This window comes from Cygnus atratus, chromosome 12, assembly GCF_013377495.2.
Source record: "Cygnus atratus isolate AKBS03 ecotype Queensland, Australia chromosome 12, CAtr_DNAZoo_HiC_assembly, whole genome shotgun sequence".
In the NCBI taxonomy this organism is placed as follows: Eukaryota; Metazoa; Chordata; class Aves; order Anseriformes; family Anatidae; genus Cygnus; species Cygnus atratus.
This window is the reverse complement of record NC_066373.1, coordinates 8,249,573-8,321,661: the sequence shown is the minus strand read 5'-3', so window position 1 is coordinate 8,321,661 and position 72,089 is coordinate 8,249,573.

Here is a 72,089-nt window from a genome sequence, read left to right as displayed (position 1 = left end):
TTCTATTTGCTGCACTTACCTCACATGAGAATTAAGTATGTTATTCTGTTATTCTGTTCTGGTTTTTAGTATAAAAATTGATTAGGGTAATGGATGTAGCAAACCAACAAAAAAAAAGAGAAAATTTGCAGGTACTTATGGAACAGACAGTTATGTGACATTGTTTATTTATATATTATTTTTTTATATTATTTTTATATATTATTTTTTAATGAAAGACAAAAAAGCAATCTGAAGCATTTGTATTCCCTAAAATTCTGCTACTAATGAAGGATCAGTGAAGCGAAACATTCAGATTTAAGATACCACTGAAGTACAAAGTTAGAAAGTTTACTTCTGGAAATTTAAGTTAGCTTCTTCTCATTTTAGGTGAGTGGAACATTCAATGTATTTGTCACTGTCATCACTAGCTTTCTTAAAGGATATTAATAACATATGTGTTGTCATTTATGCATGGTACTAAGCTTTCAAGTGTATTGGCTTTATCCCTTTAAAACTAGAGAAAACACTATAGTGTCTGATTTTGTGTTTAATAAACTACAAAAGAAAAATACACGTAACAAAATACACATAATAAAACAACTTTTAGAATAATAATATTAAAAAACAAAAAAAAAGAATGCTCTTATTTTTCAGTCAATGGATGATTAGACTGAAGACAAGGTATGGTAACCAGTGACACTGAGCCACGATCTAATTGAAATGCAAATGGTGCTGCAGAGTGCCAGGGAATGTTTGGCTTACTGTAGAAAAACTAACCTTGAGAATCCAATTTCCTTTGTCCAAGAAATACTATCACTAATCTAACAGTGTAGTTCATTTGTAATTAGTGATCAATCAGGCAAATTTCCAAATTCATTAACAAAAATCAGTGAGTATTTAAAGGGCCATTAAAATAATCTACAGATCCATACTTCTAATTTAGTCTTAGTACACTGGGACCCTTTCATCTGTGTTCTTATGGAAAACTAATGACTCTGTATATGTAACTGATTACCTATTAACTAATAGGATTTTTTTTTAACCTTATTTTCATGTTATGTTGTTATTTAGATATAACAGAGACCTTTCACATTTTGAATTCTGAAATGTTCTGGATCTTTTAGTTTTCTAATAGTCTAAAATATTAACAAAAGTTTGAAAGATCAACACTTCAAAAACACCTCTACCTTATCTAGAGAAATATTTGATTGTCTTATACATGACTGCAAGCAAGATTACACAAAATATTGTGAATATTTCCCCTTATTCACATTGTTTTATTCACATGGCCTCTCTAGAGGCTAGGAAAAACTCTCCTCTAATTGCATCTTTTTAAGCGTCCAATGCTCCTTACCTTCACTTTATAATAGACCAGTAGGAGAACTGGAATAAATATTGACCTGCTGGTAGCAAGAAAAAGTAGTCTTCAAAGGAATAAGGAACATTTGAGTCAAAGAAATATCAAGGAGAAAAGAAACCTTCCTAGCAGTAGTGGCAGTGAAACAGAGGAATGGATTGGGAGATTATAAAGCCCACATTAGGAGAGACCTGTAAGAACAATTTAGAAAATCACCTGTTAGCAATATTGTTAATCCTCTCTTGCAGAAAAGGAGTGTCTGCCTAAAAGCCTTTCTGCCTGTGATTATATAGCACATGGCTGTGATATGTATATTCTCTTATCCTATCCCAACATTCTTTGCTGATGTACTCATACGCACTTTGAGACCCATATTACTGCAGTTTTCAAAATGAAAACAACATATAGCTGCACCTGTGACTTTAGATATAGTCAAGCTGCAATATCCAAAAGAGTACTGCATATGTTCTTCTGAGGCCCCAATTCTCTTATGTGCTGCTTGCAGTGTGATGACCTTAGGTGGCTACATTAATTCCATACTATTCCTGTGCAGTGCCCAATACATTTAATTGTGAAAAATAAGGCAGATGAGAAAGAGAGAGACATTCTCAAACAATTCTTCTCTGCTTGCTAGAGGAGCTCTAAACTACAGTGTAACAGCTGCTTAACCATCTAGGTGTGGCTACATTGAGCGACAGCAGCTCGATCAGCTTGTTACTGAGGCTTCTGAAGTCTCTAAAGCTCCACAGAACTTCCCACCAGCAGCTTAATTCCTCTCTATTTTTTTTGATCTTTTCAAATATAGGATTAAAAACATTACCCCTTAACAATGACTAATTTCTTTCCTTATGATATCATCTGGTCTGTAATGCCCTGGACCCAAAACACTAAAGCACAATGTCATGAACACATGTTCATTGCTTCATAGAATATGGTGGAGCAGTTTCTTACTCACTTAGCCACTTTATAAGTGTTGTGGTTTAGCCCAGCTGGCAGCTAAACACCACACAGCCGTTCGCTCACCCTCCCCCCTCCCTCTCCGGGATGGGGGAGAGAAATGGGAAAGTGAAGCCTGTGAGTTGAGATAAAGACAGTTTATTAAGACAGGAAAAATAATAACAATAATAATAATGATAATAGTATTACTAATAATAATGTGTACGAAACAAGTGATGCACAATGCAATTGCTCACCACCCGTTGACCGATGCCCAGCCTATCCCCGAGCAGCCGGCCCCCCCTCCACCCCGGCTAGCCACCCCTATATATTGTTCAGCATGATGTCAGATGGTATGGAATACCCCTTTGGCCAGTTTGGGTCAGCTGTCCTGGGTCTGTCCCCTCCCAGCTCCTGCTGCATCCCTAGCCTGCTCGCTAGCAGGACAGAGCGAGAAGCTGAAAAGTCCTTGGCTTGGTGTAAGCACTGCTCTACAACAATTAAAACATCAGCATGTTATCAGCGCTCTTCTCATCCTAATCCAAAACATAGCACCCTACCAGTTACTAGGAGGAAAATTAACTCTGTCCTAACTGAAACCAGGACAATAAGAAATGCACTATTGGGTCAAGCCAATAGTCTAGTTTAGTAATGTGTCTCCAGCTGCAGCAGTGATAAAAGATGCTGTTTATGGCACTCACATAAGCTTAGCTACATCCTGAAATCCTTTGTTTTTTCTCCCTCAACAGTCATTGGAGTAGGGGCAGTAGAAAGTACACTTCTGCCAGTCCTCTTTAGTATCCATTTATGAACAAATCCACAAATTTACCTAACTCTCTTTTGACCTTCCTGGCTCTCCCTGCCTCTACCATCTCCGGTGGCAACAAATTCCATAAGTTCGCTGCCTGTAGTACTGACTACTTCTTCACTTTAGCTGATGTCTTTTGTGGGCCCCCTCTCTGTGCCGTAAGTGACTGCTTTGTAACACACACGCATATGCTCATCTGATACTTTAAGCATATGTTCAACTGCATGTCCAGAAATACATTAAAAAAAAATCAGTTCCATACTTTATTAGAGAATTGACATACTCATGTATGCGCTATAGGGTTGATCTGTACAGGTTGATCAAGCAGACTGAAATGATGGATAACTATATAAACAATTTAAATATTTCTAGGGCAAATTTTCCAGGTTTAAAAAATGATAATAATAATGCCAAAGCCTGCAAGGAGAACTTTAAATCCACCATTCCCACGGATCTCTTAATTATTTACTGGCTAATGGTAAGGAAAAGACATCCCTGATACACTATCTAGTGTAAATTGTTTATTACAATGATAAGAGGAATGCATAGAAGATTCATCTAATTCAAAAGAATTTTTGCATTCAAAGATACAAACCTTAATCTTTTATTTTCAAACAATGTCTCATGTGGTTCAATGAATTTCTGGAGTAAGGTTGTATGTTTGCTTATGTATTGCAGAAGCAAGTCTGTAACGTCTATGACAAAAGAACTAATACTCTTCTATCAGAATTCTACTGAAATTTCATTATGATTATTTTTGATGTTGTACTAATTTTCTGACTTTACTGAATATCAAAATTTGTAGAAATTATATTTTAATATAATTCTACTTGACCAAATATTCACGAAATTAATTCTTCATGACCTTAATGTTCCTGCTTTAAAATTACGATACTCAAATCATAGTCATAACAATAAAAAAGAACCTCTGAAAAAAAAAGAGGTGATAACTGCTTAAAGGGGATAACTGCTTAAATGCTTATAGCTTTAGCTAGTGAAATAAGAGTTAAAAGGCAGAAATAGAGTCTGTTATTACCTATTGAAATTGTGTTTCAGCACATCTTCAAAGAAAAAAAAGTTTGGCTTAAAAGCAGACATACATGTATATGCTTGAGATATAATATATATGTGCTTAAGAAATAACAACTTACTATATATTTTTCACAGTAATAAAAATCCCTTATACATACAGACTGCAGCTTAAATCATTTTAACAAAGAAACAATTCTACACTCTGTGAAAACGGTTATGAAGTAACAAAAAAAAGAAATCTTTTGATGTCCAGAAGGAGTTTCACGTAACTGCTCAAATAAGAATGCAGAAGTACAAGAAAAAGCCTGACATAAACTAACATACATATATATTTACAAAACTTACCCCACAAGTCATTTCAGAAGAAAACTAATCAAATGGTGTTGTTTTAGTATCTATACTTATCATATAATATACAAAATTATTGAATCTATTATGAACGATGTTATAATAATAGACTGGATCCTGTAAGCATTATTTAAGTCATTTAATTTCACACAGAAATAACACTATTACTGTATAATACTGTATATAAAGTCAAAAACTTCTTAGTATTGACAGCAATGTATTTTGACAAGAAAAGATAGCCTTGCTGTAATGCTCTATTAAAACAAAACAAAACAAAACAAACAAACAAAAAACACTATGGCAGGACTTGATCATGCTTGGCAATAAATGCCCATCCCAGCTGTTCAAACTTTAGTATCCTTGCGCTCCTAAAATATTATACAAGCCCATGAAGCAGGTGTGGAGCCTGCCTGCTTTGTAGTTTTCAAAATACTAAGGTCCAGAAGTTCCCAATCATTTCTTGAGAAAAAATATTCTCAAATGTTTTATTTGGTTGTTTATTTCTTCAAGAACTTGGCTTCAGGAGGAGGAAACTTAGTGTTTTAGTACTGCAGAATATCTAGCACCAATCACCGAGCAAGACCTTCACTGCAATGAACAAAACATAAGTGGGAAAAGCACTATCCCATTCCAAGGCTTTCTAAATCAATATATTTGGAAGGATACAATGGACTATCACAGCAGGAGCAGTCTGAGATGCGGGGAGAACAATTACCATAACCAGGGCATAGCAAAATTAATTTTCTAAGTGATGTTATTGTCTGTTTTTTTTTTTTTTTTTTTTTTTTACTCTACCAATCATTCTTTAAATGTTGCATGTTTTTGAGAGCAGATTTTGACAGACATTTTTGTAGGTGTAGAAATGCACAAGTCTCTACCATTCCAAATCACATCCAATGACAATCAGAACTATCAAGTGGGTACGCTAAATATTAAACCAAATAAACAAACCACCAAAAAAACAAATTAAGTAGAATGTGATCTGTAACAATGTTTCTGGAGTTTTATGTCTTGCTTCAGTTAAGCATTGATCATTTGATATTACAGTTGTGTTTTTAACAGTTGTTGGGATGTCCATTAAAGTAAACAGCCTTCCCTTGAGACACTGATGTACAAAATGTATATATTGAGTTTGTAAAGGATCACACCATATAAATTGACATATATAAGCTACAGTACTTCAAAGAACTGTGGCACAAATCATGATGATGTCTAATAATCGTGACAGATGGTTGCATTTTTTTTTTCTTATGCTTAACGACTGAGTAGAGAGACAGCATTTGTATTAAACTGTTGCATTTCAGAATTGTCTTTAATTACAGAGGAAGGTAGGATACGAAAAGCAAGATATTTCACTGGATCATTTCCCATTCACACTCCTGATTTGACAGATGTGCATTAAGAAAGCCTATCGCACTGGTCTTTTGAGGTGAGAAGACTCAAAGAAGTATAGGTAAGACTTAGATAAAAGGCAAATACATAATATCATATACTGAGGTTTGGGGAAAAACTTAGAGAGAAAATTTCAGCCCTTGGCATTTGACACAACAGTCAAAGGCAGATATTTTCTGTTACATTTAGAAATAGGTCCTACTTGTAGGTTAAATTTCAGGATTGTAGAGTTCCACTTACTCAACTGCAGTAAAAAAGCAAAAGAATAGTCAATGGTTCTCAGCATTTTAGTATGCAGACAGTAGCTCTTGCTACAGTGACATAGGGAAGGAAAAATTAAATAGATCTATTACATTATAAAAGGCTTTTATCTTAAATAACTTATTTATAGTGGCATGCCTAGCTTCTTAGTACAGGCAGACTCTGGTCTAGTTAAGTGCATTGTAATTTGCTAATGTCTAAATAGGTCCCACAGGAAAAGGGTTCATGTTGATCTTTACCAAGCCATTGCTCTCTAATGAAAGTTGCTGCTGTGAGGAGCACAAAGATGTATTTTTCTGATAGATACTTGCTTACATTTTTTGAAACACTGGTTGAATAGTGTCATTGTGGCATAAATTTTCTTTCAACTCAAAATAACAATAATTAGAATTAGGTAAGAGAACCTCACACACATTATAAAATCTTTCAATTTTCAGAAGAGGTAATACTTGTTTAATGTTAAAGGTATATTAATATCAGGATAACAACAAATCTTTTCAGTAATGAATGGAATACATGGAACAACAAAGTTATAGATCGACATCATGGGAATTCAGTGTCATGGTATTATTTGATCCAAGGCACTATACTTCATGACACTGATACCCACCCCCCAAAAAAACAACAAAACCAAGTAACACCAAAGTCAAAAACCAACCTAAGTTGGTTCTGATACCCAAAATAAATGCCATGATTATTTTGTTTTCTTTCAAAAACTCCTTCTCTTAATCTCTTGGATTTTTGACATGAAATTGGACTTCACAAATTTGTATACTGAGATGAGAGATAGTGGAGAGATAATGCTAGAAGAAGATATGTGAATTTCATAACAGAGGTGGGTGCATATTTTGTGGTGATATAAGAATCTTATGCAGATAATGTGCATGTTGAGAGACAGAAATAAATGAAGGACATTAAAAAGTATTGAGAACCCTTGTTTGATTCTACATTACATTAACATCTCCCCTATAAGCTCAGCAGCCAGAAGTTTTGAATAAGAAACAGTAATTTTTGCAGAAAATTAAATTTCATTATGTTTGGAGAGAACGGAACAAAACAGGAGGATGAAGTGAGAGGATGGGTCTGGAGCAGTGTGCTTCAGTTCTCCTATGTTGTTTTTCCATCACATGGAGCTGAAGGAAGGTAAAACACATTTTATTTTTGAATTCCTACCCCTTCTAACATATTTTCATAATTTAATATTACTCCTGTTAATTTTGAACTTAGTATTTGTGGTCCTGCCCTCCTTCTGCTGCTAACATACAAAACAGACACAGGGTCATGCCAGCTGATAGCAAGAGGCAATAACTTTTCTCTCTGAAGTCTCTGATGAGACAAACCATTGGACAACAGAAGACAGTGTTTCAAGAAAATGCTCTTTAGGACCCTGTGAAGCCTGTCCTGTATGGTAGCTTGATGTGCCATATAAAGGCACATAAGGACACCTTCGCATATGGTTAAAAACATGCATATGGAAGGAAACCTTATACATCATTAGCACAGGAAGGATTCACCTCTTTTGGGCTTGAGGAAGGAATTTTCATCATCTCACTGTGCCATGCAGGCACAACTGCAATCAGTACAGAATTTCAAAAGCTTTAATAGCAAGAAAAAATTGTTACTTTATTGTAATTTGCATCCAGGTGAGAAAAACCAACTGATTCCTAGAAATATATTTTGATGAACGACTCAATGATATGCAGAAGAAGGGGTGAAAATGCCGCAGTTTCATTCAGCAATTTATATTTAAATTTTCAAGAAAAGAGTACGTCAGGAGTAAGCTGTGAAAGGCCCACCCCAGTTGGACTGGTTATATAATATTGTACATTTGTTAGATGTCTCTTGTAAAACAGTAGATAGGGCCACATATATAGCACTATTTTTCAGTGATATTTGAGAGAGTGGCCTACCACTTAAATCCTTTCATTAAATCTGTCATCACCTTGGCATCCTACACAATTAATGAGTGCCATGGCGTGATGCCGCTTGGAGGCAAAATACAAAGAAATGCTACCAAACATCATTTTTTAGAAAATTGGGTATTTGGGGGTTACTTAAAAAATACTTAAAAAGGCAAAATATTTATGGCTTTTTCCATAGCATAAAAATTGAGCAGAACAGCTCTACCTTTGTAGTGTGGCATTTACCATGGCTATTATTTTTCTTCCCTTTAAAAATCTCAAAATTTTCACTCTTTTATTTTACTTATTTTTTATTTTTTGGCTGTCAGTGAAGGAGAAAAACCTTGTAACTATCAGTCACCTCACTCTACTTCCCAGAATATCTCTTGGAATCAAGGAAATACCATCTTATTCACTATTCTTTACTGTTTGCTGGGGTTTGACCATTTCTTTCTCTTTAAGACATAAATTAACCAGTTCCAATAGTAAAGCTCATAAACTTACATATAAGAAAGTCAAGTCATTTGACTTTTATGCAATAAGATCTTTGGAGAAGATAGGATTTTATAAGTTGAAAAACAAATCAGTTAATGCATTTGCTTAAGTTTCAGGAATTTAGAATTTCAGTAAGTGAACAAGATTTGTTAATACCTCCTCTTTGTTTAGCTTTTTAATATTTTATTTCCTTTTGCTCTCTCTATTTTATGGTTAACTGTATTGTATTTTAATTGCTTGTTTGACATGTCAGCATCTCAGTAGGGATTTATGGAGAAGTTTTATAACATTTTAAATAATTAATAGTAATTAATAGTCTGCATTAAATCAAGCTCCTATAATATTCTCTGAATATTCTGTGTACAGCAATGCTTTCACAAGCTGAGGGCGTAGCTCATCTTTTACAATGTTTTAAGCTATTTATTTTTACCACATAAAATGTAAAGTACTTTAGGAGCATTTTTTCTGTAACATGCTGTACTTTGTACTCCAGAAAGGCATCAAAAACATTGGAGGAATTTTTTGTTATAAAACACAAAAACGTTTGTGTTTATAACATTTGTTATAAACACAAAAAGGCAATGGTATTATATTCACCTTATGATGACTCAAAAAAAAAAATGCAGATTTTGTTAAACAGTCTGAAAGAATGAATACTTATTTTTAAGTACCAGCTTTCCTACAGATACAAAAGGTGGCTGGCTAAAAAGGATTCTTGATTACTATACACCCTCTCCCTAAACAAAAGGACCTTGAGATCTTTTAAAGCACATGCCTAAACTATTGAATGAAGGCAGCTAGTAACTAGGATTTCTTGCAAAATAAGACAAGCAGACACAGTATAGTCTCTTTTTTTTTTTTCTGTGTATGTTTTTTGTTCTGAGTTAGTTAGTAGTGGCATTTCCATTCCTGATCCCCTCTCCAATCCCACTCATTTTTTTTTTCATTCAACATGTCTTCTCTATAACTAAGTATCAGCATATATTCATGAGTGTAAATATAGTTAGCATTTTCACTAGATAAATATACCAAATGGATATCTATTCCATAGATAAAGCCCAAAGCTCTGCCACAAATCATCCACAGGCACAAGGCCAAAGAGAGGACTGAAAGAATGTGATGTACCTTTCCCAGCAGGGCTCCCACCAGAGTGGAAGCACAGGACAGAAGTCCCTCAGCTTTCTCATTCTTTTCATCATTAAAAGAAGGAAGCCACAAATGAGGGAAAAAGAAATCTAAGAAACAAGATACTTTACCTAAAAATAAAGCACTGAAAAAGAACTCTTAAGTACTATTTAGTACAAGCAAAATCTATACAGCAAATAGTATGATGAGTTTTCATGAGAATTTAATGATAGAGCTACATATATTTCCCGCATGAAAAAGGAGTGAAGTCGGTTATGTGTATGTTATTTATGAACAAAAAAATATAGGTTGTTGAAAGAAATATGAACACAGAAATTACATGTTTTAAGAAGTCAAAAACAGCAATGACAAAGCTACAACTCCTATGACTAAGAGAAAAACAAAGAAGCATTTAATAAGCACTTTTCAAATTTTCATGAATATGTGGTATGTGCACTAGGGATCTACTCAGAGGAATGCTACATTTTTCCCTTAATATACCATCCCTTTACATTTTATGTCAGGATAAAGGGTTTGTCTCCTGAATATTTCTCTTCTTACAACACTTGGGTATATGCCTTTATCACAGTTTTCTTTTCAAAAACATGAGTGACAAAATCCTGACTTTGCTCAATTTCATTACTGACTTCCAAAAGGACAAGTATTTCATTCACTATTTCTATTAAAGAATGCCACTGATACAGGCTGAATTACTTAAGAGACTGGATGCTGAGGGGAGCACTTGTTTTAAGAAATAATTTTCCAAATGATATCATAAGAACTATAATAATCCATAAAAGGTTTCACAAATAGACTCAGCCTTTTTTACAACATTCAGAAAATACATGTAAGCCTTTGTTCAGAAAACAAGTATATAAATATATTTATGGATATGAAGAAAAAAAAACACTGAGTAAAAGCTGTGTTTCAGGATAGTTCGATGATTTTACAGAACTGCTACAATAGTGCAAAACCAGGAACTGCATGTTCCTTAATTTATGGAAAGAGGTGTATTAACTCTTTCATCACAATCAACTTCAGAGTATCAGGCATATGGGTACTTAAGTGGGAAAGCCTTGTTTACAGTCTTCAAAAGACTAAGAAATGTATCACATGCAGAAAGACAGGAAAATGACCTTACATTTTTGTGGGCATTTTGCCCTTTTTGGTGACTTCCTTAAAGAGCCTGATAAAAACAAATGAATGGAAGTCTTTAATTTTAGATGTATGTAATATTTGTAAGTCCTCTTACATCAAGAGTATGTAGGATGTGTTTAATTAAAAATAAATAAATAAATTGCATTGAGTTTGTCATTTTACAATGTGTGGATCCTCGGGACTTAAGATGACTGTGTCTCAGGTGTTGGGTCACACACTGGTTAGAAATAATGACACTGAGAGGATGACTGAGTACAGTATTCTTGGAATTGCTAAAAGCTGCTATACATCTCACTAAAAGAGCAATGTCTGGAATGGTAGAGAAGAAACAAAGAGGAAAAAAGGAAAAAGTGAGAAAGTCAGAAAAAGATGTGTGTGCTAGCATTTACTGAAAGGGTGAAAGTGAAAGTTACAATGTATAGAAATGTGGATTTTTTTTTTCACTTTTATACCTGATTTTCTCCCTCCTTGCTGTCAATGATGCTCAAACTAACAGTACCATTTCTTTGAATTTTACACAGAATTTTGCAGGAAGAAAACTTACAACTAGGCTGAAATAACCATGTAGGCCCTATAATCATTTGTCATATATTTGCCACAAATATCTAATAAATTAACTAAAGTGTTTGTGCATGTATCTTGTTCTAAATAAGCTACAGACAAAATGATTCAGATGATATTCATCATATGTTTTCTGTTCACAAATTGAAAAATGCCAGTGGACAACTCAGTAACAAAACAGTCTAAGTTCATTGATCAGACTCTCAGGTTGGGGTCTAAATTGTCCCTTTAAGGATGTGTAGATGGTGCTTCATCTTCATAAGCACTTGTTCAGAGAGACACTTCAATGTCATAAGCTCTCTTCACAGTACGCCTATATCCCACAACTGCAATACATTAAAGTACCCCACATGAGAGGAGCTGCACAGAGTAAGCATTAGGGAAACCACTCACATCTCCAACCCCATGTTCAGGACCTGCCAAGGAAAGAAGTCAAATCAGGCAGTGGAAACTTTCAGGAGGCACAGGAGGGCTCCTCCTTCCCTGCTTGAAAGCACAGATTAATTCACAGTCTAGCTACATAAATTATAGGTTCATTTCTAATAAAAGTCAACAAGAGGAAAAGTCGGTAACCATATATTTGTGGAATGTAATATATTAATGGAAAGTACATAAGGCTTTTTACATAGACTACACACCATTAACCTACTCTCATTCATATTAGTTTATCATTCTAAACTTAGCTTCTGCTTTCACTCAAATGGTGCATTTGGGTTTGCTCACCTGCAAAAGGGGTAAAATAGCAGGTTATCTAACCATCATGGGGAAAAAAAAAAGTCAAAGTTCTAAAGCCTACCCTCATATTTCATATAGTACAAAAGGCATTATAATTCTAATAGCTCATTTCTTTGACAAAGATTATAGCAAGGACAGAAAATGCCCATAGATTAATCCATCATTCTGACAGTTTTTAATGAGTGGAAAATGCCAAAAACATGATCTATTATCTTTGCAATTCAAACCCAGTAATATCATGGACTAGTTCAAACTACTTGCTAAAATAATGTTCTAGATCTAGCTTTCATGCCCATAAACTTGCCACTCATTAAGCTTTTTAAAACATATCACACATCATTCTGCACTGATTAGAAATGAGATATGCATGATTTTTATTTTATTTTAGAGAAAGAACAAGAGGATTTTCCTTCCGTATTTTTTTTGAAATGTCTTTCATTTGAACAAAAATATAATGTCCCAGTGTCCCCTAGTGGGCAAATAAATTCATAAACATTAATTTCATACATGTCTATACATAGCAGCAGCAGCATGTTCAGAATAAATGAACTCCTTTTTTCCATCAAAAAAATATACTATGAAGACAAGGTCTAACCACCTATTGTAAATAAATAGTTAACTTTACGAAAACAAAACCAGATGCATTTATGTTGGGTATCCTACTGGACAGGAAGAGAGAATGGATTTGAAAGACTACTACTGTTTTCTCCTCTGTACTGTAAAGAGTGATTTTGGGAAGCTTATTTCACAAAACTTTGTTTCAGTATTCCTTGAAGATAATGATATTGAAAACTTCTGAATTGATTTTTTACCAGTGCAAACACTACACCATAGCTATGCTTTGCTGCTATTTTAGTATTAGATGGTGGGCAAGGAGCAGTTGCTACATTTTTTCAAGCATGTCTCAATCATCTTCCTCCTCACTTGAATTACCAAGAAAAAACTGAAGCAAAAAAAAGTAAATCAGCCTAGCGCGATACTTAAATGAAAAACTGAAATAGAAATTTATTTTAAAACTTTTTGTTCGTTTGTTTTTAATGAATTCAGTCCTTGTGAATATGAACAATTAGATAGTCATTCCTGAATTAGAAGTCCTCTGCACTACACCCTGGGCTTCCAAGTGCATTGGCATTCTTAGATTATGTTGAGAAAAGGTTTCAGCTATCTGTCGGCTTTATTAGCACAGAAGTGGCAAATGGAGGTTAGAATCACAGTGGCCATTTATGACTTAGAAGTGTAAGCATATCCAGGCACCATAGCACTCAATGCTTTTGGCAAGGAGAAAAGTAACAAACCTGAACATTTCCTACTACAGGGCTGTAGTGCCAATAGCAACAGTGTAAGTGATGTTGTTTGAATATCAGGATGTAGCTTTTGAGGAAATCCAGCATTATTTTCATTCAAAGTCAGCCATGCAGTTTTGGGGCTAGGTGCATAGAGCCTCTTAAAGGAGTTGCCTTAACAATAAGGACCAAAATGGCATAAATTTCTCATCCTCTAGTCAGCAAAACTGTTCTTATAAAATAAGCCAGGAATGCAAAATGAAAAAAAAATATACATATATAATTAATGTCACAGTTCTAACGATATATTTAGGATTCAAAAAGAAATATTAGATAGTCAAATGACTTCTCAATAATATTATGTAATTGAAAATGAATAAAGTTATCATGGACAAGAATCTGGACTTGGGAGATTCTGACTGATATTCTCACTAGAAAGCCTTTGAGTAAATTATGGTTAAATCACTTCATCTCTCTATACTTCAGTAGCATCTCCAGAATTGCATAACACTTCTTCTTCATGCTTTCTAAAACCTGTCAACTTTGTCTGCTTTTTGAACTCTCAAATCCCTAGTCTAGGTACTGATTCTATGTACGTGCATATATGGAATCCACCAACAGCCAGCTTAGGCTATGTAGCAAATAGTACATACATTTCTTCTGAGCTTATCTCGTCTTCCATTGCTTTGATTCCAGAATTCATCTATTTTATAAGAATGGCTTCATCAACCTTACAGGACAACTTTCAGCCTTACAAAAGCTAGACCCTCTGATCTGTAAAGTAACTAACTAATAGCTAAGACATTGCAAACACACTCTGCAATCATGTAAATTAATAAAAGGTATTTTCAACATTTTATTAAAGAAATTGAGCTGTTAAAAATAAAACATTTCATTACATATCTTTTATTACAAAACTGAGTTGCAGGAGGCTAACTGTTATTTTTCTTCTGAATTTATACAGGTACTAAATCACCTTTTTACACAGAGAGCTTATTTTTGTTACAAAACCACAGTTTTGCAGAGAGATACAGAAGAAAAAACATAGAACAGTAGAACTGCTAGTACTGTGCTTTCTCTTGCAAATCTAACCTCTCTCAAGAGACTGACCAAGCCAGGAAAAAAACTGTTAGGTCACAGCTATGATTCACTCAGGCTGGACTTATTCCAGATGCATGACAACCTCCGACCAGGGGATCTCTGCCAACCATTGTCCGTGCTCCAGGAAATCTCATGATCATTGTCCCCAAAACCAGCCATAACCCCCAATCTTTCAAATACAGATAGATCAGCAGGGATCAAAGTACAGATACGAAGAAGATTCTCAGCTCAGTAGGACACACTTTGTTCTGCAGCCCCAGCACAAAGCAGAAATTCAGGAGTAATTAGGGCAACTGCCTAATTCTCTTTTCTAAGGACTGTGCACGTAGCAGCAGATGCCAGTGCTGCATCAGGCATATCCCCCCTGTGAATGCTACGTTGCCCTACTAGTTGCAGCTATGTAGTTAGCTGCAGTCTGCATCTTTAAAACAATTTTCATAGCTGCATGTCTGACAAACTGCCCCTTCCAAGAAGGCATACGTAGGGTATCAATGTATGAGGGTGGGGAGGGACAGAATAAAGTACTGAGAGAAGCAATGTGGCTTCACAGAGAAACTATCCCAATGCAAAAACAGCAATAAGAGTATCCAGGCTTGCTCTAGCTATTATTAGAAGTTTCTAGTCTGGACATCTAATATGTATGAGCAACAGCTGCTTTATGAGAGAAAAAGTTTGGCCTTGATTCTAGATTACTCACCAAATCAACAATTTCACAGCACTGTCAAACACATTAATACCTTTTTCTTGCCAGTATGATGAACTCTCCAGCATTTTTAAACAGGTAGGTACATTTTTAAGGAGCAGAGATTATTAAATGTGTTAACAGCTCAGGTTATGAGTTATCAGTAATAAAGCATAATACTTCCTATAAGAAGTCCAGTAGTGGCAAATCCTTCCAGTGCAATTCTAATATATTTAAACCCTTAGTTGCAACCCTTTATAGTCTGATACGTCCCCTCTCCTTTCTAGCCTGATGTGTCTATTGAAGCAAATGTGTTCAATAAACCTATCATAAACCGAGCAGCAAAAAGAAACAAGGTTTTTCAGTTCTGTTATGTCAGCAAACAGTCTTTGCTTCAGATTAATGGATTGAAAATTAAGATAAAAGCTCTTCCTGGTACAGTAAACAGGAAATGAAGCAAGAGAAAGTAGAGAGAGGAAAAAAAAAAAAAAAAGGCGTTTTCATTTTGTTTGTTTTGGTTTTGTTCATTTCATCATGTAACAGTATGTGAAATATGTTCAACATCTCTATGGCTGATTTTAAACAGGGTGCTTTTCAGTTATTATTGACCACAAAGGTAATCACAGAAATGAAGAAAGAGGATTAGGGTGGTGATGGTGTCAATTTTAACATCTGCAAGTGTATCTTTGCTCTTTTCTGGTATTCTCTGCAATCTGAACAAGTTTTATTTGTTTGTTTGTTTTTATTTTTTTATTTTTTGGGGGGGGGGGGGGAGGGGCAGGACAAGGATAGGTAGGGTTAATACATCCATTAAAAAATATTTTTTTCTGAAATTCTTCTCCACTACCTAGTGAAAGATACAGCAGACTCAGCACTATTGACCCTTTCCTTTCCACATGCATTGAGCCTGTTAATGAAAGCTCTCCTCATTTGATTTTGGATGTGTCCTAGGAGTCTTACAACATGTACAGAATTTAAAATCTAAGTTACCATATATCTCCCATGGGCTTCAGTAATCTCTCACCCATTAATATTTTACTTAACTTCTGTTTACCTCTCATCTTTGCTAATCTATTTCTATGCATGCCAAATAAATGATACGACAAACTATAATTTTGTAGCTTGATATCACACACAAAGATGATGTACCACAAAACATTAAACTTTTGTTCATGTCTCTCTCAAATATCTGTCTAATACAAACCATCAGAGATTCCAATGAAAATATATACAGATAGTGAAATAATTTATTGGATTATTGTATGTGAATCAGTCTGGGTCTGCTTATGATTAAGAAACACTAAATCTGACAGTTTACTTGCACTGAGTTATTTATTCAGGTCCTCTGAGAACACAGCCTAAAACAGATTTTTTTCACAGAAAGTGCTAAGGTTCAAAACCTCTGAACTCCTAGAGACAGAGACACATGGCTACTTAATGTAGTTTTTCTATTACCTATGAAAAAGATTTGGTTGAATTTTGGCTTGGAAGATAAAATTGTTCAGTGTTGGTAAAGTGTTTAATTCAGAATTGAATCTTAAATCTGCTTTTCTGCATATCGTACCATCTTTTTCTATATGTAATTATTTTAAAAAGAAAGGAAGAAAAAAAAAAGAGTAGGTTCTAAAAAACTGCTCATCTTTTTCTCTGCAGTAACTGGATTATCTAGTCTTCTCAGGCTGAACAGCATGCACTAGGAACCTGCCCAACTTCAAGCACATAAATACCAGCATTGAAATGGGAGACTATCCACATGGGCATAAAGCAAGGCTTGTACAAAAATGCTTGCAGGATAAGGGCTGTGGAAAGTAATCACCCTCTGAACATTGGCTTAGAGGCACTGCAGTCCTAATGAATTTCAGACTCAGACCAGCTTATATTTTCTGGCATTGAGTGCCTCAGTGGCATCTGGTGGGATATTTTTTTTTTAAAACTTGCTCTGCATCATGAGACTCAATAAATTTGCAAGGTTTTTGCAAGTAAGCTTGAAGGGCTTGCTCATCAGACCTTGAATTATCAGTAAGTACCCAAAATTAGTTGTCAGCTTTGAGAATGCTAGAAAATCCAACAGCATTTGATATAAATCTCTCATGCTTAGTGCTTTTGGGGGCATTCTGAAAGTCTTGCGGACAGTATCATTAGCGTTTCCATTTGAATTCTGAGGTGGAGCAGTGTCATGTCTAAGCTTTTTCTTCAGTGGAGAAATTGCAGCACAACTGCAAATACACCTTCAGCGAGTGTGCACATCAGCAAGTGTAAAGATTAGTCATCACACAGAGCAGCCATTACATTATCAGTGGCACAGGCAATTCGACCTTCATTTATCAAAGGAAAGAGATCACATTCCATCTTTTAGATCTCCCAACAGTATTCACTTTTTGTGAATTCACTCAGTACTTGCTATTTCCACCAACACTGTATTGTTTCTTCTAATTACATTACAGTTGAAATGTATTACAGTACATTTTCTGCATAGATCAGTATGAGACAGAGACCAAAAAAATACAATTTCATGACTATCCACTACAAAACATCAGTGTTAAACACAGAATGGCAGCAATTACACACACTCACCAGCATGCATGCAACCACAAATAATTATATTATGAACATTATTAAATTTATGAAGTCAAGAACTAGAAGTTAGGAAACACTAGAATTAAAGTTAGCTGTATAACATTAATTTCTTCTGTTTGGGAATATATATTATGATACTTTCTGTAATGATTTTAGAATTTAATGCATTTACATCTAATTTTTCCACAAGGCCAACTCCTCCCAACTTTTGATTACAAATTAGTTGAGGAATTAGACTACACAGATTTTATGTTAACCACATAGATTATTGGAATATTTTAAGAGGCACAGCATTTTTCCAGCCCTCAGAAACAGCTGTGCTGTTTTGGCTAAAACTTTGAAAACAGACACAGTCTGAGAGAAACTCATGAAAAATTACAACTAAAAATATGCAGTGCTATAAATGAACGGAAAGAAGTGTGAGTTAATCCATTCACAAGGCTGATTCCACAATGCACAGTGAAAATGGCACTACTATACATATTCAAAGCATTTTAGTCAGCAGCCCCTAAAATAGCCCCATAAAGTAGGTAGACAGACGTAAAAACTGATACTGACATTAATTAAACAGCTTAATTGTGCAATCAGTCAGTAACAAAGGAGAGTTGTATTCCACATTTTTTGTTCTTTAGCATACTGACTAAGAAACAAATGTCAAACCAAGAACAAATAATGCCTGCAATCTATTAAAGGTACACAAACCAAGCCTTTATTCCTACCAAAGGATATCTGTATTAATAAATAGACAATTGTGTCTGAAACTGCCTGTTTTACATTTGCAAATACATACTGATAGAAACAAATAGAGATATTTCAGGTAAACACAATTTCAGCATATTTGCAAGTGGAAAATTCATGCCAGCAGGTGATAATTTGGCCTATACTGTGTATTTTTAGAGCTATTGAATTGTATGCTGCAGTGCTGTAATCTAGCATTTTGCAACATCCTGCGTTTTGCCTAAGTGTTTGGTACGGCAAGGAAAACTAGAGGCAGCAGTGAAGCACACAAACAGAATAACAAATAGGATCACTTTTCATTTCAGGCTTTTATATTACAGAATTATATTTTCAATTCTAACATAGGTCACAATAGTCACAATGGCAGTTTTTAAGCTTGCTTTCTAGGCACGTAGTACAGTTAGGAAAGATTTTCACATAATCAAAGTTGGATATTTCTAGAGAGATCAAAAGAGTCTGTGAAGTGGAGAGCAGGTGCTACAGACATCTTAGAGGATCTGAGAATGCAATTAACCAGCAAATGAGCCTTGGAAAACCTAGTCTTCCTGAACAGATGAGCACAATAAAAGCCACTGAGAAATGAGATGGCCAAAGCACGCTAATAACAGCAGCAAGCATATAGACATCTGCCCTGTATCTTAACCTTTAGGAAAAGATAGAGAATCAAATACAGAAAAGAAAGTAGGTACAATTATGTAAATGTGTGGGCCTCCTGGAGGAGATGAAAGTTTATTGATTGCTTTTACAGAGGCTCAGTTAAGCAGAACACTACTGGCCTCTCCCTTTTACTCCAAGTGAATTGGTACTTGGGATGGCTAGTGCAGGATGAAAATAGCAAAGTGACTTCTAGAATATTAGAAAAAAGAAAGTGATTTTACCCCTCAGCATTTACATAGCAACTTTTTATATATATATATATTTGGATTGCCAGCATCATAGTTTAGCACTGTGAGGTGTTTAATGAGCTTTCAGGGAATCTGTAGTCACTGGAAGCCTTTAACATTTGGACAACTGCAATACAGCTTTGGACAAATGAAAATAATTCATCTGAACAATTTCTGCTGATGCCAAATTTCATACAAAGCTTATTTAAGCAATAGAAAAGTGAGTCCTCAAACTTTAAAAATGGGTCAAAATTTCTATAACTCTGTCCTATTTTTTTCTGAGTCCTACAATACACACTGCAGTAGCTTATGTCTTTACAGGGTATTAATCACAAAAACTATCAAGTCAAGCCTAGTATGGATATTATAGGTATTCAGGTTAAAAGGGGGATTTTCTGCCCTGACACAGAGGATTGTTGTATGACAGGGACATAAAACTTCCTCTTTTATGAGAAAGAGAATTCAGTGTGGGAGCATAGGAACGAAGTGCAACGTCATTCACCTTGAAACAAGGCATGAGATACAGGCAGCCCTGCTTGCATAACTTCGATACTATAACTGCTGTAAAATGGTTCACTATGTATCATTACAGAATATTTTCTTGATTTTAGTCCCCAACAACTCTGAAGTCTTACAGAGCTTTGTCTTCTCCATCACTTAAGCCTGCTATGACTTGTCAAAACTTGAGAAATGGCTGGAGTGACCTTCAGTCCAGCAACAGCATAATCAGGCTGTGTAGCACTGCTGTGAAGATGAAGGAACATTTATTCTTAAATCCTTTTGACTTGTTTCCCTGATCATTTCTTGCTACATTGTTATGTTTGAGGACCTAGGCATTAGGTTAACACTGGATAATTTTTCTTTACTTTTCTTTTCTTCTCTTTTTTTTTTTTTAAATATACGTAACTAATGATTTTTAACACCTCACAGTCTATAAACTATTTTGTTACTGTATTTTCTCAAATTACTCTTAAATTGTACTCAAACCAATTCTGAGCCCAGGTCTTTCATAAACACTTCTATAGAGCAGTCCTCACTTTGTGATATTAATACCAGTGGGACTATTTCGGTCAGACACTGCCAAGTGTGTGTGTGTGTGTTAGCTTGATAACTTATTAAAGCAAAGATAATTTATTAAAGCACTGTCGCTAAAAAGTTTAGCAACAGTGACTTCAGAGATCTTTAATGGCTTGGCTTGTACAATAGGACAGTTAAGCATAATGGCATGCCCCTGTCATTTACTAAGGATTTAAGAAAATTAAAGTCTTCCAGTCATGGAACTGATATTTAGAGGTCATCAATCTGCGCTGTTTGAAAGATGTTCAGGAATATTTTGTGAATCACGCTAGGAGAAAAATCTTACTATTAATTACCACAGTGTGACAAGCAAAGTTCTCTTCAGGTTTTATTCTTTCAGTCGTGGATAAACTTAAACTTTCATTTGTTCATTTTCACTCACTGGCAGCAGGCTGACTGCCATTTGCCTGACATAACCCATTCTGCCCACACTGCTGGTTAATGCCACCTGAGGTAGCAGAGTTAAGAATAGTGCCAGGGAGAAAAAAGATGGAAGGAAGTGCTTGGATTAGCATGCTCAAAGCACACAATGCTTGGGAGAGATGACATGCTGAACTTTGTTATTACATGATGCATTGCAACACTTTTCTCCTCTTATAGAGCTAAAGCTTTTGAATGATATACTGGAACTCCATGTCTGCTGACTCTAAGGACCTTGTAGTTTTTTGTTTGAGGGAGACAGGAGGAAGACCTAGGGTGCATGCCCATGAAAGACCTACAGTGCATTAGCAACTATACTTACAATCTATCATTAAGAATAGACTTAGAGCTCTTCCATGGGAAGCATATTACAAAATAGGTAAAGGACCATACAAAAAGGTCTAATCAAAAGGGTTTTTATGCCCAAATAGTCTCAAGAGGGAAGATACATAGAGCCAGATGCAGGACTGCAAAGAATAGGACAAATGCTGGAGTTTTAATGGCAAAGGTCTCTCATGCCAAGAATGGTTTGTTAAAATCCTTGCATTGCAACATGGACAGTCACCATACATTTGCAATTCTAACTACTTCTTAATGATAAAACAAACAAAAAACACTGCATTTTGGTATATTACAGGTTTTCATCAGTGTTTTCTTCCACACAACTTCTTAAGATTTTGTGATTTCAACTGGTAAATTTTGAAAGCACTACGGAGAAAACATTAATACTACCAGAGAAAAAAAACATAATGAGTTTTAAAGGTGTTATGAAAGCAACCGTTAATTATATATTAGTCTTGCATATAATGTTGACAGATTACAATAAAATTTTTCAGTTTCATTTAGCGAGATCTCATTTGTGTTTGAAGTGAGACGTTGCTAAATGGTCATAAACAGTCATTGTAATTTGAAATGGACCTTAGTACTGACCCTTAAGTTGAGAACAGAGAACTAAATAATGTCTGGCTCATATCAGATGTGACATGTCTCTTTCATCACAGAAATAGAAATAACTTGATTGGTTTTCTTGCTCCATCTCTAATCTGATTCTCTCTATTTCACTTTTCCACTTCAGCATGTGATAATACAACCGCTGAATCTTTATTTTCTAGTTCCCTACAAACAGCTCTGTAAAAAAAGCTCCCTAAATTCACACCAGCGCCGGCGTTGTAGCTACCTCTCCTTCATCTCTCTTCTTCCTTCAAGAAGCAGGCGGAACCACTAGGCATCCAGGCCCTTATTAATTGTGTTAATGATTTATTAATTGAAACATGGGAGCAGTACATCCAGCAACATTTACATTTGCAATTAGGGAATCTGATTCTCCATAGCAGAAGTCTAATTTTATTATTTGGCTTAACTTAGAAATAGTCAGATGGCTTAGGTATGAAAAAAAAAAAAAAAAGGTATTACTGGGGGATACAGAAATCTAGAGAGAAAGAATCTATCCTTTTGTAGAATATGTTGAGCCAAATATGTTAAATTTATGCACTCTCATGACATAATATTTGGTCTTTCAAATGTTTCTCTATATATATTAATTTCTATTTAAATTGATTACTAGTCATTTTAAAATACTAGAAATATTGATAGCTTTGCTCTTTTTCAAACTTCATGTAAATGATCTGGGACAGGTGGCTTGACCTCATTGTTTGCAAAGTTTATGTAGGTAATTGGAGAAGGCTACAAGATCACCAAAAATAATACAACTATTTTCTGACTAACTTTTTAGACAAAAACAACATTATGTATGTGTGTGGATTTATTTAAAAATTATATTTTGTCAAACAGCATTTTGTACGCTCAGGATTGTGTGTTACAGAGAATAATAGGGGGAATTTGAGTATTTGAATAAGCAGAAGGACAAATCAAAAGAAATGCAATGGAGATATTTTCTAGGCAAAGGTCTGAACTTACTAAATTCCAAAATATATTTAAATGTACTTGTTGCTTCTGTACAATATATTTTAGTGTACAACATATTTAATACATCCTATATAATCCAATAAACTAATCATTTGTGTTTTAAAACTTTTTTTGGCATTTCTCGTATGTATTTCCGTATCTAAACCCAATATGAAAACATATAATATTCTAAAAAGTAGTTTGTATCTTAAACCTTGCAAGACAGCTGTATTATGTGCAGCGCATCCCTACCAGACGCTACAGCCTAAACATGGCAAGCAGGAGTTGCACTCTTAGAGAGTTTATTCTTTCAATGCCTAATTTTAGCACGAGTTTTCTTCATAGTGAAGAACAGTGCATGAAGAACAGAAGGCTTTTGTAATACTTGTAGCATCTGTGTGCTCAGGAGATCTGAGCAGCACACAGCAAATGGGAAGGCCTATTTCCCTCCTTACTATGGCCTAAAACATGGATGAGTGTATAAATCTTCCTTTATAAGACATTTCAGCTGCAAACTGTCAGGACATTTGGGAAGTCATATGGATGAAATAAGAGCAAGATAACCACAGATATCAATTCCTAAAGCATATACCAGGATATGGGAGTCACCCTTGTTATGAAGCATATGGGAGGTAAGTTAAACTGAAGCACTTTTTCCTGCCCTAACTTTACACAGATGTAAGGTTCAAGTACCCACTCAGAACTCTCATTTGGATTTTCATTCCAATTTTATTCTCCCAGCCCTCTTTCACATATATTGGATATGTCTGCCAAGATATTAGTGTTGTTTACATCATAATTGATATTGATGTTTTCCTAATAGATCCATAAATAGATATTTAGCTCCTGACTGAAATATAAGTACAATGAGCAGTCCAAAACACCTCTGTCACCCCCATTTTTATGTCGTCACATTCTCAGAAGTTCCCTTATACTCTATGCAGAGATTTCTTTGGACTTAAAGATTTCAATTTGCCATAAAAACTATAAAGAAAAGTCTGAGAAAACCACAGAAGTTTTGATGTGTAATTTAATTATGAGATTTGATTTAAATTGATGGCATGTAGGTTGGTCAAAATGGAGCTTTTGGAATTATCCCCTGCCTTGTATATGGAATACAATCAAAGCCTTAAAGAGATTAGGTTTGAATATTGAAGGAGTCACAGACTTGTTTTATTCAACCTAATCTCTACAAAAGTATGTTTGCAAGGTTATAAGTGGAAGAGTGCCATCTGTTTTTCAGATTCAAATCTCTTTTGTCCGGGTGATCTTTAGAAGGACCAAAGAGTAGGGGAAAATGTTTTATTACACTGATTAAAATAATGTTTAGTAATAAAGCAAGATGGTGATGATGAAATTGATAAAAACAAAGTACCCAAACATCTGACTAACTGTATTACAGACCTATAGTATCTGTACTAATCCTTCCCATACATAACAACTGGAACCTTGCTAGAAAAGTTTGATTAATATATAACATAAGACTTCATCATCTTTTACATTTACAAGCTTTCAGAAGTTATTTAAAAGCAGACAGTTATAAAGATGTTCTACTTGCTTATGAAATATCTCCCACAATTTCATCTCCCACAATTTCAGAGATATTTTTAACAAGCAGAAGTGAAAACCAAGACATTTATTCTTAAAGGCAACCTCAGTGTGTTGTTTTTTTTTTTTTTGCTTAAAAGCACTGATATAAACAATAATATATGTCTTTGCCAGAAATCAAACAAATCCACAGCTTATAGTACCTCTCAATCTGTCAAATGTAATTTTAAAGAAGATTTGTTGGACTTTTTTCCTCCATTTGACAGTGATCAGACCTAATGTATTCAACATGAGTATTAGCATATTTAGTACACCACTGCTCCATCATTTTGAATTATTTTATTTTCTTATTAGAGATGGATAATTCCTAATTCTTACCAGTCATTTCCATTATTCATTTTTTATTAAGCTAGCTAAAAGTCTCAGTCCACAAGTAAATGAGTAGTCATTTTGTCTGTAGTTCCTTTTCTCAAGTGACTGTCCTACATCTGTTCTTCATTAAAACGCAACCCTGCAATTCAGCCCAATTTTGATTTTGCCACCAGGTTATAACACATAATTTACCAGAGAAATTATTTCCAGCAGAAGTGATTGAATTTGTCCCCACTACAGATTCACCTCTGGGAAGATTCACCTCACTAACCACATGAAGTTTAACAAAAGCAAGTGCCAGGTCCTGCACCTGGGACGGGGCAACCCTGGCTATACGTACAGACTGGGCGACAAGACGCTGGAGAGCAGCCCCGCAGAGAGGGATCTCGGGGTTGTGGTTGACAGCAAGTTGAATATGAGCCAGCAGTGTGCCCTTGCAGCCAGGAGGGCCAACCGCATCCTGGGATGCATCAAGCACGGCATCGCTAGTCGGTCGAGGGAGGTGATTGTCCTGCTCTACTGTGCGCTGGTGCGGCCTCACCTCGAGTACTGTGTGCAGTTCTGGGCACCACAGTACAAGAAGGACATTAAACTGTTGGAGAGTGTCCAGAGGAGGGTGACGAAGATGGTGAAGGGCCTAGAGGGGAAGACATATGAGGAGCGGCTGAGGTCACTGGGCCTGTTCAGCCTGGAGAAGAGGAGGCTGAGGGGGGACCTCATCGCAGCCTACAACTTCCTCGCGAGGGGGAGTGGAGAGGCAAGTGACCTATTCACTGTAAATACCAGTGATAGGACCCGTGGGAATGGTGTTAAGCTGAGGCGGGGGAAGTTTAGGCTGGACATCAGGAAGAGGTTCTTCACCGAGAGAGTGGTCACACACTGGAACAGGCTCCCTAGGGACGTAGTCACTGCACCAAGCCTGTCTGAATTTAAAAAGCAATTGGACTGTGCACTTAGTCACATGGTCTAAACGTTGGGCAGACCTGTGCAGTGCCAAGAGTTGGACTTGATGATCCTTATGGGTCCCTTCCAACTTGGGATATTCTATGATTCTATGATTCTATTAAGTGCAAAAATGAATAAAAACAATCAAAAGCACAACAATTTTTCTTCTAAACCTTTCCTTGCCACTTAGCAAAGGCTTGCAGGACGCAAGTTGAGGAAGCAGCCTTTCTTACCGTGCAGTCACTCAGCACATGTGGACAGACCAACAGTATCCATTAGCATATCTGTTCCAAACATCCTCTTCCTAGAAACTTGTATTCAGGTAGCTCAAAAGGTTTCAAGTTGAGCTCAAATGGCAGTAGGAGTAGAAAACAGTCATAGCTAAAAACACATTAGAAATAGAAAGAACACCTGCAACAAAAACAACTTATTCTTAGCATTTTTGCTGAGCTTGTTTTTGCTAGGCTGGGGAGCTGGTGGCTGTCCTGTATTTAAGACCATAGCAGGATTATAACAGAAAAAGCCCTTCAGAAAGTCTTGGTTCAGTTAATTTTAGGATGTTCAACTCGCATAACTAATATCTTAAGTGTCACCTGTGCTACCTAAGAGGTTTTCTCATGTTATTTTTTCCCCTAATGTACCTTATCAATATCATTCCTTAACAAAACAATTACTGTTTCACGACTGGTAAGAAGTTCAGGAAAATCCATTAAAGTTGAGATAATGGTACCTGATCTTTTAATATTTACAAACATTTTGTTTTTAATATCCTCCATATGGAATGCCTTTTTTCTCCTTCTGTCTCTGTTCTTCTTCATCCAGTGGGAATGACTTTTGTTGTTGAATACTAATGAATCTATGAGTGGTCCAATTTACAATTGTTTGTTTTGAGTTATTAATTTAGTTTGAAAAACATCTGACCTGTGTTTCTGGCTGAGAGAAGGGAGCTTGGAGTATGAAATAACTGAGATCATATCATGCAGGCCTACTGAGAGCTAACAATGGAAATATGCATATGTATGTGGTAGACATTTATGGATGCATTATGCTCTTCTCACGGTTTCTTCGTGCTTTCCCCTTTGAAGCATCTTCTCAGCAAGAACACTTATCTGTGTTTCTGTTACTTCTGCAAGCTTTTCCATATCTCTAGTACCTTTATGAAATGCAGAAGAGAAACTAAACATCTGGCAACTCACCAAGCCAGAGTGACTGGGAAAAGCTGAAAAATTCCTCAGAGAGTGAGCAACATCTGTTTGATAGGCAGTGAAAAATAAACCAGCAATAAACTCATTTTAACAGCAAATAAAAGGTACATGGGACTAGGGGAAGGTTTTCTAGAAATGCTGATTACTCATATTATGCAATTAAATTGGCATTACTGTGTTTGACAGTCATAGAAAAGCAATTGTGAAAGGCTTACGTGCTCAAAGAAACTGGTCTAAGAACCTAATTTTCTACTTGCATAGAAAGAAAATCTACCTTTTGAAGTCTCCTGGCTATTTTCTCAGTCAAGAACCTATGAACCTTGGCTATTTCTATCTCAAGAAAGTTGTAAAGGAAATACGGTACTCACTTGGGTCTGTAAAGCTTCTGAGGAAATATTACTAAAAAGGCAAAAAAGTAAAAAATTCTCCTTGTTTAATGTATAGAACAGTAATGTATAGAACAGTAATCAGATAATTCAATACTTGAAATTAAATGCAACTAGACCTTTATCGCTTACTGCAAGTTTCATCATGATTCTAGATGAATTCATTGGAACTGATTTGCATCCTCACCAATGACAGGGTGTAATCTAATGGAATATAAATTCAAGTAGCTGTAAGTAAACAAGACAATATTTGTTTTTAAGTTAGGAACTTAAGAGGCATGCTGAGCAATAACACAAAAATCCAGAATTCCTAATAGAGTAAGAAATTATGATTTTATAATGCACAAATTCAGATCTTCTCTCTATACTGTAAGTTTGTAAGTGACAGAATCCTTCCCCTAAAGTTCCTATCAATATGATATGAAATACTGCTGAAAACTGTAAGAAATACTTTCCACTCCACTGATACACCGCAGTATTATATTTATCAGATTTGTACCCTTTGGGCTACACATGATAAACAGCAACAGTGACAAGAGTACTGCAACAGTTCAACATTAAAGAAAAGCACACATGCCTTACATGTGCCTGGATTCACCTAAAAGGCATTAGACCTTGTTAGCTGCACTCAGCAGATATACAGTAATTTGCTCCTACACATCTCAAGACTCTAAAATGGATGAACTACAGAATGCACATTTATCCTCTTTGTCCTGGGACATCAGTGATGCCTCTCAGAACTAGGAACCAAAAGGTGCTTTTAATTTCTTGGCAGTCATGAAGATGTGTAAAAGCAGTCAAATGGGAAAAACAACAAACTAAAAAACAAACAAAAAAACCCACCCTGTTCTCCAGACATGCTTGTTGCAGCCTGGTCAGTCTGGTGGAAGAATCAGTCCATTACAGTTATAGAGCATAGGTCAAATGCTGGTTCTTAGAAAATCATGCATTTTCATTTTCTTGCACTTTTCATGTCTATTTGGAATACCAGCTTTCATCATGTTCAAGTGGGTGGGAGAGGTTTATACTGTAATATTGATTCTATTTACATGGATTTAGGTTTCGCAAGGTTCTTCCTGTGAAAAATCAAAACTTAAAGCTAACCTTAGATTATTTTGAGTTCAATAAAGGACTGTGTGCACCACACACACATTCCTATTAACCTGCATATTGTAGTTATTTGGCAACTTTATAATATGATGATCTTGAACGTAGGTTTTTTTTTTTTTTTCTTAAACACACAGTAATTTCCTTAAGCAAAATTTCTGCTTAACCAAACATAAGCTTATATTTTAACCAGTGTTAAGTCAAATCATACACAGGTGAAACATTCATATTAAGGGTTCCAGTACTTCACAGTTCTCACTCATTTTTCTATACAGTGAATGGTAAAGAAATTCACTTGATCTTGTACCTAACTTCAAGCATGTCCACAGGTCCTTTGAGTCAACTACATAATTACTTCTTTAAAGCATCCAGTCACAAGGACTGATTTATCATTGTATTTTTAGATCACAGGGCATTACTTAATTATCAAGAAAACAATGTTTTGTTTAATTACATACGAACTGCAAGAATGGAGGCTAAACTGCTTTGAGTTCATAAAGGTAGTTCTATTTCAAGAAACAGTTCAGTTCCTAAAATTGCATGCTTTATTTTTCTGTAAAATCTGAAAGTACCTATTAATGCTTATGTGAGTTAAAATATTTTTCTTACCTGAACCTACATTCTTCAGTGGAAAGATCTAAACCGAAAATTTTCTCCCGTTCAGTAACAGTGAGTCATTAAAACTAGTTACATGACTGCTTTGAGTTACACATGAACTTACACATCTTGCTTATATTTAGAAGCAAAAAAAATAAAAGTTACAAAATGGTTAAAAAATAAATGAATAAAAAGGCTCTCATTGACTCAATGGGCTGATTCATACAAAAAATAAAAAGGTCCAAATTAGAAGATGCAAATTTAGATGAAAAAGCATGCAAGGGGTTTGTTTCCATTAAAAGCATTGCTAGCTGCCTGCTGGAAGAAGATACTGGACAAGCAGCACAACTCTTTTTTGCCTAGAAAAGGCAGAGGGACTCACGGATTCACAACGGCTGTTGTTATTATGCAAGGATAGATGTAGATTGTAACAAATTAATCCTATTCAACTCCAGTGATTTAGAGTAAAGCACAGAGTATAAATGAAGTGTCCCCATTGATCTGTATCTGTTATTTAAATGTCACGACCAGAACCAACAGGTTTTTTTTAGTAACTATATTATAGTGAATGATTCTGCAATATACTTAAAAAAAAAAAAAAAAAGATACTGACTGCCAGTAGATTCCACATACGACTAATATGTATCCACCTTACAGAAAGCTCCAAAATATACATTTGACTTTTCAACATAAAACTAATTAAATTCTTTATAGGGAGAGTATGGCAGATGTTGTTAAGACAAGTTTCTTTACCTTGCTGATATGTTTTAATTCTCGTGTTACTCCACTTACCACACCTAAGATTGTTGCTACTTCTACATGTCACTGTTCTGATTTAAGAACTTCAGAGAACTCAGCCACAGAGACGGGAGTTTTATTCTCTTGAGAGTTAAAAAAAAAAAAAAAAAAAAAAGCTATTTAACTTCACCGGATGAAAATACCACCAAAGATAGAGTCACTAAACACATGTGACATTACCCTTGAAAAGACAAGTAATTACTACCACAAGTCCCACTCACACACTAATATGTTAGAGACACTTAACTGATAATGTGATAATGGAATAATAGACCACCAAGAGAATATACAGAAATTCACCATTAGACTGAAAGAAATTTATTAAACAATTACCTTAAAAAACCTATATGATTTTACATATTTCTTTGACATTCAGTGTGCTTTAATTTGAACTCTTTCACAGAAGATTCCCCTTTGCCTGCAGATCTGAGCACTGATAACACACCAAGCCAGTTGGCAACTCCCTTTGACGTCAACAAGGTTTGAACAGAGTTTTAAGATGGCAAAGTGTTTTTCCTTCTCATGAAAGAGAAGAAGAAATTAATTATATCTCACAGCAGGGAGAGCTTACTTGCACCCTGTTTCTCTAAACCTCAAGTGCTGTGGCACAGTCATGCTCACAAAGCCTTTTACTGCAAGTTCCAGTACATGCCGGGCTGCAGGAAGCACTCATGGCTCCACACATAGCTCTAACCCACTTTATGAATATTTACATACACAGATAGGTACTTAACTGAGATACAGGATGTAACTACATACATCATGTTTGTGGACATTAAGAATGAAATAGCAGTAGAACTACCTTAGGCCATTCAAGCTAATGGCCAGGTCGTTATTTATATTGCAGTTCTTCAGAAGAAAAAGATGAAAATATGCAAGACTGGCATCACACCATGCCCGGAACCTCATTTACGGAAGTTTAAATAACTCAATACCTGGAAACACAGCTTTCTCATCCAGCCAAGATTATAATGCTGTGCTCACACAGCAGATTTTGAAATTTCAGTGTATGACTTGCTTTGGTTCCTTTCAGTGAAAAGCATCATAGAAGGGCATAATGTATAACATGTAATCCCCTTTTCTCAGCCTGTATTCAACAGCTACTAGAGCTTCCCCCAGAGGTAACTGTAGAGACTCAAAACCAGCAACATCTCAAGTACCCACCAGGAAGACCTACTGAAGGTTACACAAGAATGAGCAATGCTTCTTCAATAAATTAAATGGGCTTAAGAAGGATATTAATTGGATGGAACAGTGAAAAATAATAAAACATCTACTTAAAGCAGTCTGAGCAATTAACAGTATTCAAAACTACTCTCTTCATATGCCCCTCCAACTACATTTGTAAATGCTTTCACCTACAACTTTGAGACTTTTCTATAACTAGAAGTTTCAGTTTTGGCTATTGTTCCATCTAACGTTTCTCATTCAGAGGTCTACAGACAGGCAGAAATTTAATTTTAATGCAATATTTCACTTTTAAACATACTTCACATCTGATATGTAAATGAGGCCTGGCTAATCCAGTAAGCTTCTCTTACTCTCCACACCTTACCAACAAAATGTTCCCTCTTATTTCACCTTTGTTTCTCAGGAAAGAAGAACAGATCAGCATTTTTCCGTATTTATCCACAGGAGTTAACAGTAGGTTTGTTACTCTTGAGGTCCTCTTGCACATTGCTCTCATTAACTCACTTAAATAGTCAGAAATTTATAACAACATCTTTCCCCACAGGTTTTTTAACAAAACATTCTTAAGATTTTTTTCAGAGAACTATGCTGATTTTACTTCAGTCACACACACAAACATATATATATGCTTCCTGTAGAACAGGAATGATGGGAAGGAAGGCTCTGCAGGAGGATCTGGATAGGCTGGACCGATGGGCTGAGGTCAACTGCATGAGGTTCAACAAGGCCAAGTGCCGGGTCCTGCACCCGGAGCGCAACAACCCCAAGCAGCGCTACAGGCTGGGAGATGAGTGGTTGGAAAGCTGCCTGGCCGAGAAGGACCTGGAAATGCTGGTTGATAGGCAGCTGAATATGAGCCAGCAGTGTGCTCTGGTGGCCAAGAAGGCCAACAGCATCCTGGCTTGTATAAGAAGCAGCGTGGCCAGCAGGTCTAGGGAGGTGATTGTCCCCCTGTACTCGGCTCTGGTGAGGCCGCACCTCGAGTACTGTGTTCAGTTTTGGGCCCCTCGCTACAAGAAGGACATGGAGGTGCTCGAGAGAGTCCAGAGAAGGGCGACAAGGCTGGTGTGGGGTCTGGAGAACAAGTCTTACGAGGAGCGGCTGAGGGAGCTGGGATTGCTCAGCCTGGAGAAGAGGAGGCTCAGGGGAGACCTCATCGCTCTCTATAGGTACCTTAAAGGAGGCTGTAGAGAGGTGGGGGTTGGTCTATTCTCCCACGTGCCTGGGGACAGGATGAGGGGGAATGGGCTAAAGTTGCACCAAGGGAGGTTGAGGTTGGATATTAGGAAGAACTTCTTTACTGAAAGGGTTGTTAGGCATTGGAATGGACTGCCCAGGGAAGTGGTTGAGTCGCCATCCCTGGAGGTCTTTAAAAGACATTTAGATGTAGTCCTTAGTGATATGGTTTAGTGGAGGTCTTGTTAGTGTTAGGACAGAGGTTGGACTAGATGATCTTGAGGTCTCTTCCAACCTAGACGATTCTGTGATTCTGTGATTCTGTTTCTGTGCAATGCTAAAATACCACAAATAGGTGACGTATTCTGAAACAGAACATCTTTTGAAAAGAAGCTTTAAGATTTATAAACTAAATGAGAATTTGAAACTTCCATATGATCAATCCCCTTTTTGAGTAGCACTGTTATTCAGAGATTTGCAAGGGTGTTTTTTAACTGAATGTTAGTTAGAACACAGGTTTTCACTCTGATAAGCCCTTTCTTGTTCATGGGGCAACCTTTGTGTTTCTTAAAAAGAGCAATTTGCAGGTCATTTTGTCTTCAATTTTTAATTTACTCCTAGCTTCCTCAAAAACGCCAGATTGTTAGCCCTTCAGTGGTTAAAGATTTGCTCAAATAGTGTTTCAGGATCAAAACCATAATTGATATAATTATGATTTTGCCAAGTAAATAACAATATTTATTTACACTCCAGCTGTCTCATGAGAATAACATGTAATTACCAAAATCTGATATTTTAATTTAATATATTCACTGCAAAAACACGTTGAGTTTATAGCATTACAAAAATTAATGAGCTTTGGTTTGAAAATTAACTTGAACTGTAAATAATTAAGTATCTCCATATCTACATGTCCACGGGAATTTGTTACACACAGTAAGAAAACAGAGTCTGTACTTCATCCCTTAGCTTGTCAGTGCAATACACAGATTCTGAATATATCTTCCATAGATTTTTAGTGCATGGGATAGGTGTGTGGCTATGCTACATGTAGCATGGACTTTATTTTCGAGCCTAAGTAATCAAATTGATAGGAAAACAAGGAAGACATTTCTACTTTTCACAAAACTTAGTTATCTTCTAAAGAGACATAAATTTTAAATAAATGGTCTTACTCGCTACCAAGAGTTATATCATTTTCAAAATCAGTGCCAAATATATTTTTAGTCCCCAATTACGATAGAATTTTCCACATCTTTTTTTTTCTTTAGTGTAGAAATACAGTTTTTGTATTCTTGTGCACAACAGAAAAATCACTTTCTATTACATATTTTTATTAGGGAGATGAGTAATATTGTTTAAATATAAGGTTTTGCCACAAGAGACCAAATATACTGTTATGCCACAGTATCTTCTGTCTCCTGGCTTCCATTTCACCATGGTTTGAGTTTTTTAGTCACACTTCCTCTCCACAATATATTACAGTCATCATACTGTTACCATACAAACGCCATTCTGAGAGGCTCCAGCCAGTAAATGTTGGTTAAGAGACACTGTGATATCAAATACTTAAATGACAGTTCCAAGGGGGAACAGCAGGGAACTTTTATGGAATCAGTATTTCACATTTCTGGACAAACTCATTTGAAACCAATCTTCCTGACCAGATTTAGTGCCCAATAGAGTGTGCCTAGACACTGTTAATTATAAGGCAACTGCTGCAGAAAATAGCAGTAGCATCTCTACAACAGACTAACAATGACAGCAGTACCTCTCAAACATTTACCAAAAGTACCTATCTCACACGTAGAGAAACACGAAGACATGGACCAACCATGCACTGAGAATTGTGTCTGAATCAGTATTTCCCTTTTATATCAATATTAGGAAAAAAACCTGAGTTCTAATGGTCTTAATCTTTAATAAGAATTCAAAACATTGGCAGGGGAAAAGACGAAATGTATTTCAGATTCAGTTAGCATAGCACTAGGGTTATTTGGAAACTCAAGAACTGCGTTTTGGATTTCCTTACAATGGAAAAACAGCAGGAAAAATAGATCATGGATGCATTTCTATAAACCATTATGAAGAACATTTACACAAAAATTCTCCAAAATCCTTCAAGAACAGGACAGATGCAAAAAAAATTGCTGGGATGATAAATATTTATTTCTGCCTATATTGTGAGCCCCTGTATAACAGTTTCAGTTTGTAAACCACTACCTATGAAAATATCTTGAAGTACTGAATGTGCCCAGAAGGCATCAGACAAGGTCTTCAGGTAGCATATATCACTGGATATCACTACTGAAACTACATTATTACAAAAGCCAAGGATCTTGGATCTCTCTCACCAAGTATTCTAAGTATCTAAAAAAAAAAAGGGGGGGGGGGGGGGAGGGAGGCCCTGCTTGCAGCATTTTTTTTTCTTTTTTTTTACATATTCAGCCTTAAGTACTCTGAATTGTTAATGCTGAAAATAATTATGTTTTGAAATAATATTTTGCAGCAGAGGGTCATCATACGGAAAGTGGAACGAAAAGAAATAAAAGCATGCTTATGGGCATAATTCAGAATATTGTTTTGAGAAAGATGAAAACAAAGTAGGGGTTAGTTTTAGTTTTTAATTATTGATTTAAACTTTATTTCCTTCTCCATATAAATTGCTTTAAGGTAAATCTAAGAAAACCAACTGTAAGCAAGTATTCTACACTGTTATCAAATAGACTTTTAAAAAATATATAGTATGAATATATTATATTAGCAAATGAAAATTAATATTGTCTATCCAGAATTATAATAATTAAGATACAGACAAAATTTTCAAGATATTTTGGTATTAATGGAATTATAGCTATCTATTCTGATAGTTTAAACAGTGGCTACTTTTTCAGGATAACTCTTATAAATAATTATCCTGCTTTACAGAGGCAATTGTTGAAACCAAAGAAATCTTCACAGAAAATACAGTCACACGTCACCAGCCAGAACAAAGGCATATGTAAAGCATGCAAAGGCATAGGGGCTTCATTAGTTATTAATTTTTGAAGTGATGCATGCCTGTGAGAGATGTGGAAAGACAAGAAGCATTTGTGTGAGACAGGAATGAAAAAGAAATGCTACAGAGAAAGGGTAGAAAACCAAGAACACAACCTAAAGAAGCAATGCAGCTCTGATGTTGAAATAAAGCTTAGATTTTTAAGCTGAAATTTAGCTTAGGTTAGATAAAGTAGATTTTGCATCTTCTTTATCAATAAACAGGAATCCATTAAAATATTCACTTTTTTTTTTCTCCTCAGTCAGTCTCTCCATCCTAAAAATGCAACGAAATACTACATTTTGGCTAATCACAAAAAAAGGGAGAAAAGAAGGAACAACATACTCTCTAAAAATAATATTTAGTGAATGTGGAATTGCTCCATCTAATAGTGAAAATAAAAAATCACGAACATTTCACTAGCAGTATGTTTCTTGTTCTTTAATATACGTTATTTTGATTTTTCAGTCCAGTAAAATAACCAAATAGCTAACAAACAGTAGATGGTACAACACTGTCTATTTATCTTATTGCCAAAGAGACTTTCTATTGCTTTTCTGATACCATTTTTGCTGTTTCCAATTTGTTAGAATATTTCTTCTTAAAAGGCAGAAACCTATGCTATCAGACCTCAGTTATCTTTCACATAATCTCTACTCTAAAATTTATTATGAATCCTATTTTTTTTCCCAAGAGGTAGTTAACACTGTTCTATTGAATAAATAATTTAATAAAGGAAAGAGAAATGTAAATTAACATTGTAATTTTTATTCTATTTTAGAATAATGTTTTAGTAAACTAATGCTTTAAGTGAGTTGACAGGGATGTGGAATTAAATACTTGAAGGACCAAATATTTAGACTTACATTTCATTGAACATAGTATATTTTAATTTATTTGAAATCTGTGTATTGATTGTACTACAACCTAAATAGAATAACGCTTTATCAGATATTTTCACTTTGTTTTCTTTCAAACAGAAAGGCAAATAGAAAAGAAAATGTCCTTCAACACAGGTGTGTTTTCTGCCAATAATTCCAAATTCAGTTGAGGAAGTAGCATAAATTTAGCCAAAGCTGGAGGACTTAGGACAGAAAAATCACAAACTCAGGCTGACAAGTGATTCTGATTCTTCACTGCATTGTCAGAAGTATCAGATGCATAGAAAGCTACTAGCTATTTACATATCAATTTAGCTAAGCACAACATGCTGCATGACTGTGATCTTGTCTGAATTAATTGGCTCATTAATCAAAACCATTTCAACTTGTTCACATTATCAAAGTCAAGAACAAGCACAAATACGATGAATACATATATATTTATTTTTTACAGGAAGGGTTGATTTGACTAACCATTCTTATTGTTAACATTTAGTTATTTTAAAAAAACCTTTTAAGTCTTAAATAATACAGACACTTTATCAAAATGACTGGCATTTCCTGCTCCTCTTTGCCTAGTCTCCCAGCAAGTCAGAGGGCCTGTATTCTACCTCACTAACTCAGTCTGTGCTTTTGTTTGTCATCTGACTTTCAAAAGGCTGTCTGCTGACACACTGGTCTCACCCACTGTTTTCTGTGAAAGTCAATTTATTACTTGGCATGTTTGTCTGACAATCAAGTAATAAAGCAATATTTGCAGCAAAGACTGTGGTGGGACAAAAATATCTCTCTCTAGCTGGGAGCTGCATAATTGATTAGCAAGAATAAATGAAACACAAAAATCCCCTTCAATTCAGCACTTGTATTTGAGTTACAATTTGTCACCTGGGCATCAGCAGGGGAAAGTGATTCCATATTCACTAATCTATACTTTATATTTGCTAGGAATGGATGAAGCACTCTGTCTTCCCCTCCTCTACCCTTCACTGCCAAATCGGGCACACATAGTTACAAATATTAAATACAATGACTGAATTTAGTGTGTAATGAAAACATGACAGATTATGTATATGTGATTGTCCTGGTTTCAGGTAGGACAGAGTTAATTTTCCTCCTAGTAACTGGTAGGGTGCTATGTTTTGGATTAGGATGAGAAGAGCGCTGATAACATGCTGATGTTTTAATTGTTGTAGAGCAGTGCTTACACCAAGCCAAGGACTTTTCAGCCTCTCTCTATCCTGCTAGCGAGCAGGCTAGGGATGCAGCAGGAGCTGGGAGGGGACAGACCCAGGACAGCTGACCCAAACTGGCCAAAGGGGTATTCCATACCATCTGACATCATGCTGAACAATATATAGGGGTGGCTAGCCAGGGTGGAGGGGGGGGCCGGCTGCTCGGGGATAGGCTGGGTATCGGTCAACAGGTGGTGAGCAATTGCATTGTGCATCACTTATTTCGTACACATTATTACTATTAATACTATTATTGTTATTATTATTGTTGTTATTCTTTTCCCTGTCTTAATAAACTGTCTTTATCTCAACTCACAGACTTCACTTTCCCGTTTCTCTCCCCCATCCCGGAGAGGGAGGGGGGAGGGTGAGCAAACGGCTGTGTGGTGTTTGACTGCCAGCCGGGCTAAACCACAACAGTGATGTCCAAAGCAGTTATGAAAAGACAGAATTCTCTCAATAGGTTAGGATTCAAACTCCCTAAATGGGATGTTAGGCATGTAGAATGACTGAAGGCACAGTCTCTGATCCAGTTACTCTACTTTATATAACACTGAACCTTGGTAGCTGCCTAAATTCAGTAGTACTTCCATAACGAGCCTTATATTTACCTAAGCTTCTCAACCATCTAACTGCAGGTGTACCTGTTCCCCTTCCAAACTCCACAGTAATCAGAAAAGATGCATGAACGTTGCTTACAATCTGCCTGAATTGCCCAAAACATAGTGCTCTTAAAGTAAATAACTGTCTCTCCCCTTCCACATTCTTGGAAGTTTGAGGAAGACAAAGAAAAGACTTGGGAAGGCGAACAGAACAGAAGTAACAATAGTATATTTCCCACCTGCCACACATACCTACACTTGCAAAACGTCTTGGATCAATGACTGGCTCCTGTACAGTAGGATGTGCTATGAGCCAGCCTCGCTGAAGCAGCCACACAGCAGAACAAGGTTTTGAATATAAACAAGCTTGACTATGATAACTCAGGTGTGTCTAATCTTGTTGTCTAACAGTACAATAGTGTAGGCTAAGAAAGTAGGTGGTGAGTAACAAATTAAGGAATAAAACCTGAAATATCAAAAGTGGCAAAGAGGTGAATGTATGGCAGGTAAGAAATTAACTGTGATGCCGATAGTCCAGATCAACTGTATGATGCAATGTCTGCATGCAGACAGGTGAGTTGGTCAAAAATGATGGCATAGGAGAAACATGGCAAGTGATTGGACTACAACAAGGAGATACATGCACGAGACCTGTACCAGATAGAAACAAATCAAGTTAAAAGACTGAGGCCAGAGCATTGGTGTTAACTACAAAATTTCACTACATTTCTGTGTACGAACTTATGAAAACTGCTCATAATTAATAGCATAGACAATAGTTGTATTTGGTTTGTGTATATAAATCTGTAACAAAAAGCATTAGCTCTGTTGATCACCCTTTAGAATAGGGGAGGCAGAAATGATCACTGTGGTATATGAATGTATTTTTCTAAAGAATTAAAAAAGTTTTTGAGTCCTTTGATACAAATCTACAATACTTGTACATAGACCCTAGGGTCAACATTTCAAAAAACGCTTCTGCAGTCTAGAGGTAAATCCCAAACTCAGTTATCTGGCTTTCAGAGATAACTAGCCCCCACTGAATTCAGTGAGGATGTTGATAGGAAAACTCAACCAATTAAGAGCTCAAATACAAAGCCAGAATTCCAGCTTTAGGCACCTATTAATGCTTTTAAAACCTTGACCTAAAATATGTTACATATTGTTCTGCCCTGGTAGGGCCACATATTCTAAATGAAATTTTCTGCAATCTTTTGAATCTGTTTTTCACTGCCTGTTTTCCATTATAAGATAGATATTTTGATGAGTGAACATAACATTATTACATTTGTATTTTTAATTCTAGAAATCAGTTAGTGAAACAATGATTTGAAGATGGTATTAAGCACCCTCTATGTTTTCCCAAGCTTCTGTACAGTACAAGCTGATGTGTGATAGTCAGACAGGACAGGAAAATCTGAGTTATTCTGAGATGCTAGAAGGACATAAATTTAAAATGAAGTATTGCTATAGAAAACTAAGAAATAACATTTCAGACAAAAATATTATCTAACGTTCCAAATAAAATTCTGCACTGACTCCTCTCTCAATCATGCACATCCTGTATAGCTACTCTAACTTGTCCAAAAAATACCCCCAAAAATGCTCTCATTGAAATTCTGCAACAATATCAAAATTCAAACTTTGTTCCCTCACAGACAACTAGAAACAGTGACTCCTAGAATGACAATTAGTGTACATGTGCAGAGCACTTCATCGGTGTTCTCTGACATTGAAGTTTTATTTATTAAAAAAAAAAAAAACAAAAAACAACTATTTTATTCCTCGTTGTGACATAAAGAGTTACAGGAAAGCAATGTTCAAGTCTCTTTCAATCTTTTTACACAAAACCTCTCAATATGAGATCTTTTAAAAGCTTTCTTTCCTTTCTTCTACTCAGTACTATCAGAATGTGCTACTCAGCCAGTTTGGAGCAGGGTGTCAGATCAAATGACCTTCAGAGATCCCTTTCAACTTATACTGTAATTATACTTCCAGGTGATTTACTTCCACCTGGTAGGGCAGCACAATGGAATTAAGCTCCTTCTGCCCTGTTTATACAAAGCTTTGATCAAGTACAGCAGTATACGTGAGCTCTGTGCTATTTAAATTTGACTATTGCTATTGATCCTAGTGCTAGGACAAAGGGCAATAGGAGAAGTAACACAGAATTGGGTATTGGAAATTGGATGTCAATTATCCACAAATGTCAAACTGCCTCACACAGAAGCAATAACCTTCAATTAACATCTGCATCTCTGTACAAGAGTAATTCCTCCTCTCTTTATATAAAAGGACAGAATAGACAGTGTGAAAATGCTTTTCAGTTACTCTTCTATTTATACTTTTCACTTTGACCTTTTTTTTTTTTTTTTTTTTTTAACACATATAGTGGGGCATAGTAGGTAGGGTGCAGATGGGTGCTCCTGGGACTCTGGGGGAAAAAAAAAAAGGTGAAGAGTATTTTTATATATGATTACCATTAAATTAATAGCAGTGTTCCAGAACAGATACATAACTCGAGTTGTTTGGTTAAGCTCTTATTTCCAGATTTTTCTTGTATTTACTGCTAGCGAGATACAGTAGGGATTAAATTCAATGTGTTAGATTAGAAAACTATTCCAGTTATATCTTCAGTAATTATAGGAAGTCTACCCACCTCCACTTTACCGAAAATGTGAAAAAATTAATTCTTAATGGAATTAAGTTTATATCTACATATTATTGAATTTCCTTTTTTTATTCCTTTAAAGTCAGTATGAAAGCTTAGTGAGCTTATCTGATTTTAATATCTGATCATTAGATACAGAGGATGTGAATCAGACTTACAGATGTTAGCAGTAGGAAAGAGAGGGGAAAAGGGAAACTGTCTTTAATATGTGCATACATATGCTATTAATATCAAAGACACTAAGAGTTAAAAGGTAGTCCATAACCATAAATGCAGGACAAAATAGCCATTTTGAAAATTTGGATATATTTGGATGGCCATTTAGAATGATACCCACTACCTAGGAGAAGTGTGTGAATGTTAAAGAGCTTGTACAGAGCTGTCTTCTGATTGGTAGGGAAAAGTCCAACTCTGTAATGTTTCGGAAAATTCATCAGAAACAGAAGATACCAACATAAATCGATGAGCTGAAATACATACACCAATGAGAGCTCCCTGCATTTCTAGATTACTACTGTCAGTTTTCACCTCCCCTGTGCATTTTTCATGGTCCCTATTCATGGCTTCTTATCTATCTGAATGTGGGTGGTGGTGATACTGTGGAAATCAAATTAGAGCTGTCTGCTGAAAAAAGAAAACTGTGCGAGGACATGGAAAGAACTGAAACCTCCACCTGCTGATTACAACTGGGAGTATACCTACATCATTACTCATTACTGTATCAGATAATACCTCTCATGGTAAGAAATATTCACAGACTGTATCATAACTTGAATCTTCAAAATGGAACCTAAAACACTTTCAAAAATTAGGCCCTGGTAGAAAAACATAAAAACATTGTATTTTACAACAATGCAGCCTCATTCTTTGATTTAGAAATGCTTGTTTCCACAAGGATTGGAATACCTATATTAAAAATATATACATATATTTACTAGAAAGGCCAGAATAAAATTCAAAAAATGACATCCTTTTTTAGGATAGAAGAATAAAACATGCAAAATATGTTATACTTATATTGTAAATATATATTGCAAATATGTATTGCATATAAATAAATATATGTAGCTATATACTAATGTAACTTCTAAGAAAAGAACAAATTAATTTTAAAACAGTGCAGATAGAAACATTTATTGGAATTGCTTTGAAATACTTGCGAAATTAAGGTGGCAGTGGGCAAGAACTTGATATTTTCCCTTTTCACACTCTGAAAATGACAGAGGTTTCATTGTCTTGTCTCTCTTCAGGATCCTCTAATTGACAAGCAAAAGCATTTGGCACCTTTGCAGAAGGAAATTAGTCTTTTTGTTTTTACACAATGGTGTTTAATGAGAGCAAGAGACCAGTGGTTGTTGTTTCCACGTACATCACATACTCTGACATTCATTAAGACAAAACCCAAACTTTTTCTGAAGTGAGTGCTGGTACTGAATTCCTTAAACTGAAGTGAAATTAAAGTGAACATCAACTGTGACAAACAATGAAACCAGTTTCAGAAGTTCTTATAATCTGTAGCAGTAACACAAGGTCCAAATGTTGCAAAGCGTCACACCATACATGATTTCCTAGGCTTATCTATATGTAAACATACCAAGAAATATGCTTACGTACTTTGTAAAGGAAGTTCCTTGGAAATCTGGCATTTCACTTACACAAACTGAGACAAAAAATATAATATACTACTTAAGAGATGGGTACATTGGAATATAATGTTCCTTATTGTTTGACAATGATGTACAAAGCAGAGGAGCTTTTAAATGCTCAGCCAAACGACAAGGTGCATGCATCAGAGGCTCTTCATACCTGTTGTTTGCATTGGTATAAGGCCTTAGTGAAACTTCTCCATTAAACTATGTTCCTTAGATTCTAATCTGTTGTATCGGCTGCAGATCTAATGCCACAAGAAACAATGACTTCATGCTAGGTCTTAGCAGGAACAAACAAGCAGTACATGCTCAAGGCCAAATTAAATATTTATTAATGAATTATAACAAAGTAATTAGTGTCAAATTAGAATATACTGGAGATTTGATTAATAGTTAATTGTCTTTATTCACCTGGGACCCTCTTGTTTCTATAGTCTCTGCCAAGATAAAAATACAAAAGAAAAAAAAATGTCCATTACATTGGAATCATACATCATTTTTGAAGGTGTCCATCAATTAAAAAAGTCAGCAGATCTAAGCAGCTATACTCATATAGAAGTTATATATATATATATATTTTTTACTAGCACTCTTGAAGGTTGCATCTTAATTTGAAGACTTAATATTTGTAAACTACAATGTACATTACTGGTTCTTTAGCAAATATTACAGCAAGATGATGCCTATGATTTGTCTCACCCAACTTTTAGATTGCTAAAGCTGAATATCTATAGTAGTGTACTGGCGATAGGAGATTAAATAACTAGTTTAGGATAGGATTCTGAAGTGACATGAGGTTAACTAAAAAAACAAAAACCTAGAATTCATATCAATAGTTCGTGGTAAAGGTAATATGAATTTAGAAGGTGAGGGAATGATGATATAAATTTAGAAAACAACAAATTATATCACAAACTGGGTACATGCAGCTGCAGATTGTACAACTCTGCAAGGATAATGATGAAAATATGACAGTCTGGCTTTAACAAACAGCTGTAATCAAAATGCCTAGTTCTCTGGACATGTTCTAGACTTGAATTTAACTCTTAATTATAGAAAACTAGCTCATTTGATGTTCTGTCTGTTAAGATCAGATTTTAACTCCTTCTTCTTCCCCTTTGAATTCATCTAATGACAATCAAGAGAAAGAAAATGGGTAACCAGTTCTAATTAATTGTAGATAACCAGTGAGAAGAAAACAAGGAAAGCAAGCTAATCACTGTCGCTCACTCTATTTTTTTCAGGGAAAATGATGGATCATCTCTGCCCTCATGTGGTATTAAAAGGCATTAGAGATTCATAACACCTGCACAGTCAGTGGGCATACTAGTCTTGTTCTAGAGGCAGAAAAATAAAAAATAATTAAAAAAAATACATAATGCAATTAATGCCTACATTCTCACAACATTTTCTATTATGAAAAATTAGTCCAACAAAAGAGAGGACTGAACAGGAAGGAGCACGATACTACAAAGGATTTGGAAAGTTACTACTTTCAAAAAATTCACAAAAGAATAAGTATTTAAATGGAGGATCCTATGGGTAACTTACTTTTAGTTCCTTCCTTTAACATGTCTGTCTCTTAGAAAGAGTCCATAAAAATACATATACAAAACCACAGATGAAGATGCACGATACATTTTTGCAGTATAAATCTTGAGATCAGTTTTGTCATGTCTTGGTTCTCTGCCTGTTTGGGGACATTTTAATAAGCTTTTGTCAATTGTGTTTCAAGATAAGACCTGAATCTCTCAATATTTCTGCCTTTTCTTTTGTACTGGAATACTTTTTGATTTTATCAGATTTACCAAAAAATAATAATAATAGAAAAAAGACACAAAAGATATTTTGTCAAAATTGACTCTGTAGGTCAGTAAATAATTTAACTCAAAGTCTGTGGACAAATGAAAGAGTTTTGGTATTGTTCAAAAATAATTTGGGCAGTCATGTTTCAGACCATCACTGAACAGAATAGGGACAACATCAAAAGAACTTTTTTATTCTTCATTCAGCTGACGTAAGCATAACTCTTTAGTCATGTCTGTAACTATTCACATTATAATGTTTGCTTCCTCAAAAAAAAAAAGTTTAAGCCAAAATGATATACATATGGAAAACAGAAGCTTAGATACGTACCGACAAATTTATTTACATTAAGTCAAGATTGACTTAAATCTTGCCCAGCAATAGCATAATAGTGTATTTGCCACAGAGATCTAAAAATTTATACCATTGTTTTCAGCTGATGTCAGATGTTCATGTATCAAGAACACAGGATTGGTAAGTAACAAGATACTGACTGCAGTTAAATATATATCCTATGCTTTAACAAATGATCTGACACTGTTTTCTAAGTACACTCACTATTACAGCGTTTACAAAGTTCTCTGAAATGAGTACAGATAAAATACTAATTTTGTCAGAAACTTCAATTTCCGCAGAAACAAGGTACTTCCTTTGTTCACTGTTCAAATCCATGATAAATTTACTACCAGCAAGATCTTAAAGAAAACAAAAATATTGAGCTCCATATTTCATATTCCTAGTATGTAGGAAAGGTGAAATTTTTGAAATATCAGCAATAGGTTTAAAAAGTACTATACATATATATATATATACTATACACTTCACCTGATTTTTTTATGTCAACGTGTTGTTTGAAATATCAAGGTTTTGTTAAGAAGCATGACATACCATATTCTGCATGTCAGAGGCCAAAAATACCATCTTCAAAAACAAACTCAGACATACGATTTCAGTCTTGCATAATGAATCTTTTCACTTAGCGGAGACTCCCTTCACTAAAGATATCTGCCCTATTTATCTAGTGATTGTCAGCTTCCTATATGGACAGTGAAGAAAGGAAACTTCAAGGGATGATTCAATTCATTACAGCCATAAGGTACTTACCGATTTCAGTACCTGTTCTCAAGCATTTTCATTTTACCAACTTCATACTTAAACATGTTGAAATAGGATTTTTCTTTCCATCTGGTTTTGGAAAGTGGAAACAGTGCAGAGATTGCTGAGGGTTAAGATGCTGAGATCAAGTGTTTGGTCTATAGAAAGCACAGTGGTGTCAGCTCCTAATTAGGCATGATCAGCATCTAAACCTAGGGAACATAAAACTAGCAGCCCTACCCAAATTAATACGAAGAAAGGCAGGACTACCATCTATTAATTCACTTTGTTACTAAATTTGAACAACAATAAAAATAATTAGATAGCATTTACAACAAATGAAATGCAAAAGGAATGATGTTCCCTTCCCGCCCCCCCCCCCCCCAACACACACTTTTCTGTTTCTTTTATTTTTTTTTTTCCTGAGACAATTGAAAGGCCTCAAAATGTAGAAGCATACAGGAATGAACCCTCAGAGGCAGGTCTTTACAGAGAAGAGGTTCTAAATGTCTTTTAAAGATATTTAGAGCTTAATCTTTGGAGAAACTCCTATTTGCAGACAGATTTCATTCAAGTATGGGTACTGGAAGATGGTTAGCACCACTAAAATCCAGGACATTTATTCAAGTGTTTAATTCCACACAAACATTCTTACAGTCCTTTGACAAACACTCAAAATATTTCCATTGGGTCCCTTCACAGAAAATAGAGTTGGGATGGAGGGAGACAACATAAACGTCATTCACAATATTTTGTGCAGAAAAAAAAACATCTGTATCAATGACATTTTTTGTTTTATATATTAAAAAAAATATATATATATGAGGTCAGTGGGTTTTGTATGCAAATTTATGCTCTAATTTTTATAATCATAATTCTGGGAACAAAAGACAACAAAGCAAGCAACTTCTGTCTCAGCTTTTCTCTGACCCAAATTAAATTTCCAAATACATAAAAGAAGCAAAGAGGCCAGTTTCATAAGTGTTTGAACTTTTATGAAATTATTCCATTATTGCCATCTTGTGGATGACCCATAGTATGATACTATTTATTTTGCATCTCCCTTCCCTACTACCTTGTGGAAAAGTGTTTTCTGATATTCCAGATTGCTATTGCAATCTGTTACTTGGAAGTTCTAAAAGACAGGGAATCTTTTAAGTCAAAATAATTATTAATTCAATTATTTAAATTAATATATTAATTATATACATTTTATATATTAAATTATATTAATTTATTGTGTTAATAATTATATAATTATATTATAATGATATAAATATATTGAATTAATATATAATAAATTAATATATTAAATTTAATTTTATTATTTAATTGAACCAATACAGAAAAATAAGTCCATTTGAATAAATGATGAGTTTATTTTTACAAATAAGATATTGAACACTGCTAGTACACAGAACTGAACTATAAAAAACTAGCAAATGTGCCATAAAGGTAGCTTTAATTACGTTTACATAGTTACCTTTTCATTAGAGGTATTTAATAATTATTATTTTCTGAAGAATGATTTATTGTTTAAGGCATAAGGCTTATGTAAATCCTGTAACTATTGAATGTCACCAAGCCTTGAAATTAACAGTTTTATATATAAATGTATAACAACTTGTATAAAACTCAGATACTGTAGTATCTGATGGCAGTAGCCATACAATAGAGAAAATAGCTTTTTGGCATTATTGTGTACTTATTATTTTTGTTCTCATTTACAACATTCTTATAAAAATGAAATGTAGCTAGACTTTTTTTCTTTTCCCCAGAAAAGAAGAAGTCCAAAGGCAATGGGATGCATGACATAATTATGGAATCCCCATATTAAAAAAAAAAAAAAAAAAAAAAAAAAAAAGAGAATGTAATGAATAGCAAATTAATCTTTAAAATACAGCATTTTTCTCTCCTACTGTGACAAGAACTGCAACAGCAATATCACAGATATGATAGTAGTCTTTTACAAGCAGATACCAATGCATTCTGCCTATATTCCAGCTGCTTTGCTTACTTTGCCACTGTGGTCAGCTAGTTCAGTACTACTTAAACATACTGTTAGACTACTACAACTATACTTTTTTTTTTCTTTTTTTTTTAGGTAAGGACAATTGCATGTAAAAAGCTCACATCAGCATCACGTTGGCCCCTCTCATACATGTATGACAACTACATACAGTATAGTATTATTATTATTATTAATGGAAAGAATTATCCTACTAACCTGATCTAAAATCTTCAAGCCTTGATCCTTTATGATGAATCAAAATTTCTTGGCCAAATTCAGTTACATGACACACACTCACACAGAATATTACCTCACTGCCAAGCTCCCTGAACATTCTTCGGTATTGTGAATCACCATAGTACCTACATAATTCTTCAACTCTTTTCTCCTCCTTAAAGCATTTAGAATTACTTCAATCTAAGAAGTGTTTAAAGATTTTCAACAAGGGTTTCTACCTGGAGTCAGTACAGATTACCATCTTGCTTAGAAAACAAATCCCAGACTTAACTGGAAAAATAACAGAAATAACTTGGGGGGGGGGGGGGGGAATATATATATATATAAAAAATCATATTCCATTGAAAAAATGTTCCTTCAGTCAGTTTTCTGCAGCTTGTGGTTTTCTTGTAAACAACCTAACTGTACAAAACCGTACATGGTATCACACTATGGTATCAAGCCTTTGGTTTTCACACAACAGCAGAATTTTGTCTTCAGAAAAAAAACATGTTCTTTGTCAAGGAGGACCCAATCAGTACAAAATGAAAGATGACATTATAATAAAGCAGTTTTCATAAACACTTAAGCCACAACCTAAAAGAAATAAGCCATTGGACAGATTCAGAGGACAAAAGATCAGATTTTTAACTCCTTTTAATGACTCAAATTACATATTTTGACTGACTATATGACCATTTTCTGACTATATAGGACTGTCTGTCATTAAAAATAAATGACAAATGTAGTCTTTCCATATGGTTTTCCCTGCGGTCGTTCCTTAATTTCAGACTTTGAGCCCATAATTACTCCATGCCTATCCACACAAACTCTGCAAGCTTGCAAAGCACTATTCACAGAAAAGAGGGCTGATCTAAAATCCTTTACAGTCAGCTAACAAACTCCGTTTATTTAAAAAGTATACCGCAATATTACTGTCAAAATTCCATCATTTCCATTTTTTCTAGGTGATAGGAGCCTCTTGATATGCTTCTGCATTTGGAATGAGAGAGATAAAAGGGAGGTGGGCAAGTCATGTGGTAATCGACTGGACTACTTTCATAGTAATTGTTATATAAAAATTATTCATGCTATATAGAAAAGTTCGTTTTTCTGTCCTAGTCTAGTCTTATACATTGTACTCACATTTGAAACATTCTTCATAGAGGGTATCTGAGAAAGTACAACAGATATGGAGCTGCACACTAATATAAGAAAAAAATTACAAATTTATAAAGAAAATGCAATTTGACCCTATTGTCTTCTACTAATAAAGAAATCCTGGTCACAAATTTCAGATCTCCTCACATCATAAAGTTCCTGAATCTCAAGGTGAAGGAATGCTCTTGTAAACCACATTGTAAACTGCTAGATTCAATGGTCAATTAATGTGGCCATCTAAAGGGTCATCACATTTGATCACCTGGCACTATATAACATCATCCTTTGGGATTTGCATCTCTTGCTAGCCTATTGACATTGCAATTAATATTCACAAAGCTTCATTTGCCCTTCAGACGCATTACTATATTTCATCGACTCAGGGTGTAAGCAACATGGCTGGACGCAAGTCAGCAAATGTAAAATAGCTCTGTGATAGAAGATTAATTTTTTTTAACTGATAATGTTGGTTAGAGCATTTATATTTTGTCTGAAACACTAATTTAATTGGACTTTGCATAAAAATATTTAAAGACTTGAGAGAAAGCACATGCAAGCTGTCAGATGATTAAAACATATCCCAGTTCAAACTTGTAACACTTCCCATGATATATTTTATTTCACATCAAAAATTATTTCATCTTCAGAAAAGTAATGATTGAAGGAGGAGCGGATAGCAGCTCTTAAAGTTATTTTATACTTCTCTCTATAAAAAGTTCTCACAATTCATTACTGTAAGTTTTTACTAGGTGAAAGTAACAAAGATGTCTCTTCATAAGAGATCTCTGAAACATGGCAAGCAATAGTATTCTCTTTCAGAAAGGTGTTTTTCCATTATATTTTGTAATTACACTGTGGTTAAACTATGTTGTTAGACTTCTCTCTTTGGGGTAATGTTGTTTTTTTTTCCCTTCATGTCACATATTAGAGGGAGAGAGGCAATTGATGGAGGACAGACCTTCTGTACTTACTAGAATTTGCTAATTTTCATGGGGTCAACCAGAAAAAATTCTTAAGACAGACAATTTAAAAAATTTACTAGCAGCCCTGGCTAACCAGGGAGGTTCCAGCTGATTGGAGTTTGGTGAATGTGACACCCATCTACAAGAAGGGCTAGAAGGAGGACCCAGGGATGGTCAGTCTGACCTCAGTGCCAGGAAAGGTCGTGGAACAGACCTGGATGTGCTGTATGAGTACTGTTACACAGCACATCCAGAATAAAAAGATAAGACCCAGTCAGAATGGGTTTCTGAAAGGCAGGTCCTGCCTGACCAACATGATTACTTCTACGATAAGATGACTCAGTTAGCAGACAAGGGAAAGGCTGTGGATGATTACTTGGACTCTATCAAGGCATTCAATACCACCATTTCCTACAGCATTCTCCTGAATAAACTGGCTAGATGGCTGGGCCCACAGGGTCACTGTAAATGGAGTTACTATCTAGTTGGCAACTGGTCACAAGTGGTGCTTCTCAGAGCTCAGTATTGGGGACAGTTGTATTTAATATCTTGATCAATGACATTAATGAGAAGATTGAGTGCACCCTCAGTAAGTTTGCATTTGACACCAAGTTGGGTGAGAGTGTTGATCTGCTCGAGGGTAGGAAGGCTCTGCAGAGGGATCTGCATACATCGATGGGCCAAGTCCAGTCCCATGGCATTCAACAAGGCTACGTGCTGGCTGCTCTCTTGGGTCATAACAACCCAGAGCAGTGGTACAGGCTTGGAGAAGAGTGGCTGGAAAGTTGCCTAGCAGAAAAGGACCTGGGGTTGCTGGTGAGCAGCTCACTGAACATGAGCCAGCAGTGTGCCCAGGAGGCCAAAAAGGCCAATGGCATCCTGGCCTGCATCAGAAATAGTGTGGCCAGCAAGGCTAGGGAAGTAATCATTCCTCTGTACTTGCTACTGGTGAAACAGCATTTCAACAGGCTGCCCAAGGAGGTGGTGGAGTTACCATCCTGTGTGGATGCAGAGCTAAGGTTTAGCAGTAGACTTGTATTGTTACGTAGAGGGCTGGACTTAGTGATCCTAAAGGCCTTTTCCAACCTAAATGATTCTATGATTCTATATGTACGATTCATATTGCCTAGCCAAACAGTCCACAATTAAGATGCACCAAATATAAATGCATATTCATTATCTTTAACGTATTTCCTTGCCCATGTGCTTTATTGCCTAGACATTAATTACGTGATTGAAACCTATTTCCCCCCAAAGTAACTCTATGACACTAGCTATTTGTGTATTTCTTCAGGGTCTTAGATTCCATCAAATGATAGCAACATGCATTTAACATTAACACTGATGATTTCAGCTTCAGGACTCTTTGGCATGAATGAACTACAAAACAGACTTTTAGAGCTCTGAACAAGATGCCTTAAGTAATTTAAAATAACTCTTATTTATGTTGCTTAAATGATCTGAGAAAGTGTTTACTTTCTGAGGCTATTTTTAAGTTTTGATGTTCTAAGAATTCAAAATACAAACAGTTTTCATGAAAATACTGAATTTCATTAGAGATTATTGGAAAAATTGAAAGGTCCTAAGATACAAAAGTAAGTGATCTGTTCTATTCAAAAGAACAGCATCTCTCGTAAAGATTATGTCCTATATATTGTGGGAATTCTGTCACCACAGACAACCTAGATTAATCGTAATAAACAGAAATTGTCACTAAAGCTCACAGCTTATGCCACCTAATATTGTGTGAATAAATTTCATTTTCTAACATTATGAAACAGCGAAGAATATAATAAATCACCTACCTAAGTCCTCTGAGAATTTTTGCATAATTTACCAAAACAAATTGATTTTAGCAGAAAAGCTACTAATTTACATGGGGAGGAATGGTTTTCTTAGTGTGATGAATTTAATTTCAATTTCCCTGTTTGCATGAATTCACTCCAGTAATTCATCACTGCTGGAATTAAACTACAACAATGTTTTAGTTGAGCAGGCACATAACTTACACCTCAATGACAATAAACTGCCTTTAAAAGGTAACGTTAAATTTGTGGAAGATGTCTAGTGAAAACCACTGGAAAGGCCACACTACCTATCAAAAACATAAATAGAATGCTACATAACAACATTAAACATTTAGAGAATTTTATCCCAAGATTAGGTGTCAACTTTACATTTCAGAAGTGTAAGCATTCTAATCTTTTTTTTTTCTATAATAGGATACTTTCTTGTAAAACAACAGAGGTGTAAAAGAGAGCTCAAAATGTGTTTGAATCAGATCAGAATGAACTCTCACATGATTTCTGAAATGAGCGATGCATCCAAATACTTAGAACATATATGATATGGGAATAAATCTTTTTTCAGTCAGTTCAAGTTGGGTCAGCTTGGACTGAAAAGTAAAATGATATGACTGGCAACCCAAATTTAAAATTAATGGATTTGTAGGTTTGTGTCCATAGTATAAAATAAAATAATCCAGTGGCTAATGGCAATCCAAAGTGAATGAATTTAAAGTTCTGGCAACCAGTGCAAGAAACTGTTTTCCCTAATTGTCCTCTTTAGTGAACACTGATGACAAGGATCAGACTCATCCCCTGAGATTTCTTTAGAGTTAGGCTCCAGTCAGCATTGTTCTGAGATGCTATCCTTTCAACAAGGCAGAATGTGAGACAAAGTTTTCAGAACTGTTTTTTGGTTGTTTCATTTCATTTTTCAGGCAGGTATTAAATCTGTGTTCTCTGTCTTAATCCACAGCTTACATTACCATAATTTTTAAATATGGTTTTCTAAGATATTGAGGTTTACATGATATGTGAATATGCCTGTCTCCAAACACAGCAGTTCTTGAGGCTTTACACAATTTCAGAATAAATAAATAAATAAAATAAAATAAAAAATCTGAGAAGAGCAGATGACTCAAAGACTTTTGGCGAAAGACTTGTGAAAACAGGAGAGGACAAAGTACTATCAGTGCTCTTATTGAGGAAAAGAGTCAATGCAAGTACATGAAAGAAAGCACAGACAAGCACTTAAAAGTTCTAACTGACAAAAAAGAAAAAGGCCTTAAAAGCCTCCTCCGATAGAAAACCAAATGAAAACTTTCAGAATACGCAGAAATCCAGGATAGAAAGCACAGTAGCTAAAAATGAACCAGTTCTTTTCTGCCTCTTGGTAAGCTGAGGCAGCAAATCTGTTGCTCTCTAATATAACAACAACTACAACAACGACAAACAGTAAATGAAGTTTCTTTGTTTGCCTGCTGAGCTGGAGAGAGTTATATTTCAAACCATACTATTTATTGGGATTTTTGTCCCATGGATATTCGTGGAATATTATTCTACAAAAGAGAATGATAGATCCAAAAATTTATGAAAATGGAATCAACACACGTACAGGTCGGCTACTACAAGCCATTCTGATCAACCATTTTTAACACCCATCATTGACAGTTGTATATTAAGATAAAAAGCAGAACACTTCATTGCCATGATTAAGAACTGTTTTAGTAGAAAGCCACTCACCTCACTATAAATTTATACCGATGTTATCGGTATAGCTAGATAATGACAAGATTTATAATAAAAATACTTCTCCCCCTTATACATTGGGAAAGGAGGGTTGTCACTGCTTACCAGACACAATATGTAAATGAATTTCACAACAAGCAACTTGTTTCTTAGAGGGAAGAGGACACTGAAGATATTTATGGATTACTTGATTACTTTCTTTCAGCAGCACTGAAATAGGACGATGCTGTAGCAGTCTGTATTTACTTAATAAGGGACCTGTAAAGAATCCATCATTTGCATGTCTCTCACAAGCACCAGGTGCACGTTCTTAAATATAGCAACAAATGGCGCTGACAAGACTTCATTTTTAAATGACAACAGAAACATTGATGGTACAGACTGTCTGTACTTCATTTTTCAAATTCTATATGCTTTATTGATATATGCATTTATTTATTCTATAAATGTTCTCAATTAGAATAAGAAAGGAAGCTGGAGCCTCACTTGAAAATGCACTTGTTTGCTTGTGGAGTCTATGTACATTCAACAATTTTTGATTTGCATAGGCATAATTACTCTAAATAAAACTGCCTAAATAAATACTTTTACATACAGCAGAGTAATTTTTACCTCCAACCACTTATTCTACCCCATTGTTGAAAGATTCATATCTGTGCACTGCTGACATTGCTTGAACTATACTGCTTCTTAGGAAGTTTTTCACATTTATAGGTTGTAATAGTGCCAACAGTAAACTTGAGGGGTTATCTTGATTTTTTTTTAAAACCAGTTCAGGAGTTTTCTGAGTGGGTAACATATAATTAGATGAGCTCAACAGCAACATACAGAAAATGTTACTTGAAATCTGTTTATGGGTAAATGGTTAAGTTTGAAGTGATTTTTTTCTAAATCATGAACTGTTAACTTTAACACTCATGTTCTTTGCTACATCTCGAATGTGTTCTAAATGGATGCATTATTGCTACAGTTCTCATCACCAGCTCCTGCAGTAATCCTTCTGTTTAATGATCCTGATTTAAAAATCATTACAGTTAACAACTACTGATATTTTACTTTCAGCATTTTGGCATTCAGAACTGCTTAAATGAAACAGTTCAATCTTCAAAGTGACAATAATAGTTCTCATTATACCAACCTGCAGGACTTCCATTCTGCCACATTTTGATATATTATAGTCTGCTCTGCTATAATCATTAGCATATTATTAAAAATACACTTAATCTTTGTCAGAAAGCTCATCAAATATTGATTTTTGTTGTTGTTGTTTGGAAATATAATCGTTTCTTCCTGAAAAACACTCTTCCTCTTCCCATGTTGGACATGGGAAGAAGTCTAGCTTACAGTCTAAAGGTCTGACTTGACCATTCTGTTATGCAAGTATGTATATCAGCGTATTAAACCTACAAATGTTTGCCTATTTCATGAGTACTACAGTCTATACTGTCTTTTTGGAAGCTCTGGGCAGCCTTTCAAATAAGTTCATTAAATAATGCTGATAGCACTGTAACATTTAAAGGTCTCAACTCAGTTCCACGTAAGAAGTGATTAGTTTTACTCCTGTTTACTTTGTATTGATACAAAAGGTGATGCCCCTAACATTACTAATAGATAAACACCCTCAAGGAAAAAAATACTGACATTTCTGCTTGTATTTTCATTACAGTAACAGATGTTACTTCCTGGAAGATAACTGTCTTAGAGAAAACATGCAGAATTCTCATTCCTACGTACTCATAAAAGGTAGCATGCTTTTGCCAAGAAGGCAGCATATTTCCAGTAGACTCCTCTTTTGCTTATCTGCATGAGGTGAGAAATATCAGAATCTCACATTAAAATACCAATCAACCTAAGTGTTGAGGGGAGAAGTCACTTCTTTTCGTCCTTACAGGTAAAAACTGTAATAGTTCTCTACCTATATATCTGAAGTCTGGAAGCTGCTCTTCGATTGCTTTCTTATATATTAAGGCCTTAAGGTCAGATACTAACTCCTGCTTTCCACAACCTACTTTATCTTTTGAATAGATGTCAATATCAGTGAATCTATGTTCATTTCTAGCCACTGAAGTTTAGAGTGCTTTCTGACTGATGGTTTAAATGATCCAGAAGTCAGCTCACATCCTCCTGTGGTCACAAACCTTGTCGTCATATGAAATTACTGAGTTTTTTTACTGTCTGTATCCAAATACCAATGAGTAGAATGGGGTTTTAAAGGTCTGTAGCACTTCTCAAGAGCTCCATGAGAAAATTCTAAAAGTGGTTTTTGATACAAGTGGACTAGTATCAGATACACATGTGAAAGCCACACCACTAACTATGCCATGATCTTCCTACAGTGGTGGAATCCACAGTGGCTGATGACCTTACAGAACCCATCATAAGAGAACAAGAAGATTGATTAGCATCTGATGTAGCAAAATACTGGAAATCACAAGATTCATATCCCACACCCCATCCCCGGAAGAGTTCAAGGCCAGGCTGGATGGGGCTTTGAGCAACCTGATCGAGGGGGACATGTCCTTGCCCATGTCAGGGGGGTTGGAGTTAGGTGATCTTTAAGGTCTCCTCCACTCCAAAGCATTCTATGATTCTATATCAGCTGTCAGCAACTGTTTACAGAAGCTAGTGTTATACATACAGGTAACTGCACAGAGTGGTTCTACACACTTCATGAAGCGTACATGGCTTGTAAATATTGGTCAGTTTGTGCAAACACTGTCATTCTTTTCTGGAGTAATTTATACTGCAGTGAAGCACTAAAGGGTCAAGCACGGCCTGTGATTAAGCAAAGAAAGATAAGAGAAAACTTTTCACCATGTCTGGGAAACATAGTGACAACTTGACTACAAATTAACACAGAGCTGAACATAACAGAAAATAGATTTGCACTTAGAGATTTAATAAGCATGGCAACAAGTTCAGTACTTTACCAACTAGGAAGCAAAAGGGAAGCTGTTGAAGCTTTGCAATTTCAAACTTCTGTTTCGAGAATCAGATAGGATCCAGGGAGCAAAAGCAGGAAACAAGATTGGGACTGTCTTGGCTTAAGAGATCTGCAAGGTAATGGGGAGGAAAATCAAGGTTAAACCTTTTACTGAAAAAATAAAATCTCACAAACATTAATCCTTTAATAGAGTCAGCAAAGATGGGAAAGGGAACTGGCTATATCACAGTAATCGTGAGAATAAAGATTCTTTGCTATTTAATTTTGGACTATGTGTTTGGTTATATTTATTTGTGAATTTCTGAAAATCACTTCACTGAGAACTTCAATAAACTTTTTCTTCAGTTAAGTTAAAAATAATATTCAAAAGAGCAATGCCACAGAAAAGGGTGATACGAAGCAGCTTTCAGTAATAAAAGGGAAACACACAACAAAAAGCTGTCTGTCAAATAATCTCATCAGGGAATTAAGATAACCAAGTCTTGACAAGCAAGTTCAGTTTTAAAAGCTCAGACTCAAGAGTCAAATGAAACTTCAATTGAAATTATTAGAGAAAATAAAATTAAAACAACAAGGAGTAGGGGAAAATGGTGTTCTTGAAATCTGCCAAAGGATATAAATTTTTCCACTTATGACTTTATAGTAAAGAAAGGTAAAGAGAAAAAAAAAAAATCAATATTTGCGTCACAGCCACCATGGAAAAGGAAGATCACCTTCTGTTTTCTATGTGATTTAATTGTCTGTTTGTCCACCCAGTAGTTCAGAGGAATTTGAGAAATGGGCAGATAATATATTTCTATGAATTTTATGAAAACAGGGAGCTGCACAACTCCAAGCAGATATAGCTCTATTTATTCTATTCTGCCTCTTGCTGGCTAATAGTTATGGAACAGAAATAAGCTGAAAGTACTAAGAAACAGGGATTTTATGTGATATAGGGGAGAAGAAAGAGTATCATGAATAGGATGGAAATTAAAAGAGTGATGGAAGATGCAGGAAGAAAAAATTAGCAGCTCTTTCTTTTAATTGGGAAGTATTCAAAAAAACCTTGGTAGGGTGATTTTACAAGCACAAGAACAGGACAAGTAATAACAAAACATAGAGGTTTCCAAAGTCTTTAATGCAGGAAGTTTCTTTTGATATGGATGTCTGCAGACATCACGCAAAATGGCGAAGACTTTGGAAATTCCATATTCTTCTGAAGATAGGACATTCTACTTTAAAACCTGATGGGAAGACATGATGATAGGAAAGTACGGAGAAAACAGTGGACCTTAAACATTATTTTGATGTCTAGCATTACTGTCAGTTTAAGGCATGGAAATTATTTAGAAGGGGGTTCCAAAGTCCAGATGCCATATACAGAAGGTCTCATGCTGGAAGCTATCACCTCACAGTTGATGTAGAAATAGACACAACACTCTAGGCATGCATTACAAATTTGCTGCACGTGTAGTCTATAGTCCTCTGCACTGTGGTAAACATGATGTCAACTACCAGCAGTTGTCAATCCCAACTATACACATCGAAGTGAATCCTGGCTTCATACTCATTTTCTTTTCATCAGTGAATCAGTCCAGTTATATTTTTAAATTATCATTTATTTTCTGCAGATAAAATGCTCTTTAGGCATTAGATCTTCTCATGTTAATGTAGCAGTTGATATATACATTACACACTTATTTAAATTATAGTTTATGATTCTGTATGTAAATATCTGTCTCACTAGTATTGTGTTTTAGGGCATGTCATACACTTTTACATTAGGGAAACTGATTTGCATTTTTATAAGGAGATTAACTCATTACAGGGGCTGCATCATTGGAGGCTGACTGCAAGGCTAAAACTCCCACTGAAAGCCTGAAAGAAGACCAAATGGCTTGCAATGGACTCGCCTTTAGATTATTTATACTATATGCCATGTGTTTATAATCTGCTAACTAACATTGTTACAGTCTCATCTAATTTGGTGGCTGCAATCCAGATTTTGATGGCTAAACCATCAAACCAAATTATCAATCAGACCAATGCCAATACACAAAAATCAAAGGATTTTAAAATTGTTCTCATAAACAGCAGCACTATTGGAGAACAGTTTATGATTAATTAAAACAAGGTAATTAAGTAATTAAAGTAATTAAGTAATTAAAACAAGGTACTTCTAGAACACCACATTGAAGGAAGCCACAATTAATGGGCTTAAAAAATAATAATAATAAAGTAATTTAAAAACACTGAAATAGCCATGTGGAGAATGAAAGAATGAGATGTTTCTTTGGACTTGTTTTGTTCAATCTGCTGCAGAAAGATGTGTCACAATACAAAAGGGATCATCCAGAGGAGAATAGGGACAGATCAAATTTTGATCTCACCTTCCTACTTAGATAATGTAATTACTTTTTTGAGATCCTTCATCTCCAAATCTGCAGTGGGAGACCTTTTCTGGTCTGGAAAAAACTTCTGATGCAGTATTGGTCAGAAATGACCAGGGGAAACTCAGAAAATGAGCTCAGAGAATAGTAAGACTCATTTTAAGTTCTTAAATCCATTTATTTTGCAAGCCAAAATAGGCCAACTGTACTGCATACAAAAATGACTAACCTTGTCTGCTTCTCCTAAATACACTATATCATTTTTATTCACTACATAGAGAACTAAGAACAATTTCCACTTCTGAAGGATTGATTGTTTGGGAAACAATTCTCTATAACTTTGAAGACAATTTTTAGTTCTCTTCTCTAGCTGAAAAGGACTGTTCCTACAGTAAACACAGCTTTGCTGTTTCACTTTTGTATACCCACAAAATGCTTACTGAGCCAGCACATACACATCCTGCAGCAGAGTATGGAAAATTTATCAGTAGGCTTGTGTAGTCAGTAGATCAATAACTAAGTATATCTTTAGGGAAAGAGACTAGAGGACACTGAAAGAGCTCCAGAGAACATTGATGGACAAATAGCACTTGACCAAAGATTTCCTCAGATTTCAGTACTTGTTGCATTTCTTAATTCATAACCAACTTGTTTAGGTGTCACCCTAGGGACAGGACTTGCCCTACAGAGATTTACTCAGCAGAGGATTTTCAAAATCAAAACTGTTGAATATAAAGCATGAATGGATTAAGAAAAAAACAAAGCACATAACAGTTTTGCATTATTTACAATAGCAGAGAATGAATTTCCCAAGGCAAAAATAAGAGATCCTGTACGAGGTTTTCAGTAGGAGAAAAAATGTAACATTTCAGATAAAAGTACAACTAGAGATATATCTGTATTTCACTTAGAAAGATTGATAGATATGTACTGAGCAAATCAGCCTTATGAAGTTACAGGAAGAATACTGTTTCAGTAGAATTAAGAATGGTATAGAGAACTGATCAGATTATCTGATAGGTGTTTCAGAGGAAAAAAATAGTTTAGATTTGCATTCTGGTGATATCTGACATCATTCAGATTAAAAGTAATGACTCCCGGGGAACACAGAAAATAAGAGCTCAGGAGTGACAAACAGCAACTCCATCTTGTTTAGTTCTTTCTTGTTCAAAATGTTCATTTGATGTCTGTTTTGATATGAAAAAGTGACTCCTATAAACAAAAAGTATGAAAAGCAAAACAATTCAGCATCAGAACAGCACTTGAAATTTAAATAATTTTGTTTGATCATAATCCTTTGTCTACTACCTCCACTCCTTTGCTTCCAGCTGGGATAGAAAGAACTGGAATAACTTATTTCTGTGCCTTCAGGATCACAACACCAGCTGCTAACCCTGATTCTAAGACTGTGAACAGTACAGATGCATAGAGAGAAAAGATCCCTGTGCTGCCTCCGCCTCTTGCACTGACAGGGTCTGGCAAACAAACTGGTTATATGTGACATTCACAGCACTGTCAGTAATTGTATGAAATCAAAGAGGATGAAATACAATTCCTAGTTGAGAAACTGAATATTTTGGATGACAGAGAGATTTAGACAGGGTAATACAAAATATCTGAAAAACTGATAGAATAGAAACAATATTTGTGAGTGACAACAAAGCCTGGAATCCTAACTAAACTTTGGAAAGGGAAGTATTTGGAATGAACTTTGGAGCTGACTATACTTATACACAAATACTAAAACAAAGCTTGTATGATAGTAAAAGAACAAAAAAGAAGCATAAATTGCCTGGAATATGTAAAGCATTTATTAAAACAAAGAACTACAATTAATATGTCACACATGGGAAATCAGAATTAAAAATAAAAAGACAGCTTGGAAAGGACTTACCAAGGCAGACTATGGCTGTGCAGAAAACAGTAACCTTGTAGAACTGTATGCCACAATTGACAATAAATGCAAAAACAAACAAACAAAAAAAACGTCTTTCCATATCAAATAATTAGACAAAACCTGGCCTGAAAATATGGTAAGTAAGTATTTCACATTGAGGTAAATCACAGCTGTAGGTATCTGAAATGTAAAGTATCTCCTTTTTCCCTTTCATCTATTGAAAACAAAATGGTTCCCTTCTATTTGATGCAGAGGCAATTATTCAGCAGTGCAAAATCATGATATAAATTTCATTTCCTCTACTGTAAATCCCTGTTTTTCTTATTGTTAGAGGGACAATAAAGAACATTAAATGAAGAGAAATTAGAATAAATAGAAACTCTCCTAGGAGTGCACAGATTTTGAATTTGTGTATTACCTGTTCCACAATAGTAAAACCACTTTAGATCAATGAACTGAGGAAATTAATTCCCTCACGTTTTACCTGAGTTAATGTTATATAAGGAAAAACAAACAAACAAGTTCAGCAAGCATACACACATACAAAGGAGTGATAAAAATTGTAGCATAAGCCAGAAATGGTTGCAGTGATAAATGTAGGTATTCAATTCCTGAAGTTTACTGTGAATACTGAAGTGAGAAAAGTAAAATAACATCTCTCATATTTATATAAGATATAATTTTACATATGAATGTATACGTTCATAACGTTCTTTAAACTTTTTGGCTAAGCACAGAGATTACTTCACCATGTCTACTGAATAAAGATGACATTAAATTGCTACTGCAATATTAATAATGGTCTGTCTACAGTGGCAGATCTGTAATCACAATAGGTACCAACAGCCCGTGAATTGCCATGATATATTCCAAATTATTCACATGCACATACTGATATCTAAAGGATTCTTACCTTATAGAAAAAGTAAGCTCTTCCTTCTTCTATATGTTTAAAGATTTGAGACAAGTTTTGAAACATAACTTAGTTCAGAAAATAAAACCATCTTCTAGATGTCAGACAGACAAAAACAGCAGTGTAAATTTGGAAGTAGTTTCTTCACTGCTAAGAACTCAGCCAGTGCCTTGTGACTGCCATACATTTTGTGGCGAATCTATTTATCTGGAGTTATATCGTCTCCTTAGGTGCTTCTCCAGGAAATGTGCTTTACTCTAAAAACACCATCAAACAACAACAAAAAACCCACCAATAATACCATATGAGCCTTATTCTATTAACTACTCACCTACAACAGGCTGGCTATTGTGGCTATTGCAGATCAATACAAATAAGTATAAATAGCAGCTCCACTTCTGCAAAATACTTTATCCCAAGTGCTGACCACAATTTAAAAGGCAACTGTTGATCAGACTATAGTATCTTTACAAAGTTTGCACTGAAAAGTACTGACTGTTTGTACCTGGTCAAGATTCACAGTGACAATGCCAAAATATGTATATCACAATACGTTACCATCAGCTACATTAATCTCTACCTGGTCTCATCTACTTTCAATCAAGGAAGGGCTGACCTGATTGGACTAAATATTTAGTTTTCTTCTGATGGCAGCATCTTGAATAAAATAGAAAAATAAATAAATAAATAAAGGCCAGGAAGTTGGAGATAATCAAAGCAAGGACATACCCTTTCCCTAGCCCATTAACATGGCAGGCTGTGTTTATCTTAAAAATAGAAGACTAAGAAGATTTAACAAGAGAGAACATAGTTGCATATAGAATTGTAGTTGTTAGCTATCAGACTATTTAAAAACCGCTAGAACTGTCAATGGAAGCAAGGGAAAATATGGTGAAAGACAAACTGTTTCAGGAGCTGACTGAAGCAGGATAACTGGAGATGAAAAATGTGGAGAGAGAGAAGACAAAGCAAATCAGTACAACATACGTAAATAGTTAATGCACAGTTTTAGCTGTGCAATTTTAACTATCTTGTTGTCTCTTTGAAATCTAGCATTGTGAGCACACCACAGTACAAAGAGACTTTAATGTTTGTCTTAAAATATTAAATTTAAAATTATATTAAAGACATAAGAGTTGTATGTAAGGCTTTTAATAGCATGAAAAATCCCCTCTAGGGAGGGCAAAGAGCTCTGAGACGCCTTTGTGTCCTGTAAGCAATAACTCATTCACAGAATCACAAAATGGCTAAATTTGAAAGAGACCTCTGGTGGTCACCTTGCCCAATCCTCCCACTCAAGCAACGGGACCTAGAGCTGGTTGCCCAAGACCATGGACAGATGGCTTCTCTATCTTTGTTTAGCAGAAGATCTTGAAAACATGTAACTTTTTCTTACGAATGTTTTTTTTGAGAGCTGGCCTCAGAAGCTATGTTCTGACTAGACTTACCATTTTTTTGAAGCTAATCTTACCTCTACTACTTCTCCTCCCACCTTGTGCTTTGCAGGTCTAGAAATAGGAGAAGTACTGATTATTCCATGAAATATCATAATGCCATATGCTTGTGAAGGCATTATTTCATTCAAACTCCATGTAAAGAGAAGTTGAAAGGTGTGCTAGCTTTAATAATTGTTACTATAATCTGGAAACGTATGTAAAAACCACCACCGAGTTACTACTCAAAGAGCAGCATAGTAGTTAAAAAAAAAAAAAATCCATGATAGTGTTTTGTACATGTTAAACCTGATGTCTTGACAGAGTGAGACAATTAATACAAGATACATTTTAATATAGCTAAGAATCCATGGCCAGTAAATGCAAGACATACAAACAGAAGAGGAAACTACTGTGGAGAAAGAGGAACTGAGACTATGACGTTGATGTCAGTGATTAGGCAATTTACAGCTGAAACACAAAGGAAACAAACAGCAGTAAATAATTTTACTCCTATACCCGGAATACTTCATGCAGATTGATTGTTCAGATATTAAAGATCGTGCTGAGAAAGTGAAGTATGCTCAGAAAGACAATGTTATATGAAGGCTGCAGAAAAATACTTGCTGTAAGAGATTTAAAGAGTTCAATCTATTCAGCTTACCAAAAAGAAGACAAAGCAATTAAAAATGATTAGCGTATAAGTATATGTATAAGGGGAAAATATCAGTTAAAAAATGGCTCTTTAATTGAGCAGAGAACAGTACAACATGAAAGTGAAGACAGGCAAATCAAACTTTAAAGAAAAGAACAATTGTTTTTAACAGTGACTGTGATGGAACAGCTGGAGTGAACTAACAAATTAATTCACTGAATCACTAAATGCACTGGCATTTGCAAATCTGAAAGTATGTAACTGGTATTCTCCTTTTCTGACCTCTCTGGACTATAGTACAATGTCTGGTGTCTGTACATGCTAAAGTTCTGCTCTTAATACACAAACAGGAAAATTTACAGTGATTCTCCTAAAAATAGGGTTGGGAAAAAATTAACAACTGAAAACTTACAAAACCCGATGATTAAAGCTGCATCAATATCTGGGGAAAAATAAAAAATAAAAAAATAATAATAACATAGCACTTCCTCAAAGAGAAAGCAAACCCTTCATTTATTACTGAAACTTTAAAAAGGCAAAAACAGTTCTTACTTCTGAAATTGTCTTAGTCTTAAATTGAATTGTTTCAAAAATAAAATTAGAAAATGGAGAAAGAAATCCCTACTGATAGGGCATGTCAGAAAAATGCTGATAGGCGATATATCATGTTTGACCTCTATAACCTCTGATCAAAATTTAAATTGTCCTCTGTAGAAATCATTATATTGTAATTATTTTCTCAAAAGGTTCATGATTATTAAAATGGCACAGGATTCATCACTAAGTGATATTCCCAGAACAAAAATGACTACATCAGAATAATAATAATCTTGCTGGAAACATCAGTATAATAGAAAGTTTGTACCAAATCTAAAAAATTTAAAAATGTCTAAGTCTGCTGCTGAAAAATTTTACCTACATTGCATAGAAGAACACTGAACTACATAAATGGTTGCATCTAAGAATTGTAATGTGGACCAGTCTATCTGATTAGTGCCTCTCACTTTGATATTATCTTGATGACTCTTTTTTGGACTCAACTTCTTTTCACTACAACACAAGGAGCAGAAATTTGGCAACTCTTGTCATTTGGTTTATTGGAGAATAGGTTAATTAGCCTTTTTCACATGCATCAGCAGAATAATTTAACACCAAAAAACTATTAACAGTCCCTACAAATAACTGCATATTATCAAAAGAGACTCAATGAAAGACAAGCATCTGTTTCAGTCTCTGAACAAACTTTGTATCTTACATTTTTTGATGCACTTGAAAAATTAAAAGACAGTTTTTCAGTAAAACTGTTGATATTAGTTGGGTAGTTTGATTTCACAATCTTCATTTGTTTTACAATTTTATGACTATGGTCATTCATTAATAAGACAGCTTTTTTTTTTTTTACTATCATTAAAACTTCATATGTAAAAGTATATAATTACGTAAATACAAATAAAACAGTTAATAAAAATATAGAAGAACAATAACCTTTAAATACAGTGTTAATTTCAAAGATCACTTCAGAAATTGCATGCATACAATCTGAAATTTCTAGTTTACAGTATCTCGTACTGGAACTGGTTGCCAAGAGAAGTTGTGCTTGCCCCATCCCTGGAGGTGTTCAAGGCCAGGCTGGATGGGGCCTTGGCTGACCTGAGCTAGTGGGTGGCATCCCTGCCTATGGCAGGGGGGTTGGAATTAGATGATCTTAAATGTCCCTTCCAACCCAAGCCATTCTATGATTCTATGATATGGGGGCTGCAGCTGTAATTTCTTTGTACCCTCTCCTCTTATGCCAGTTCCTTTTCATCAAGTACTCCATTGTTTTAGCCGCTTTTCCATCTCTATTTCTTCTTCTCTCCCCTCAACCCTCTCATCTCCTTGATGCATTGCATGACACCAACAATACTCTGGTCAGAAGTCAAATATTTTTAAGTTCATACCTTTGAGGGAGGGACTAATATATTCTGTACTGAACAAGGCACCCAGTACCTAAAAATATACCACATCACAAAAATCCACTGGGATAAGATAATTTCCACATAATAGAAATATGTGTTGCCAAAAATGTGCAGGACTAAGAGTGCAATGTATTTTGCAGGATAGCATAACCACTGCAAGCTGAGTTGTACATTATGCTTTGGAGTTCGAACATGTTTCAGCCTACTACAATCAAGAACTTTGCACAGACATGAGAACATTTCACACAGAAGGAAGCTTTCTGTTTCAGAACATCACTGCTTTGTTCAGGCCACATACAGTTAGGTCTGAAAATGTATTAGTTATGAAATTTCATTAACATGCATATTTTTGCTACTTTGTGCAATGAAACTGATCAGAGTACAGACGTGACTCACAGAATATAGGTATGAATCACAGCAAGTGTTTCTTTTTAATTAAATTTACAAACAAAATGGACTCTCCAGTAGATTCATTCATTCCCTTACCTCTTCATGATCGCCCTTAACAGCTGTCATCATTATAAGACCTGGAATGGCAGATAAGCAGCTCTGTTTGGAACAGCGTAGTCAGCAACTTTCTCCAGGAAACTGAATTTGTCACTTCTACCAAACATCCATCTTCTTGCCAGTTCTGGACTTAATATCCCCAGGCAATGCTCAAAATAGGACTACCCGTATTGGGACCTGTTGGTGTGCCACAGTCTAGCTTAGCAAAATATTGAATATCTCAAGAAATTATCCCAGTGACCTCAAGCTAACACAGCAGGGTGTACACACACACAAATTTAGTATTTGTTCACTGTGTGATATTATAGGAAATATTATTTTGAAATATGCTAAATAATATATGATACTTATGGAACACACATGTATCAGTCTTTGTTGTTAAAAAAGTTTTCCCTCAGGGAGAGGCATGCTGCTGAGGACTTTTTACTCCATTCAGAGCTAAGACAGCTCTGGATGTGGGTTTTTCATATCTAATGAATAAAGCCAATCGGAAACTTCCAGAATACTTAGATGAGATCTCTGAGGAAATTCCTGGAAATAGAAATAAGAAATGTTTATTCACTAAGCTACAGATTTTCCAAGGAGCAAACTAATACCTCTGTTTAATTAAAAGGGCCATGAAGAGTTGCTTGTCACGTTGTTGCCAAGAGAGGCTTTTTTTAAAAAAAAAAAAAAAAAAAAAAACTAGATATCGGATGGACTGTTATTTGTCATTAAAGTAAGCAAAAAAAATAAGTCATTAAAGTCAGTAAAGTAAGTCATTAAAGTAAGCAAAACATTTTTCTTGTAAAGGTACTGACCTGGCACATTTGTAAAATCCCACCACAAGGAGTCTGTTAACATGACATTTCTTTTCCTGGATCTCTCAGCTCTAAAACATTCTTTATAAAGACATTTTTCTAACTGTTCAAAATATGAAAACTAAAACATGTTCAGAAATTGTCCTGCCTTGTGTGATCTCTTGGCTCTCAGTCCATTTGGGATATCTACTGCTAAGCATCATTTCACACCTACAATTTTTTTATTGATACTTTTAACATTCCTATCCACAATCATTTTGTAGCTTTACTGCTCTCTGTTCTAATGATTGCGTTTCACCTTACAGGTGTCTGGATTACTGTAATTCTGGCAACAGTCCTTCCTTGGAGCACACATGAAATAATAAAAAAAAAATAAAAAATAAATTAAAAAACAACACACACCTCATAGTCTTTAAAGGAAAACAGACATAAAATTGGAATGCAGTTTTATCATCTCAGTAAAAGACATAATGAAAGTTTTTTTTCATTCTTGTCATCCTCTGAAGGCCCGAATCAGCATAATTACAACTGTTTCACTTTAATATACAGCAGACCAAGAAGTTCCTGAAGCACAGTTTATTCTCATGATTCACCCAATTGGGATTTGGAGTGTTTAATCCCAGTAGAACTATGGTACTCCTGTCACCTGTGTTCTCTATTTTAGTTGTTCTTAAGGAGTGCAAAGCACTCTTGGTAGCCACCATATAAGAAGTCTTGCTGCTATACTGCCTCAGAACAAAAAGCACCTCTTTGCTCTCAACAAAACTCTGCTGCATACAGGACAAGCATTTAACTCCAAATAAGTTGGTGTTCTCTTTAGTATATTTGCCTCCTTCTGTTCTAGTCTTTCCATGTGGTGTTATTTTCATAATATTCTTAGGTTCAGACCACTGAAACATATGTACTTCGGCTCATTTCTTAATACAGGTAAAATAAAATGCATGCCAGTGAGCGTGAATTTAAGGGAGTACTATAGGGAGCCGTACCCATTCTGATGTGAATGACCATTTGACCCCGGATTTATGCTGTGGGTAGCACGAACATTAATGCCCTTTTCAGATAATACATTAGTCTTATTTTCATATTATGCTTCCATAAATCTTTGGAATAGCTGTTCTAAAGATGAATGACTATGCAGCTTCTGCTGAGAAATTAATAGGAGGTTTGCAAACCATAGCCAATGGAAACATCGTCAACCCACATATCAGCTCAGCAATGTTTTTACTAAAATTGTCTGCAGCTGGGTGATTTGAGTGCAATTTATTTTCAAAGGCCATCATTTCAGGCAGTTTCAGATGGCTTTTTATGGACATTAGTGGCATTGCCCTGCATTAATCGTAGGTATTACATATATTTCTTTTATATCTGTGCTTCTGTTCATGGGAAGGCAAGTACCTATTGGAAGAGTCAAAACAGAATCACAAAATGGATGAAGCTGGAAGGGACCTCCAGAAACCGCCTAATCCAACCCTCCTCCCCAAATCAGGGTTAGCAATAGCAGGTTGCTCACAGCTGCATCCACGTCAGGTTTTGAATATCAAACAGGATGGATGGAGAACCCACAACCCTTCTGGACAACCTGTTCCAGTAGTTGACTGTTCTCACAGTGATTTTTTTCTTCTTATGTTTAAGTGGAATTTCCTGTATCTCATTTTGTTGAAATTGCCTCTTCTATTTTTGCTACATACCACTGAGAAGAGTATGGCTCCATTTTCTTTACTTCCTGCCCACCCCATCATGTATTTATATGCTCCTGTACTGTTAATCATTACCATCAGCAACATATAAATGAGAAGAAAAAAAAAAAAAAAGGAAAAGAAATCTTGTAACAACAAAATAATGCCTTGTTCCATACATTTTTGGATTTGCAATGAGAATAACAATTTAATTTAGATTGTTAAGAGTCAAAATATCAAAAAGGCTAAAACAGATTTGGTGCCAGTAAAGAAGGAGTGGAGAGGGAACTTCAGTCTTCAAAATATTTTAGCTACTCATTCATTCTCCTCCACCCCAGCAATGGGACAGAGGAGAAACTACGATGAAGAGTGAGAGAACTTGCAGGTTGAAATAAAGAGAGGGAAATCACTTGCCAAGTACTGTTGTGGGCAAAACACATTCAGGTTGGGGAATTTGCCTTAATTTATTGCCAATACGCATGAATAGTTACTGATTTTAGTACTGATTTGGGAAACAAAACCCACAAACCTTTAAAAAACATAACCTCCCCCTTTCCCAGCCTCAGCTTCACTCCAGACACTTCTTCCACCTTATTATTGTCCAGCTTACACTCAATCCCTTCAGTGAGGCAACATGTGGCACAGTAGGTTGGGGTCAGAAAAATGCAGTTCCTTTCTGCTGCTTCTGTGCTCTGGTTTGGAACCGCCATGGGCTACAGTCCCTTTGGGTGTGCACCTGCTGTGGTATGGGCACATCCACAGGCTGTAGGCCCTTCTGAGGCATACCTGCTTCATCATGGAGCATCTCCCACTCTCCTGACACTGTTATTCTGTCATTCCTGCTGTTGGTCCCTTCACTGTTTCCTCCTACATGTTTTCAGAGGCACCACAAACTCCTCCAGTTGTCTCAGTTTTGGCATACAATGGGTCTGTTGCCAGTCTTACTAATAATAACCTTGCCATTTATACCCAACAAACAAACAAACAAAAAACCACTTTGTTTCCAGTGTATCATGGAGTTCCTAATAAGTGTCCTAATTAAATACAATAGAGTTTAATTGTAATTTAAATGAACTAAAAAAAAAGTAGTAAAGGAGCAGATTGTCACACAAATGTTTAGCCCCTGGAAAATCTTTCCACAGTTACAAAGAATATAAAATATTAGTTTCTAAAGCCTCAGAGCTGGTGTAAACTACTACTGAACACATCAAAGCTGGCCTCACAGACTGTACATCTGACTCATCTCTTGTAAAGCACTTAGGAAAATCCAGGTGCACAAAACCAAATTCTACCCAGCCTGCTTCTCTAGCAGTAGAAAGTATATGATAACAGCTGAGAGAGAGAGAGATTTGTTTTTTAGGTAATGGAACACGTGTTACTACTACTAGGTTAATAATATTTATCTTCAGGGATTTAAAATAAAGAAGGTGCTTTAATGTTATTCTCTCCTCCTTCTCTTTGCAGGAAGCTGACCAACACTGCTGGTACCTCAGTCTTCTGGAGAAGAAAGGGAGTATTCCAACTGTACCCTAATGATTTTTCCCAAATTTGAAGGAAAAAGAATATCACTTATGAGTTTTAGCTTCATTTTCCACTTTCCATTTCTGATCATAAACTCCTTCCTACTCTCATACAAGAACAGGTAGGATATTGGTGGATAAAGACATGAATATACACTTCATATTACAAAAGCAACCTGGAAAATTTGTTTGACTTACAGAATCCTGAGCTACTTAAAATTATTTTTCTTAAATCTTCTTAAATTTCTGCTCATCATAAGTTTGTTTTGCAGAAGTGCAACAGCATAGGGTTACCAGAAGAAGCAGGGAAGGAGCAGTAATTACCATACAGCTTTATTATACAGTCCACAAAGAAAGCAGAATATTTGTACCTGAAACCCTGAAAATTTCACATAGCATATTAAAGTTCAAATGCAAGCATGCATTTTAAAAGACTAAAAAAATCAGTACTCTGGCACATGACACTAAAACGTCAAATTTCAGCATTTCTTCAAAGTAGTTCAGAGTACAGCAGAAAATAATTCTGTGCATACTTTGAGAATATTTCTAGCAAGCAACATCACTTCTGTTCCCTGTATCATCATAATATTCATCACAACAAATTTTAGTCTAGATGGTTTCTTCTCATGATTAAAAATTATATTTATAATATAATTGAGTTTCACATTTGGGAACTTTGTATATTTCATTTGCATTAAACCAGAGTTTGAGTGACTTCAAAAAGTAAACAAATCTACCTATTTACTGTATACACATCTCAGGATTTGAATATGTAGGTAGGTGTCATTTGTATCTGTTGCCACATTTAATTTTAGTGTAATTTATCAAGCTTTACAAAAGTCTCTCTGCAATATCTTGATTAAACAAACATTAAATTGTTAGATTAATCAGAGCTTTCATAATATTTCCACATAATATTTGTTAGAATGAGGGTGGGTTTTAACTGAGATTCCTTCACATTCAAGTACTGCAATAGACAGATTACTAAAATGACCATAATATTCAACTGCTTTTTCTCTATGCTTAGACTATATTGCAACTCCTGATGACTACGATAGACGTAATGCTAAGGAAGACTTAGATTAATGCAAAGACATGTAAAGTCACAGGAAAAATATTAATACAAAAAACCTGCAGAAAATCTATTCTACTTACCCATTAATAAACATTTGTCATGTCTTTGGACAAATGAGCACAAGTGAGATTGAAGCTAAAGGTTTGGGCCAAAGGTTTGTTCTTGACATAACAGAAAACTCAAGTGACTTCAAAGAGCTTTGCATCAGAGTATATCATCTGGAAGACAAGCCTACTGTGAAAAAAAAGACATTCGGCATCAGATCTGCTAATTTAAACTGCAACTATTCTCCTTCCAACCAGAATTTATGATGAAAGCAGATCTGACCATTAAACTGAGTTCTACAACTGACCCTTTAAAGGAGTGCTATGATCTTTGCCTATTCAGAACATTACAGTCCAGGGGTCCCAGAGACAACTGTAAAACACTGAAGGCAGTTAGGGAGGGTATGAGTCATGATAAAGTCTGTCCCAGGTGGGAAGAACCATGCCTTGCATAAGTAAACAAACATTATTATTAGGGGACTTATGAGAATTTTAAAAGTGTAGTGGGAAAGAAGAATTCCTGTTTTGTATCAGTATATACAGTCCACATATATCAGTCCACATCTTAATTATTTCCACTAATTTCCATCCAAAAAGGCTTAATGCACAAATAAACCCCTTTTATTAGACCAGAGACAGCCTTTATGCAAATTGTATGGTAAAGCAAGGTGTTTATAGCCCTCTTTAAATCAGAATACTAGTTAGAAGTGTAATGTGTCTTCTTCTGTCTCACTGATCCAGGGCAATAATATGAAATGTCTCAGGAAATATGAAAGGAAACAATTTATTTTAGTTTTCTTTGTTTAACACTGCACCTGTTTCCCATATTCCCAGCAAGCCAAATGATTATCTTTTCCTTAACATTACAGTCCACAGCTAATGAAGACTATCTTTTGATCAGTTTCTCCTTCAATTCCCATGTTTAGCATAAACGTCAGAGAAAGTTTTAAAATCTATTCCTCTTTCAAACAAAGTAATAATGAATCTAAAACTGCAGCTAGGCTCTTCAAGGCTGGTTTCTAGACCTACTTTATCTCACCAGCCAATAAGGACCATTTTATATCATCTCTCTTGTGGTTGCTGGTTTTCCAGAGTTCAAGCTGCCTACTGAACTGTAAAGCCTGTATTCTGTATTTCTGGTTTTGTTTCATTCTATTCATTCTCTGTTCACATTCTTTAATCTGATAGTGGCTTTGTCTATGGTTATAAAAGTAAAGGTGGGCTTTTGTCTTTACAGGAAAATGTTTCTCATCTACTTGGGAAGCCATAAAAAAAAAAAAAAAAAACAAACACAAATGCCCAACTACACTTGACAACTTTCTTTCAAGAAGAGTGGTTTATATTTTGTTCAGTGTT